This window comes from Eschscholzia californica, unplaced genomic scaffold (genome assembly GCF_041429995.1).
Source record: "Eschscholzia californica isolate CP2 unplaced genomic scaffold, dmEscCali1.0.p SCAF_4, whole genome shotgun sequence".
Taxonomy (NCBI): domain Eukaryota; kingdom Viridiplantae; phylum Streptophyta; class Magnoliopsida; order Ranunculales; family Papaveraceae; genus Eschscholzia; species Eschscholzia californica.
In genome coordinates, this window is record NW_028238461.1 from 32333952 (window position 1) to 32406040 (window position 72089).

At 37.3% G+C, this 72089-nt stretch overlaps 4 protein-coding genes across 4 annotated transcripts; 2 read left to right on the plus strand and 2 right to left on the minus strand.

Moving 5' to 3' along the window:
• The first annotated feature begins 11539 nt into the window (after window positions 1-11539).
• Window positions 11540-18977, plus strand: ERD4 (Early-responsive to dehydration stress protein (ERD4)). The gene is made up of 6 exons (XM_086673266.1): window positions 11540-11966; window positions 14318-14463; window positions 15506-15781; window positions 16386-17230; window positions 17317-17572; window positions 17830-18977. The coding sequence occupies exons 1-6, from the start codon at window positions 11699-11701 to the stop codon at window positions 18211-18213; spliced, it is 2175 nt and encodes a 724-aa protein (XP_086529392.1). The 5' UTR covers window positions 11540-11698; the 3' UTR covers window positions 18214-18977.
• LOC147544166 (uncharacterized) lies at window positions 18971-20732 on the minus strand. The gene is made up of 2 exons (XM_086673268.1): window positions 20373-20732; window positions 18971-20035 (listed from the first exon to the last, which is right to left on the minus strand). Exons 1-2 carry the CDS (start codon window positions 20488-20490, stop codon window positions 19227-19229), a joined length of 927 nt encoding a protein of 308 aa, XP_086529394.1. The 5' UTR covers window positions 20491-20732; the 3' UTR covers window positions 18971-19226.
• A 29491-nt stretch (window positions 20733-50223) lies between these two features.
• Window positions 50224-54610, minus strand: LOC147544167 (uncharacterized). The gene is made up of 10 exons (XM_086635642.1): window positions 54107-54610; window positions 53519-53757; window positions 52916-53237; window positions 52164-52402; window positions 51708-51849; window positions 51023-51364; window positions 50690-50895; window positions 50566-50576; window positions 50404-50475; window positions 50224-50318 (listed from the first exon to the last, which is right to left on the minus strand). The coding sequence occupies exons 1-10, from the start codon at window positions 54608-54610 to the stop codon at window positions 50224-50226; spliced, it is 2172 nt and encodes a 723-aa protein (XP_086491768.1).
• A 1429-nt stretch (window positions 54611-56039) lies between these two features.
• BRCA1 (breast cancer susceptibility1) lies at window positions 56040-66527 on the plus strand. The gene is made up of 21 exons (XM_086635643.1): window positions 56040-56366; window positions 56466-56519; window positions 56598-56668; window positions 57062-57178; window positions 57817-58310; window positions 58707-58817; window positions 58937-59773; window positions 60740-60834; window positions 60933-60986; window positions 61065-61135; window positions 61536-61652; window positions 62243-62736; window positions 63144-63254; window positions 63374-64426; window positions 64528-64628; window positions 64741-64927; window positions 65043-65143; window positions 65246-65369; window positions 65451-65616; window positions 65739-65857; window positions 65980-66527. Exons 1-21 carry the CDS (start codon window positions 56311-56313, stop codon window positions 66316-66318), a joined length of 4872 nt encoding a protein of 1623 aa, XP_086491769.1. The 5' UTR covers window positions 56040-56310; the 3' UTR covers window positions 66319-66527.
• The last annotated feature ends 5562 nt before the right edge of the window (window positions 66528-72089 follow it).

Genomic DNA, 72089 nt, shown 5'->3' on the forward strand with positions numbered 1-72089 from the left:
AAATATACAAGATATTAACAAACTTAGTCTTTCCTATCCTAGATCTATACGACCGAGTTGCGGGCAGCCGAGTCCACGCCAGGTCGAGGTCATCCCATAGATCCTAATTCTCCCCCTCAAGTTGCAGCATGTGCGGAGTTGATGCCAACTTGCCAATAGTCTTCTGAAAATATACACGCCTGGTGGTTTTGTAAAGATGCCAACAAGTTGAGCAACGATGGGCGTGAAACTGGGGGCGATGACATTTGCTTTGATTTTTTCACGAACTAAGTGCAATTCGATGTCAATATGCTTAGTACGTTAATGGAAGACGAGATTATCGAAAATCTATAAAGCTACACGATTACCACAATGTACAGACATCAGGAAGAGTGATCAAAGCCTAGATCGAGAAGGAGGTACTTGAGCCACTAAAGCTCATAAGTTAGAGTGGCGAGAACACTGTATTATGCTTCAACGAAATACTTGGTGAGCAGCATCAGAGTAGTCGGAGATGGGGAGAGAACTGGTGGCAAAAAGGAAGATCCATTTGCCGAGAGAACTCTTAAGGTAACGAAATACTTGGTGAGCAGCATCAAGGTAAACATTGCTCTAAGACTGCATAGAATTGACTCAAATTGTTAACTTCAAAAGTGATGTCGGGCCCATTAACCATAAGGTAATGCAGACCACCAATTAAACAATGAAAAGATGTTGAAACAAAAAGAAGATCGCCATTAGATTAGCTAAGGCAGAGTTTTTCTTCCATAGGAAACGAAGACGAACTAGACTTATAAACCAGAATCTTTTATTATGACGAGGGCATATTTTCATTGGCATAAGAAGATGCTATGAGATGAACGAGACACTTCAATACCAAGAAAATATTGAAACAACCTAAATCTTTCGCGGAGAAGGTGTGGTTAATGAAACATTTGAGCTTAGAAATGGTTGAATCATCATTTCTAGTGATGATGATATCTTCCACCTAAACGAGGTTGCAAAGAGAAACATACTTCATTTTTAAAGAGAACAATGAATAATCAAAGAGAGACCGAGTAAAACCTTTTCTGACGAGGATGAAGGAAAATTTAGAAAACCAGTGAGGGGAGGCATGTTTAAGACCATAGAGATATTTGCGAAGACGATAAACAAGAAACTCCTCTGTACGAAAAACTGGGAGGGGTTCCATAAAAACTTCTTCATTAAGGTCACCTTGAAGAAAGGCGTTATTAACGTCAAGTTGGTGAAGATACCAACCTTTAATAGCGGCGATGCAGAGGTGAACAAGGACCATTATGAATTTAGCAACGGGGGTGAAAATATTGTGATAGTCAAGACCCTCGATTTGAGTATAACCTTTGGCGACAAGGCAAGCTTTATAACACTCAATGGATCCATCAAATTAAATTTAATTTCATATACTCATTTGCATCCAATGGGATTCTTATGAGCTGATAGAGGAATAATGGACCATGTTTTATTGGACTCAAATGCTTCGATTTCTTTAGCCATTGCCTCATGTCAGTGAAGAGATGTATAGCCTCTGAGAAGGAGGTTAGTTCGCGATCGTGGAAATGACTGGAGTAAGGAAGATTTTGTGCGTAGAAAAAAGTCAGCAAAGAAATAATTCATAAGGGGATAGGGGATGTCTGGGGAAGTGGTATAAAGGTGAAGATAAGAAGTATGGCAGGCATACTTGTCTAGACGAACAGGAGGACGTCGAGTCCGCTGTGGGCGAGTGGAAGGTGTAGTCTGAACAGGGTGGATGCCTATAGACGAGGGTGGGGGTATATGTAGAATAATAATTGCCCTGGGGAATGGAGCAAGGACTACTGGACGACACCGATATGAGGTGAAGATGGGTTGAAACTAGAGGCCTATAGGTACCCATGGAATCAGGTTAGGCATTGAAGGATATGTTATAGAAGATAAAGGCTCAGGAGGCTATAAATTATATGTCCCATTATCGACAATGGAAAGGAAATGAACCGGTGAAGAAGAGTAATGAAAGGAAGAAGGAGACTGAGACTCAATGGGAAAATGATTCTCATGGAAGACAACATAACGTTATGTGATAATTCTATTGGGTCATGGTGTCTCCTAGTGTTCTAAGTGAAATCTCAGATATCTAATGTCTAACACTAGTATCCTCAGGATCTGAAGCATAAGCTAATAATGTAACTAAGTTAGTTTAGATATTACCTTAATCGCTTAATATCCCTCGAACCTTTCCGATTGAATAAGAAGACCAAGAGATCCAATTATAGCTCATCTACTTGAGACACCCGAGTAATCAACTTGATCTCCCACCTTGTTGTTAGCTAGAACTCCAATGATGGTTAGACGAAGAATACCTTCTTCTTTAGACTAGATAGATAGTTGGGACTTTTCTCTCTTTCTCTCTCGACTTGATGTTGTAAAGTTAGAAAGCTTCTTGATATTTCCACACCTAAATCTCTTTTAATGAGGTCTTTATATAGAATCCAAAGTTAGAGTCCAATCCCAATTAGGTTTCCTAAAAGACCAAAAGGGGAGGTTTATGATTTAGTCAAAAATATAAACTAGTTTATATTTTTTTCCTTTACACAACTTTATGGCCGACCAGACTAAGCCCTAATGGGCAGATCTGGCCGGCCCTATTAGGCATGGCTGGTGGTTAGACGAAGAACACCTTCTTCTTTAGATTAGATAGATAGTTGGGACTTTTATCTCTTTCTCTCTCCACTTATTGTTGTAAAGTTAGAAAGCTTCTTGATATTTCCACACCTAAATCTCTTCTAATGAGGTCCTTATTAGAATCCAAAGTTAGAGTCCAATCCTAATTAGGTTTCCTAAAAGACCAAAAGAGGAGGTTTAGGATTTAGTCAAAAATAAAAACTAGTTTATATTTTTTCCTTTATACAACTTTATGCCGACCCGAGTAAGCCCTAATGGGCAGATCTTTCCGGCCCTATTAGGCATGCCTGGCCATGCCTAGGCCCGTAGGCCGGTCCATTAGTGGGTCTTAAGTGCCCCGACCGAAAACCCTTTTGTTCCGGCCTTCTTACTTTCTTTTCCTTATCTTTCTTTAGGCCTTCTGGACATATTTCCGGATCTAATCCGTGTATATATGTCTTATCCCTCTAGTCATATCTTTCAATCAAGTCAACACTCTTTAGTGTAACCCAATGTAGGATCCGGAAGAAGTTAGCCGCGAATCGCTTTGTGATTTGACGATCATAGTTGGTTTCTAGCTAAACACTACGATCCCTAAATCATCCAGACTTGATGATCTTCTTCATCAATTGTCCTATTCGACAAATTGCTTGCATTGCATCTTTGGTCGAAGGGCATCTCCTTCAGTCTCCCATTTGTACTTAGAACAAGTGCAATGCTCGATTCCCGTGTCAATTTGTATCCCATCTGATATGTCACATCCTTCAGACTTTCTTGATCCCGAGCACAACTGTCAATCCAAATGATTGGTCACTTAATCCATTTGAGCGTGGCCACGTATTTTCAGTTGTTACTCATCAAGTGACCCTGAGATACTTTTCCTTATTTAATAGGATGATACAATCCATTCTTCTACTCCCACTCAACTTCATGTCTATCATTTCTGACCTAGTGTCCGCCTTTATAACCTCTTTTACAGCGCGACGCTTAACGGAATGAAAGTCAGATATTCCTTGCATAAGATGAGTGAAAATTCATGTTTTGAGGAATCTCTCCAATTTTGTGCTCTCATTGTGGCTTATCTAGTGTATATTCTCCCAATCATAAATCCACATAGTCAACTTGAATACCCTATTCACATAACCCATGAAACAACGCTATTATGTCGATTTCACGTGCTAGTCTTCGTAAGTCATTGTTGTCCATGCAATGACCTGGACTAGGGAGATGATAATGAAATAATTTAAATTTCACTTAATGAAGTAATAAGTTTTCATTCATTAGATCACGTATATGAAAAACATATTTGGAATATTTTATTATCGACGGACTGTCGTTTAAATACTAAACCTAAATTTAGATGACGAAATAAATAACTTGTTTATTTCCGATAACAAGAGTATGTAAATTTGAGTTTCTTCGGTAAACTGCTTTACTCGCTCAATTTGACTAGTCGAGGTTATTCCCAGAATATACCTTATGCCTTAGACCTTTGTACGACTTCGATTTGAGGTTATTCCTATTAAAATTAACTGATTATCAATTAATCGAAGGTCGCTTCCTGCAATTATGTTTGATAATTTCTAGTATTCCTTTACTAGTTTTAAACCTCTAAAGATTTGATTTTATTCTTTCGTTTGTAGAGTTTGCAAGAGTCCCCAGCTCGGAACACCTTTAGGTCTACTTTCCTTCCATGTCTGGAAGTTTGCAATGCATGACATTTTCAACTTTCTTTTCCTCATTGTACTAATAATTCATCCTAATTACTTCACAAGCTCTTTAGGATGTTCTTTAGTTGTGGTTCAGATTTTCTCATTTGAAGTCGGATGTCGACATCTCATTATACTCCCAGTATTCGAGATGTCTTAGGCGAATGCTAATTATGTCCCACATGATCGATTTTATGCATGAGGCATAAATATCTTTCTCATGCGTGCTTGCTCATCAGGGCCTACTAGACTCTGAGTCTTCCTGAGCTTTATGCCATGAGACTTTGGGTCAAATTTCTCTCACAGAGTCTCTCGCATGTGGACTTTAAGAATTTCAGCGTAGTAAGTTTCTTAACTTAGTCTTATCAACCTTGAAATATATGCTCATAGATCTTTGATGCCCAAAGCATACCATCCTTTTGTGTATCGTCCTTTATTGAGTCAGTTCTAATTTGTTTTCAACATCTCAATGTTGTTCTCAATTTTAGTGTGTCTTCTGCATATCGAACCTAGAAAACGTGTCACTCCCACTTACCTTCTTGAAATTTTCTAGGTTCAATATTTTCTTCATTCTTTAGGAATCAAACATCTTTTTATTATCGAAGATTCCAACTCTTGCATGCTTTAATCCACCGATGGATTTCCGAAGCATGAGTGTTTTCTAACTTTTAAAGTCGGTAACCATGTCTTCGTCCATTAGTTTGTTAGGGAAGATGATTTTTGACTTTCATATGTTAGTTTGATCTTTATGGACTTAAGCTTTAACGACGAATGTAAGAGATCTCATTTAGCTTTATGAAATACCGTATTTCCATCCTTCTCAATTTTCTGTTTCGGAAAACTAATTCTGTGTCTAATGAGTTTTACTCCATTTACCAAATTTTCAAGTTCCAAAACTTGCTGAGATATGGATTCCATTTTGATCTTTTGGCTTCAAGCCAATTTTCAGAGTAGGTTTCCGTCTATGCGCAGGTCTATGGCTTTTATCTTTTAACAGTAAGATTTGAATCTTCTAAAATAGATAGATAAGCTATTATGACCTTAAAGAGGTTTGAACAACAAGTGGAATGCTCTCAACCTGTTGAGACATTCCCATTTGAGATACTTCCAACTTTTGAGAGTTCTCTTACGAATTTTAATTCATCTTGTGCGGTAGGTATTTAGAGTTCATCTAACTTTACCTTTTGTTCTTCTTACTTTAGGAATCGCGATTAACTGTTCTTAACAGTTTTTGTTGCTCTTGGTCGAACTTATTCAACCTGTACTTTTCTCATGGTCAAACTTATTCGACCTGTACTTTTCTCCCACTTATCCTCTTTAACTAATTGTTCTTCGTCGAACTAATTATTAGGATGATACCATCACGAGCAACAACAACTTTGTTCTCTGATTGGTTGTGGAAAAGCCCCAAATTTCTTCTAAATAAATTGCGTCAGACTTGCTAATTTTTGCACATGTAAATTTTTTTACATAGACTTAGCTTTTAGACGGATTAGGTTTTATATGGGAAGCTATATCTCGACATAGTGTTTTGGAGGACAGGGTTTGATTCATTAATTTGTCTAACAGTCTTCAATTTTATCTGATTGGACAGTTCCAACTGGATAGGTTTGAAGTGTAGTCAAAATTTATGACGATCAACCTCTGTGTTTGACTCAAATTTCATCTACCCTTTTAAATTATTCTACTTTCTTGTCAATGCGATTCTCTGCAACTTGTTTGCCTTTTCCTTCAGACGCTAGTTTCTTCTTCCGTAATTTCACCCATCTTTAACACTTCGTTCTTCTGAATCATAAGAGCCTCGTTCATTGGTTCCACTATTGCTACACTCTACTCGGATGTTAGAAGCATCACATAAAGTTCCTCCAAGGTCTTATTCCACCCATTCATGTTGTAGTTCATCATAAATAGATCGAAACCATTATGAAGGGAATAAAGGATGATATCGGCAGCTGCCTCTTGGGCAATCGGAAAACCTAGCTCTTCCAATTTTGCAAAGAATTCAATTATTTGCTGAACATGAGGCCCTACTGCTTTTCCTTTCTCAAGGCGCATGTTTAGTAATTTCCTGGAGGTCTAAGCCAATCTCGACTTCTTTTGGAATAATGTCCAAACGTTGACTAATGATGCATAAAATGTCCAGACGTTAACTAACGTCTGAAGAGTCAAGATCAGACCTGAAGTCCATTGGGACAACCCGGCTTAAGGTAGCAGGACAACTGAATCCTTGACAATCCACCAGATATTCCCCTAACTGGGAGGTCGGCTAGAAGAAACCAACCCTGTAACGCCTTCGGCATGAGCAGATCAGTCCTGGGGTCTTTAAAAGAATGAGAGGGGTCCGCGTAGGTTCGGTCGATGCATTACGCCTAGCATTGGGGAGGCAGAAACGCACTAACCTACCGACTTAATCCCGAAATATCTTTTAGAGCATCTCCAATGCAGCACTCAAACTCTAAATCTTAGAGTGCCATATGGGATTTTTTCGAGTTTTTCTTTAAAATCCATCTCTAATGCAAAACTCAACATGAATCTCTAAAGTGATGTGTCAAGATTTATTTTAGAGATCCTTAAGAGGACAATCTAAATTTAGAGTGTCCTCTTGAGGATCTCGAAGAGCCACATAAGCAAATCAATTAGTTTAAACCAAAATATAGATTTTTAGAGTTTCTATTGAGTGTAGCATTGGAGAAGGTTTTGCAATAGAGTGTCTCTAAGTGACCAAATAGGAAAGAGACCATTTAGAGATCCATTTTTCACACTTGACACATAAGATTTTTAGAGTTTTTCTTGAGTCTTGCATTGGAGATGCCCTTAGTCGGTTACAAATCTGGAAGTGTTTAAGCAAGCTTGGACTTCAAGAGTCTTAAGGGAAGAAATATCTCCTTGAAGATCTATCACCTCGGCAGGATATCTACGAAATATCCTTGAACTTAGGATATTTCTATTTATCCTAGATACAAGGGCGAGCCCACATAGGGGCCCGTGGGGGCCTATGCCCCCACGACCCTAATGTGACTCGTAAGCGTTAAGTTGTACTTTCCACTATATCATGTATATATATTTTCGCTTTTTAAACAAAGCTCTTCTCTAGTTCAATTGGTGAAACGCTTGGATAACATTCTGGAGGTCTTGGGATCGACCCACTCACAAAACATTTTTTTTCTAGAATTTCCACTGCTTACATTTTTATCCTAGAATGTATACTATTTACTTTAGTTAAAAGTAGGGTCCGTGGGTATATAGACCAAAATAATATTCAAAAAAGGTTTATGATCCAATCTTCCCAAAACATGGATATTTAGTCCTTTTACATTATGGACATAATAACCCATTCTTTATGAGAGAACTACCGTCCATGTCCCTCCTACAAAAATCACGGGATTTTTAATTTTCCAGGGTGAATTTGGAATGTTTCTAATGTGGGCATGATTTAGGGGATTTAAAGCAACTAACTATAAATCCGAAATTGATTTTTATCTATCTTCTAACCGTTTTGGAAAGCAAATCTATTTCCAAAATCAATTCAAAACAAAAATCGTAACCAAATCAATTTTCTCTCTCTTTACAGATTTAGAAACCAAATCAATTTTTTCTCTCTTACTATGTAAATTTTTTTCGATTCAAATCAATTTTCTCTCACTTAACTTTCAGATTTGGAAATAGTATATTTTCTAGGGTCAATTTAGCGTGATTTGGGGGTTAATATACAAAACATATAAATATCATTTTCTCTCACTTAACTTTTAGTTTTGGAAATAGTATATTTTTCTGAGAACATTAAAGCAACATATGTTTTCGTTTTTACTCATACATAAATACACATAGAATACAAATTATGAAACAAATACTTAAATTATGTATTATTTATGACGAGGAAACCATCATTTGTCAAATATACAACATAATTTATCAAATGTATGTGGGTCTTGTTCAATAAATTACACATAATTTCTTTTACATTACATATAATTCCTTTACATTCTGTTACAAAAAAAAAAGTACAAAATCTTTTTTGGTTCAAAAATGGTGCCCGTCCATGTACTCTCCATTAGTTTCGTTGACTCACTTTGATTTGATGATTCTCTTTGAAATTTCATCTGGTATATCAAATCTACACACATAAATACACATACATTAAAGAAAAAAAAATCATATATTGTATTATAAACTACATGTACAATTTCGTAAATTATATATAATGTTTGTCAAATTTTGGCAACATTTGAAGGTTTTGAGTAGTTTGGTAAACTTATCAAGGCTACTGTTTTTGGTGAAAAGTACACGTAATGGTAAATAAATAATACATAATTTATGAGCACTTATACGTAAATTATATACATAATGGTAAGAACATGAAGATATACGCAAATTATATATACTTTATTGCAAAGTACACGAGATTTGATAGTAAAGCGAAGTATTTTTACTAATGAAATGAGTATTGTTTTGGTGTTAAAGCACGGGTAATGTTCTGTAAATTACCCATAATTTACTATAGATTGTGGTAATTTACGATACAGTACATGTACTGTAAATTCTGTTATGAGTAACCGTACGAAAGAACAAATGTTTCATAAATCCGTATGGATTGAAAACCAGATCTGAACAAAAAAATGAGAATATCATTAAGCTTAAACTACAAATCTAAAGATATCTGCTATGATGATTGATTGCAATAATGTCAAACTCTAGTTGAAGGATTAAACATCAAGATCAAAAACATAAATGAAATTTTAAGAGAGAGAAAGAAAATAAACATCAAACATTCGATTGATAATTGATAATCTGATCTCACGAAATATCAGAAACAACAGAAGATTAAACATAGATCTAAAGAAATCTGATATTATCACTGGATGCAAACATAACATACTAACTTTGAAGGAATCATTGAATAAGGAATAAACATAAAGATCTTAAACAGTTATGAAAATTTTAGGGTTTTAGTTATAAATCATTGAATAAGGAATAAACATAAAGATCTTAAACAGTTATGAAAATTTTAGAGAGAGAAAACAAACATCATACATTCGAAATTAATGAATTAGTAAACAGATCTATAGATATGTAGCATAAATCTGATACGTTTTATAATAGAGCGAAATAATTAGGGTTTTAGTTATTAGAAGAAATATTAGATATTAACAATGGTGTTTACAAAGATTTCGAAAGTATTAAACCTGATAATGATGAATTTGGACAGCAATATAATGTAGAAGAAGAAGATTTTCTGAGTTTAATAGAGGTTTGTCAACTAAATCGGTTTTAGAGAGATCAAATAAAGAGTTTCCGTTACTGAAAATAATGAAGATATCCTTACTTTGAATAGAAACATGATTGGAGAGAAATATGGGAGATAATAATGAAGATATCCTTACTTTGAATAGAAACATGATTGGAGAGAAATATGGGAGATAATAATGAAGATATCCTTACTTTGAATAGAAACATGATTGGAGAGAAATATGGGACATAAATATGGAAAAAGATATGCATAGATTTCGAATATAAATTAGTTATAAAATATGGAAAGGTTAGATTAGGGATTATGAAATAATATTTATTCTAGAGATTTGTGTTTACTCTCTAGATGAGACCAAATGGACTATATATCCATTTATATTATTTTTTTGGTTTTAAAACCCTTTATAGGATTAGAGAGGATTATATCTACTATTAGGACCCGTTTTTTGGACTATAAACCTAAAAATTCTTAAAAGTATTGTTTGGTTTAAGATTAATACTTATTGAAAATACTTTATAAATTGCATGTGTTGGTCTAAAATTGGTTCTTATCAATTGAACTAATTAAATTTTGACCTCCTCAATTGACCAACTTAATAAAAACGGTTTCGTAGAGATGATGAATTTTCTAAATAACTCTCATAATTTTGATTTGGTATGATTTTTTAGTGACTTGTATTTTGGACTTCAAGGTTTTTTTACACGTTTGTTATAGTAACATGTTATTAGAAAGAAAAGTTTATCTTTTTTTTTTTCCAGTACGATCACTTTCTCTTCATCATCGTTTTCTTAATCTTCACCACTATCTCTTCATCCCTTCATTTTTGTTAAAAAATATATTTTTGGAATCCAGTTGGGGGAAAGATCCTAAATCATATTGATGAGAAAATTAGAACTTACTTGTTGTACATTAAAATTACCACGACATATCTAAACTATAAATAAAATTTTGTTGAAATTTTGTTTTTTGATTCTAACCTAATCGTATACTATGAAATTCTTTCACTAACTATAACAAGAAAGTGCCCCCGCTCATAAAATTTTCTGGCCTCGACACTGCCTAGATACAAGATAACTACAAAGGGAAATCCTAATTCGGCCTATAAAAGGGTCTCATATCACCTTCTTCAAGGTAAGCAAAACAAGTCTAACAGACTCCACACCCAAAAAAGATCGATCAATACCCATTCTTTTACTTCAAAGAGCAATCTGACTGTCTTGAGCGTCGGATCCGTTTTCTTTCTTTTTGCAGGTTTTCCCTCCAGGTTTTTAAGAGAAGGAGTGGGAATTGAAGGAATATCGATCATCTAGACAGAATATTCGATCATAACGGAGGCTGTCATGCATCAACTCTCTTTTCATGCTGATATAACGGAAGGTCATTTTTTAACATCAGCAGCGTTGTCACTGGACGACTCATTAGGCACCACTAGATTATCGTGATATATTTCGTAGTCAATTTACTAAAAAGAAAAACACATGAAAGCCAAAAGTAGGCCGGAACCGCGGAAGGCAGCGTGGATGAAGGACCATATAGTCATTTTTCCCGATAAACGCAGTCTACTCGATAGAGCTAGACACGTTGCCTCTCGCAACTTACACATAAAATATCCGGAACGGATATAGGGTATTTTCGTAATTACAATACGCGCACTCTACTCATAAATCTCGACTGTAGTGAAACCGACATCTCTCCTAATTATCTACTCATTTATAAAAAAAACAATAAATCAAAAGTAACCCCCCAAAAAATACAGCTAATCAAATCATTCGGTCTTCGACTTTTTCCAAATCCTCGAGATCAACAATCCCAAAGCGACTTCAATCAAGAATCGAGCGGTCTAGATCCAAGGACGACGCTCAACCCTAGATAAGAAGGCGCAACATAACTGAACCCTTCTGAAATCTAATCTATAACTACCAAAGTTTCCTTCTTATATTCTTCCATGGCCGTTTAATCCCACATTTCAACGGCTAGTTTTCTCGCCTCAATTTTAAGTGAACCAAATCCATGGTTTGAGTTAGAAAGAGAGAGAGAGAATACATGGTAGTAGACTAGTAGTAGGATTGTTGTTTTGAGTTAGAGAGAGAGAGAAGAAGAAGAAATGGATTTAGGTTCATTCTTAACATCTTTAGCAACTTCATTTACAATATTTGTTGTATTGATGTTATTATTTGTTTGGCTTTCAAAGAGTCCATCAAATGATGTTATTTACTATCCAAATCGGATTCTTAAAGGTTTAGATCCAACTGAAAGTTCAAGAACTAGAAACCCATTTACTTGGATTAAAGAATCTTTCACTTCTTCTGAAGCAGATGTTATTGCCATGTCTGGTGTTGATACTGCTGTTTACTTGATTTTCTTAAGCACTGGTAATTCCTTAATTTCTCTCTCCAATTTATGGTTTACTTCTTTAGGAGTTTAAATCTTCATGGAAATTTGTTCAAATTTTTGTGGTGATTATTTGGTTACTAGATCTAATGTGATACTTATTTTGTAGCAATTTTAGTGTTTTCCCATTTTGGTCTTTGAGATTTATGGGTTTATGTAGGTTTGTTATTTTTTTTCTTTTTTGAGTAACTTCAATTTTGATTTTAGGGTTTACCCTAACTTTCCTAATGTGGGATTTGTGTTAGTTATTGTTTTGTACTTTTTTTTTTTTTTTTTTGTTAAGGTAGTTATTGTTTTGTACTTGTTATTTGTTATTTTAATATGCTGATGGGGATAGCATTTTTAGGTTCTTACCTTCACTTGTTTTGAAGATAGATCTATTAGGGATTTACCCATTTTAGCTTTTGAGTAGCTTCAATTGTGAGTTGGTAGTCACCCTCAATTTTTGTTTTAAACATTAAATTTCTGCTGGATGCTATTCAAAACATTCTTTTTAGAGTGAATTCTAATGCAGAATGTCGTTTATTTTAGAGTTAATTACTATATGGCCCCCTACTTTGTGACCAGCTTCCTTTATGGCCCCCTTTTTTTCGTAAATTCAAATATGACCCCCTATTTTCAGGTAAATGTCATTACTACCCTTCGTAATTCTAAATTTAAAACATTAAAACAAAATTATTTCCACCTCACCCCCCTCTCTCCCTCCACCTCATCTCACCCTACCCCTCTCTCTCTCTCCAACTCACCTCTCTCTCTCTCCAACTCACCTCTCTCTCTCCAACTCACCCTTCTTCTCCGGTGAGGTGGCCGGCCGGAAAATTTTCCGGCCGGCCACCTTCAAATTAAAAAAAAAAAAAAAAATTCTCTCTCCTCTCTCTCTCTAATTTTTTTTTTTTTTTAATCTCTCACCTCTCTCTCTCTCTAAAACTCCGGCGAAGGGGGTTTCCCTTCGCCGGAGGATCTGTTCACGAACAGATCTGTTCGTGAACAGATCTGCTGTTCACGAACAGAGCTGTTCGTGAACAGCTCTTTGTTCACGAACAGCTCTGTTCGTGAACAGAGTTGTTCTCTGTTCACGAACAGCTCTGTTCGTGAACAGAGTTGTTCTCTGTTCACGAACAGCTCTGTTCGTGAACAGAGTTGTTCTCTGTTCACGAACAGAGAGTTGTTCTCTGTTCACGAACAGATCTGTTCGTGAACAGATCCTCCGGCGAAGGGAAACCCCCTTCGCCGGAGTTTTAGAGAGAGAGAGAGGTGAGAGATTAAAAAAAAAAAAAAATTAGAGAGAGAGAGAGGAGAGAGAAATTTTTTTTTTTTTTTTAATTTGAAGGTGGCCGGCCGGAAAATTTTCCGGCCGGCCACCTCACCGGAGAAGAAGGGTGAGTTGGAGAGAGAGAGGTGAGTTGGAGAGAGAGAGAGGTGAGTTGGAGAGAGAGAGAGAGGTGAGTTGGAGAGAGAGAGGTGAGTTGGAGAGAGAGAGAGGTGAGTTGGAGAGAGAGAGAGAGGTGAGTTGGAGAGAGAGAGGGGTGAGGTGTAGGGTGAGATGAGGTGGTGGGAGAGAGGGGGGTGAGGTGGAAATAATTTTGTTTTAATGTTTTAAATTTAGAATTAGGAAGGGTAGTAATGACATTTACCTGAAAATAGGGGGTCATATTTGAATTTACGAAAAAAAGGGGGCCATAAAGGAAGCTGGTCACAAAGTAGGGGGCCATATAGGAATTAACTCTTTATTTTATTGGATTGGGGAAATTATTTACAAAATTAAGCGTAAGCTAGAGTATGACACTATGACTTGATAGTCCATTGTGGGTTCTGGTCGCTAACACCGATGAGCATGACTCGTGTTATTTCTTAGTAGTTTTGTTATTTTGGGAAATTTAATTGAAAAATATTTCCTTTTTTTTCAATGGTCTCAGTAATCGGGTTTCTCCATGTTTTCTGTTTGTGGTTCAATTACATTGTCAAGGTTATTGTAAAATAAATTTTTCTTGAAGGATGTTACATTTTGATTTACACTCTAAATTTGGATTTAGTTGCAATTTCACTTTTGGTTTTCCTGGTAAGGATTAGCTAACTTTGCAGCCTTCTTTTTACGTGTTATAACTTATAAATGTTAGATAATCACTTATGTGATTCACATAGTTACCCTCAATTGGGTAGTTTCTCCGGATTAAACAAATTCATGCCTTCTTTTAACTTACAAGTTGGTTGGACTTTATGTGTTAGTTTTGAGATATTTGTTTCACAAAGAAGGCCCATATACTTGAGAAATTTGATTTGCATTCAGATTTAAATATTTGTATTTTTAATATGTTTTTTTGTTACATCTTAGTGTTTGGGATACTGGTTTCATCGGGTATAGTGCTCCTACCCGTTCTTTTGCCTGTTGCCGCAACTGAACGTACCTTGAAAGTAACTCAGAGCACTGGAAAGGGAGCATTCAACGACATTGACAAGCTTGCCATGGGAAACATCATAGTAAATCCTCTTATTTTTCTTTCTTTACTTTATACGGTTATATTATTGGACAATAGTAGGAAATTTACTCATTGTTGCCTTGTTGGTAATGTTTTTGTATTTGTTCTTCAATTACTTTGATGTTACTATCTTTCGCAAGTTATTATCTTACTTCAATTTGTTCATTTCAGACGGAGAGTTATTATTTCTTATTGTCTACATAATTGAACTGTTTTGTTTTCTGAGGGTTGTTTTGCAACGCTCAAGATTTTGAAAATTTTCCGTAGTTATTAATGCACTTCCTTATATTTCTACTATGCTGTATTTTTTATGCTTAATTTGATTTTGGGAAGAAAAAAAGATTCACATGATTGCATTATTTCATTATTCTTTATATATTTTGTTAACAGGTCCTCTGTGGCATTTGTGAATCTTTTTTTCTATGTCCGCCTGCGATTTTTCTATGTCCTGGTCAATTATTTTTAGTTGTTATTACTTTTTTTTTTACATGGACTCTAAAATTCATTACATTCATTACATGGCATGAATACATCATGAATTGCCCCTACCTTTACTTTATTTAAACCAAGTTCAATAAATCATGGATTTCTTCTTCCACTGAGAATTGAACTTGGAACCTCCTCCTGGTTCCGGAGTGGGTGTCTAACCACTACACCAACAGGTGGTGAACCTTCGTTGTTACAGTTACACCATACACACTAATCGCCTTTCTTTTTGTTGCAAGACTAGATGCGTTAATAGTTCTATTCTATAGCTCTAAAACGACCGACTCTCAAGTATCATATATGATTTACATAAACTCTAATGGGTTCTACCCACCTAAGTGACACTAGGATCTGAATGTCCTATATGAATATATGAAACGGCAAAACTACGAAAAAGGATTATCCCCATTAATTAATTTGCTTGCCCGGATTATCATTAAAGGATCGACCCAGTTAACATTACTGGCACGTTAAAATCCTAGTTCAATTGCTATACTTTTTGTGAATTGATGATCGTGCTTCCTCCAGAAAAACTGATCATCTTGCTAACTTTTCAGATAAAAAGTCCAAGGTTATGGGCTTTCTTAATAGGAACCTACTGGGTTACCTTTGTGACATTTTACTTGTTGTGGAAAGCATACAAGCGTGTCATTGAGCTAAGAGCTGCAGCTTTAAGTTCTCCAGAAGTGAAACCTGAGCTATATGCCGTTCTTGTTAGAGACATACCCCCTGTTCCTGTAGGCTTAACTCGAAAAGAACAAGTGGATTCATTCTTTCGGGAAACCCATCCAGAAACATTTTACAGATCAATGGTGGTCACTAAGAACAAAGAGGTGAGTTACCCTTTTCTCCATTCTAAAATCATTTATGTTTCTTAAAATTTGATAGTAGCTGAAATTATATTATAGTAAGGCATAGTCAGTTTTAAATAATTTATAACGATTAAAGAAAGTAAAGACACTTAAGTATCTTCGTACCGTGAATAAATTGTAAATGCATGATTGTGTATTTATTTATATGAAAAAAAAGCAATTAATTAAGTCAACTAAATATTTATTCAAATTGCAAAGGCTTAAGAAATAAATTTGGGAACTTGTCAAGCTCAGTCACCCTTCTTGTGTAGTGTTCATTTTTGTTTACATTTAAGATCTGAAATCTGACTCAAGGTATAAATTCAATATCCGAATCATTTAATCTGAGTTGCTGAAGGCGTATTACTTGGAGATATTTTAGACCAAGTTCAGACAGACATACTTGAAGTGGGATTTAAACACTTCGTATTACACTACTCTGAGCTTCTATAAAGATCATATTTGGTTACACTTATAACTTTAGTTCTTATGATGGCGTAGAATTCATGTAGCAGAATCCATGTATGTTAACTGAAAGCACAATTTTTTGTTCACCGCTTCAATTTACTAATTATGTATTGTTCAGGTCAATAAAATTTGGAAAGAGTTAGAAGGGTACAAAAAGAAGCTTGTTCGTGCTGAAGCTATATATGCTTCTTCGAAATCTACGAGTAAGCCAGAAGGAACAAGACCCACGAACAAAATTGGCTTTCTCGGTCTTGTAGGGGAAAAAGTAGATACTATAGAATACTGCAGTAAGATGATCACAGAGTTGATCCCGAAATTGGAAACGGAACAGCAGTTGACTATTACGGAGAAACAAGAAGGGTCGGCCTTGATCTTCTTTAACGACAGGTCAGCTGCCATATCTGCAAGTCAGACTGTCCATGCCCTAATGCTCGACAGGTGGACAGTAATGGAAGCTCCTGAACCATGTCAATTGATTTGGAATAATCTTCCAATTAAGTTTTATGAGAGAGAAATACGTCAATACATTATTTATGGGATTGTGGCTTTGACTATATTTTTCTATCTGATCCCTATAACTTTTGTGTCTGGTTTCACGACACTAAAGAATTTGAGAAAGATTCTTCCGTTCATGAAGGTAATCGTGGATCGGCCAGCACTTAAAACAGTACTTGAAGCTTTTCTGCCACAGCTTGCTCTTCTTCTATTCATGGCTTTGCTTCCAAAGTTTTTGATGTTCCTGTCAAGGAGGGAGGGGATTCCTTCAGAGTCTCATGTTATACGAGCGGCCGCTGGAAAATATTTCTACTTCTCAGTTTTAAATGTTTTTCTTGGTGTTACTATCGGTGGGACCTTGTACACTACATTTAACACTATCAAAGATGAACCGAAAAAGGCAATTGATTTGTTAGGGAGTGGACTCCCTAGAAATGCTACCTTCTTCATTACATTTGTGGCTTTAAGGTGAGTTCCACGTCCTACTACTTCTCTTTTCTTAATCCTCTTCCTTCGTTTTTGTCATTATTAACTTTGTTTTTCGATAATTTCAGATTCTTTGTCGGCTATGGGCTCGAGCTTTCTAGGTTGGTTCCCTTAATTATGTACCATTTGAAGAGAAAGTATTTGTGTAAAACTGAGATGGATGTGAAAGAAGCTTGGGCTCCTGGAGATTTAAATTTTGCAACTAGGGTTCCCGCCGACATGCTGATCATAACAATCACGCTCTGCTACTCTGTTATAGCTTCATTAATCATCCCCTTCGGCGTTCTTTACTTTGGCCTTGGATGGCTTATCATTCGGAATCAGGTAATGTTCCAAACTACTCTCTTCCAATACCAGCCGAAAACCAAACTGCTGCTAATTGGAAGAAACTTACAGTTACTAGAAAATACTAAAACTTATAAACTAAAGAAATTAGGAGACTAACTAGAAATAGAATCCCAAGCTGATTAGGATATAATTTGTCAACTAAGAATGCACTTTTCTTTATTATTCCCCGTTTTAGGTTGATCACTTAAACAATATTATTGAAGTTCTGAATTTGTTCCATTTTCATCGGGCAGGCTTTGAAAGTTTATGTAAAAAGATATGAAAGCTATGGACGTATGTGGCCTCACATGCACAATCGCGTTCTTGCTTCACTTATCATTTACCAAGTTGCCATGATCGGTTACTTTGGGATCAAGAAATTCCCGTATGGTCTTATAGTTTTACCACTTCCCATATTATCCGTAGTTTTCTCACTGGTTTGCTCAAGGAAATTCTATGGAGCTTTTAGCTGCACTCCTCTTGAAGTTGTTTCTCAAGAGTTGAAGACGACTCCAAACATGGAGTCAATCTTCCGAGCTTATGTCCCTCCTTCATTGAGTTTGGAGAAGTTTGATGATTCTGAACAATTTGAAGACGCTAGCTCACAGCCAGTTTCTAGGATGGGTTCTTTTGCTTGATTTCATTCATGTAAATAGATTCTGTATTCTTTGTTTTGTATTTTGTGGTCTTTGTACTTTGTGTACTGATTAGATATACAATAGTGTTGATGTACCACTGATACTTGGGTTTGTTTGTGTTAAACAGTTGTAGGATGGATATTCATGAAGTTTATAATTTCTTGAACGATTGGCTTGTAAAAAATATTGGCTTGTTGATACTTCGTATGCATTCAGTGGGTTTTCGACAGAATCTGTTTGGTCCATTTTGGCTACTGGAATGTTAAGATTGGCATCTCTTCTAGGTTATCGTGTTGATCGAGCTCCCCCATGCGAATCTGAAAGCAGAATGATTTTTAGATACCATCTTATGCTGGGTATCTTACTAAGTCTGTGGGGTAGGTTCCATCATCTGTTGGCATATAGCTTGACCGCCCTTTCTTTTCTCTCTTTGGTTAGCAACCTCATGATCTCTAGTGGTACACAAGATACTCCAGAGTGTTTGAGAGTAGCTAAAACGGCTTGAACAGAGTTTACCGACACTCTAGTGAAGGCTTGTATCTTGAGCAAGTTGGCCGTTATCATGGTGTAGGCATCAGTTAACTTCATATTAACAGTGGGATTAGAAGTTGTTTTTCTGTCTGTAATATGTGTAGTCTTTGTCGAAGAACCAGGCTTGTTCTTCCGTCTAGATGCCTCTAAATTGAATCCTTTCGATTGGTTATCTTCTTCAGTGCGAATGGAGCTTCTTTTGTGAAAGTATAGGATACTTCAAGAGTGCAAAACTCCAAAATTGCATCATTTTATTAACGAAAAAAGCGAAAGCAATACACATAATATCAAAACGACAAGAAGATAGTCCTCCCTCTAAAGCAAAGTTGAACCTATTGAAGCTTGATATATCAATATCTCTTTTTAGACAAAATTTAGAAGACGAAAAGGCTATTAATCAGGTGGTATTACTACAAGCTAACCAAAGAGAGGAGTTTAAACCCTCTTCACATCATCTATCTATTTGGTCCTTCATTTGAGAATCATGTAAATTTCTCAAGGCTTTTGAATATACCTTCCAGAGCAGACAACTCATCTTCAACATCGCCAGTTTGTTCCTTATTCAAGCGTTTTCGAAGATATGCAATGTGGTTTAGTCCAAGTTTAGATTGTTCATCAATCTCAACCATTTTCACATAAGCATCTTCTTTTTCTTCAAGGGCATGCTCTAATCTTCTCTCTAGTGATCTACACCCGTCTAGTGATGCGAAAAGTTTCTCTGATATCTCTGTATTACACTCTTCAAGCGTTCCACTTCCATTTGTATGCTCTTGTGTGTAAGTACCATTTTCTATTTGGTGCTCCAACGCACAAGCTTGGATCTTAGCCAACAATATAGCATTTTGGACCTTAAGATCATTGACATGCTCCTCTATTCCATTCAACTCATGAACTTTACGGGCAAGTTCGGATGTCATTATCTCCTTCTCCTTCCCCAAGCTCGAGAACATCCTCTCTAAGCTCTTTCTTGCAGCAAAACTAGCACTAAGCTCCTTTCTTAGCAGTTCCTTTTCATCACTAGTACTACTACTTGAGCCGGCAGTTTCATTAGATTGCCTACTTTGATCTCTATGTTGTACTTGATGAGCCCTTAATTCAGTATTACATCGTCGTAAAGCAGCATTTCTCCTGTTATTGAAAGATTGCGATTTTTGAATCCGGGATTTAACTTCGTCAATGATTGTTATCATACTAGCTACTCTTTGGAGTTTTCGGCCATCGTAGTTTTTCGTGCATGCTTCATTGTGATCTTCAATCAGTTTCAACAATAACTTTACATTTGCTGCCAAACCTATAAAAAAAAGGCATCCACCAACCAAGAGAGAAAAAAATTAGTGTAAGTGTTTGTAAAATAATTCCTTTGACAAGTAAAGATAAAACTTAATTTATTATTGGAAGGAAAATGATCCTCACACATAAACTGCATACCTAATTCATTATAAATGCTAAAGGGACCAAAATTTGGAGCCGACCACAGGCCGAAAGGTGTTGTGGCCTGCCTCAATTGGTCAGGCCATGAGAAAATGGCTGACTAATTAGGACAGGCCTCGGCCCGTGGTCAGCCCCAAATTTTGGACCGTTTAGCATTTTTAGTACGAGATATATAATTATAACGATATTATTCTCACCTTGTAATATTAATGAAGAATGAGCAGTGCCATTGAGATTAGTTGGGGACGATAGAGGTGATATTTCAGGAGATGAGTTTGCTGCGGTACGAACCAAATTGTTCATTTTTTTAATCATTAGGTATATGAAGAGATGATCAAATCAAATGTCTCCCCTTATGACAAAAAGAAAATCCAAATCAAAGTTAGTTTGGTTTTCTTGATTGATAAGGCTAAAAGATCTTCAATATAGGCTAGTTAGGTAGCAAATAGAGGAGAGAGAAAGAGAGACAGAGAAAGCTGATTCTCTGCCCTCCCTTTCTGTCCTTTGTTCTTTTTCTTCTTCTGTTTTATTGTCTAATCTGAATAATAATAAAAAAATTTCATCCCTTTATTTGTTCTATCGTTTCTTGGTTGTTATTGTTTTCAGGAGATTGGTTAATTGAGAATTGTTTTCCGACATATTAGAAGATACATATTTGACTTTTATTTTTCTGGTTGTTAATTTCTTATTTTGTCTGACATTAGTTGAGAAAGTGATTATCTTTCTTCTTTTAATCTACAAAGAATTCAATTTTATAAGATGGGAAATGGTACTCATATCTGACACCCCTATCCAGTCACAAAATGATTAATGCCCTGCCCAAGTCGCTACCTATCTTATGTGGCTAATAGGACAAGACGCAGAACATTTATCATTCTTGAACCAGTCAGCATATCCAACACCCTATCCAGTCAACATGCTGCTGTTAATACTAAATAGTGTTGAACATTTAACTTTTATCTCGGTTGTTAAAAGATGAAATACTCAAAACAAAACCCGGATTCTTCCACATAAGAACTAGTTTTTCGAATCGCTCTCACTTTCTAAACCCTAAAATCGAAGTAAGTCTTGAGAGAGAGAGAACGGTGTCCGGGGCTGTACTTCCATTAAAGGACACTCAAACCCTCGATCAGGCTAAACCAGGTAAATAAAATCTTCATAAAACCTTGGATCTTTACCTACTATCCGACGACATGTATATTCATTACTTTTTAATTAAGATTTTCATTCTTTTTCATTTGCTTGTCGATCTAACCTCGATCTTCTTAGATTCTTTTTCAATTCTATGGTTCATATTTTAGAATTATATTTCTTTTTGGTCGAAATCTATATCTTTCTTTAGTTTTTCTAGATTTCTTTCGTCCGTTGACGATTTCTTGTTTTCTATTATTTTCTAATTCACGGTACTACACAGATTCATAAGCAGGTTGTTGACATTTAGGATTCTGGAACTTGTAGTCTCGTCTTGAGTATTGTTGGGGTCCCTCCTTACAATAAAAGGACTCCTAGTTAAAATGGGATTTCCCTTATTCCTTGTTTGGAGAAGAAATAGAAACTTCTATTTTTTCAAGCCTAAAAAAGAAAACCCTATTTTTATTGGTAAACCTCCCTATTTATCATTATAAAAGGGAATGAAAGGGAAGACATTATTCACAACTTTCAGAACAAAGAGAAGTCAGAGAAAGAGAGATTTTTGAAGTGATTCTTTCAAGAGAGATTGAAAGAGAAGAATATTGGTTTGAAGAAAAGAAGATTATTAATCTTGTGAAGCAATTTAGTTTTTGGTTATCTTCTTCAGCCTTTGGTTATCTAGGATTTGTTCAAATCCCAAGGAGTAAGAGATTTTTATTTCTTTGTTTCTTTGTTCAGTTTATCCACCATAGTTTTGGTGAAGAGTTGTTATCCAAGAGTGTTTATACACATCTTGAAGAATTGGTTAATCCTGCTTTAGGGAAGAATTGTGTAACCCATTATTTAATTATAGTGGAAGATTTCTGAACTAGGTCCGTGGTTTTTTACCTTCTATCTTGGAGGGGTTTTTTGCCACGTTAAATTATCTTGGTGTCTCTGCTTTTACTTTCACATCTTTTATCTCCATATTCCTGAATAAGTTAATTAGGTTATTTTTCCTAACAAGTGGTACCAGAGCTCATGTTAGATTTATTGTTCAGAAATATGGAAGTGAATACTAATCGCATGATTAGTTTAGATGGATAAAACTATTTGATGTGGAAAACAAAAATGAAAGATCTGTTATACTGCAAAGACCTAGTTGCACCCATTGAAATTCACAGTACAAAACCGATGAAGATGGATGAAGATGACTGAAAGGTGTTAGGTCGAAAGGTTGTTGGATTTATTCGACAATGGGTAGAACCCAGTGCTTTTCATTATGTATCGACGGAGACTTCTGCTTTTAGTCTATGAAGAAAATTAGAAGAATTATATGATTAGAAGACAACTGCCAAAAAGGCTTATTTGTTCAGAAAGCTAGGAAAATTACAATATAAAGAAGGAACCTCAATTGCTCAATACTTGAATGAGATGAAAAGTCTAGTAAATCAGCTTTCTACAATGAAGTTAGTTTTGGATGATGAGTTGCAGGCCTTACTTCTTCTAAATTCTTTACTAGATAGTTGGGAGACATCGGTGGTGTCTCTTAGCAATTCAGCTCCTGATGGCATAATGCGTATGAATCACGTAACAGGTAGTTTGTTGAATGAAGAAACAAGAAGGAAATCATCGTCAGACGAGTCTCATTCAGAAGCACTTGTTATAGAAAGACGGGGGAGAGGTAAAAATAGGAAAAACCTCATAACCGTGATAAGTCAAGGGGAAGATCAAAATCAAAGAAAGTAGTTCAATGTTTTGGTTGTGGAAGAATGGGTCATTACAAGAGTGAATGCAGGAAATCAAAGAAGGGAAATAAAAAGGATGATGAAAAACAAGACAATGTTGCAGCAATTGCATCAGGTGATGACATTATCTTACTCTCAGGTTGTGAAGACACTTGCATAAGTATGACTGAGTCAGAACTAGAAACAACATGGTTGGTTGAGTCAGGTGCTTCGTATCATGCTACTCCATGTAAGGATTTCTTTAAATCTTACGGAACTGGTGACCTTCGCAAAGTCAGGATGGGAAACTTAGGTTTCTCAAAAATCATAGGAATTGGAGAAGTGAAAATTGAGACGAGCACAGGGAGTACATTGATTCTTAAGAATGTGAGGCATATACCAGATCTTCGATATAACCTAATCTCTACCGGAGATTAGATGATGAAGGGTATCACAGTCACTTTGGTAATGGAAAATGGAAACTCACAAAAAGGTCAATGGTGATAGCAACAGGGAAGAAGTGTTGTACTTTATACAGGACTCAAGTAAAACTGTGTAAAGGAGAATTGAATGCAGTTGAAAAAAATTCTTCCACTGATTTTTGGCATAGAAGGCTCGGGCACATGAGCGAGAAGGGACTTCAAATCCTTGCTAAATGACAAGACTTACCGAACATGAAAGGTATAAATTTAAACATTTGTTCTCATTGTTTAGTAGGAAAGCAACATAGAGTTTCCTTTGAAAGCAATGCATCTAAAAGAAAATCCAGTGTTTTGGAGCTTGTTTATTCTGACGTTTGTGGACCTTTAAAGGTCAAAACACTTGGTGGTGCTTTGTATTTTGTTACTTTTATAGATGACGCTTCTAGGAAAGTTTGGGCATATGGCATAAAGACCAAAGATCAGGTACTTAAAGTTTTCGAGAATTTCCACAACATGGTAGAACGGGAGACTGGAAAATCATTGAAGTGCATTCGCACTGACAATGGAGGAGAATACATCAGGTCATTTGAAGAGTATTGCAAAATCCATGGTATTCGACATGAACAAACAGTTCCCAAAACTCCACAACAAAATGGTGTAGCAGAACGTATGAATCGCACTATTGTGGATAGGATCAGATGTATGCTCTATGAAGCTAAGCTGCCTAAAATCTTCTAGGGTGAGGCAATGCGTACCGCATGTTATCTGATCAATTTATCACCTTCAACACCATTAGATGGAGATGTAGCGGAGAGAGTGTGGGCTGGGAAAGAAATCAGTTTGGACACTTAAGGGTGTTTGGTTGCCAGACTTCTGTACATATACCTCAAGATCAAAGAACAAAGCTTGATGATAAAGCCAAGCAATGCATCTTTTTAGGGTATGCAGATGAGAAATTCGGTACAGGTTATGGGATCCAGTCGATAAGAAGATTATTAGAAGTAGAGATGTGGTCTTTCTTGAAGATCAAACTATTGAGGACTTCGGGAAAGTTGGGAAACATGAGAATCATAGTAATGATCTCATTGATCTAGATCCACATATCTCTTCTAAGGTTATGCATGATAATGCAGGTAAAGAGCAAAATCATGAAGATGAAGCTCATGAAGATGTTCCTATGGGTGATGATGTTGAGCAAGGAATAGAAGTTCAACATGAACCACCGGCTGAATTGAGAAGATCGACTAGAGAGAGAGCACCATCTACCAAGTATCCTCCACATGAGTATGTAATGGTTACAGATAGTGGAGAACCACAGTGTTATGAAGAAGACCTAGATGATGTACACAAGAAGGAGTGGTTGAAAGCTATGCAAGATGAAATTAAATCCTTGCATAAGAACAACAGTTTTAAGTTGGTTGAAAAACCTAAGAACAAGAAGATTCTTAAAAATACGTGGGTGTTCAAAATCAAGACAGAAGAAATAAATTCACAATCACGGTATAAGGCACGCCTAGGTGGTGAAAGGATTTGGGCAAAAGAAGGGTATTGATTTTGATGAGATTTTCTCCCCGGTGGTGAAGATGTCCTCTCTACAGTTATTATTGGGATGGGTGCAAGTATGAACCTAGAAATTGAGCAACTAGATGTCAAGATCGCTTTCCTTCATGGTGACTTGGAGGAAGATGTGTATATGGAACAACCAACTGGGTTTGAAGTTAAAGGTAAGGAATACTTGGTTTGTAAGTTAGAGAAGAGTTTATATGGGTTGAAACAAGCACCAAGACAGTGGTACAAAAAGTTTGAATCATTCATGAAGGATCAAGGGTATCACATGACGACTTCAGATCATTGTGTTTTCGTTCATAAATTTCCTGATGGAGATTCGATTATACTTCTGCTTTATGTTGATGTTATGTTGATTGTTTGTCAGGATGCTAATAAACTTAGCAGGTTAAAGTAGGAACTAAACAAGTATTTCGATATGAAAGACTTGGGTCCAGCAAAACAAATTCTTGGCTTGCATATCTCTCGTGATAGAAAAGCTGGAAAACTTTGGCTATCACTGGAAAGATACATTGAGAAGGTTCTAGAAAGGTTCAATATGGACAAGACAAAACCAGTGAGTTGTCCATTAGCTAGTCACTTCAAGTTGACGCGTGATCAGTGTCCATCAACTAGAAGTGAGAAAGAAGAAATTGAGAAAATTCCTTATGCTTCAACTGTAGGAAGCTTGATGTATGCAATGGTGTGTACGAGACCGGACATTGCATTTGCAGTTGGAGTAGTAAGCAAATTTCTTGCCAATCCAGGCAAAGAGCATTGGTTGGTAGTGAAGTGGACTCTGAAGTATCTTAGAGGTTCGTCCTCGTATATGTTTTGCTAATGATAAGTCAGTATTAGTCGGTTACACAGATGCAGACATGGAAGAAGATATAGACTCCAAAAGGTCCACATCAAACTACCTATTTACATTTTAAGGGGGAGCAGTGTCATGGCAATCTAAACTACAGAGAAGTGTGTAACTTTATCTAGTACAGAATCAGAATATATTGCCACCAGAAAATGTTGCAAGGAGATGTTATGGATGAAGAGATTATTAGAAGAACTTGGTATGAAACAGGATAATTATGTTATTCGTTGTGATATTCAGAGTGCCATCCACCTCAGTAAGAATTCTAGTTTCCATTCCAAGTCTAAGCATATAAATGTGAGATACCAGTGGATTCAAGATGTTCTTGAAGAAAATGTGTTGATGATCGAGGAAATCCATACTGACGACAATGATTCAGATATGATGACAAAACCATTACCCAAAGGCAAGCATAAGCTATGTAGCAGTGTTGCAGGTTTGGGGATGGTAAGTCCCTCTTCATAAGTCGGGAGGCGGAGTTTGTTGGAGTCCCTCCTTATAATAAAAGGACTCATAGTTAAAATAGGATTTTCCTTATTCCTTGTTTGGGGAAAAAATAGAAACTTCTATTTTTCAAGCCTAAAAATGAATTCTTATTTCTATTGGTAAACCTCCCTATTTATCATTATAAGAGGGAATGAAAGGGAAGAGATTATTCACAACTTTCAGAACAAAGAGAAGTCAAAGAAAGAGAGATTTCTTAAGTGGTTCTTTCAAGAGAGATTGTAAGAGAAGAATATTGGTTTGAAGAAAAGAAGATTATTAATCTTGTGAAGCAATTTAGTTTGTGGTTATCTTCTTCACCCTTTGGTAATCTAGGATTTGTTCAAATCCTAAGGAGTAAGAGATTTTTATTTCTTTGCTTCTTTGTTCAGTTTATCCACCAAAGTTGTGGTGAAAAGTTGTTATCTAAGAGTGTTTCTGCACATCTTGAAGAATTGGTTAATCCCCTATATTGCTTTAGGGAAGAATTGTGTAACCCATTATTTAATTATAGTAGAAGATTTCTAGACTAGGTCCCGTGGATTTTTACCTTCTATCTTGGAGGGGTTTTTTGCCACGTTAAATTATCTTGGTGTCTCTTCTTTTACTTTCACATCTTTTATCTTCATATTCCTGAACAAGTTAATTAGGTTATTTTTCTTAACAAGTATCTCCATTGACGGAGATCCCAAAACTTCTTTTCATAAAACTTGAGTTTTTGGGTTGCATTTGTTAACAATTCTCTTGATAAGTTTATAGGCAGTGTCTATACTTGTTAAAAGCAATGTGATTTTCACCCAAGACTTGGTCAAAACAAGTTGACCAAATATGTTGGAGGCAATTCCTATATCCCTAATTCTTTTGGGTGTTTATCATCCATTTTTTTTTCTTCCTCTCGCCACCTCATTTTTTTCGGGTGTTTATCATCCACTTTTTTTTTTCTCTTCCTTCGCCACCTCATCATTCTTCTTCTTTTTGTTCTTCTTAGTAAGTCTTGTCGTACAAACATAATAAATCAGCTTTGCTTCGTACCAAAAATATTTAGTTTCGGGTTTGCCCTGAAAGTGGTTTAACAAGTGCAAACCGGGTTAGATATCGACCCATATTCAAGACACATTCAAAATTAAACATGAAAAAATCTTAGCCATACAAAAAACGAAAAATTTCACCATATAAAGTTCGCACCAGATCTTCACCATCACAGATTTCTCCGCATAAAACATGAAAAAGTTCATCACAAAAACATGGTTACATTATATTTAAAGGTATATAAAAATGAAAAAAAAAACTTCGATTAAAAATCACAATCATATGAAGCCCCAATCGATTTCGTTAAAAAAGGGGACAAAGATCGAGTTGAACAAAACTTTGAGCTTAAAGCCCTAGATAGAGAGAGAAATATGACGAGTTGAAGATGATGCGGTTGAATTGATGTTGTTTAAGCTCAACATCGTGTGAGCCAGTGATGGAGCCAGGAATTTTTCGATGTTGGGGCATATTGAAGTCAAAAGAAATAATAATTGTATATGTTATAAGAAAAATGACTTTTATTGATTCATAATAATTTTATCTATTTACATATTTATAGTTGTTCTCGACGAGTTTTCATCTTATGAAATCGTTGCATAATAACTTCATTACTAATAGTATCACATACGTCTTTCTCAATGTATGCAAATAAATTATCATTCATCAATTCGTCTCCCATTCGATTCCGTAATATGCTTTTCACAATACTCATACCAGAGAACACTCTTTCTACTATAGAAGTCGCAACTGGAAGTGTTAATGTCAATGTCAATAGTAAGTAAACAAGCGGGTACACCTATTTTTTCTTTTCTCTACTATTTTTTTTGCAAGATCAAAGATCCCTTTCAATCTTATAAACTCATCGCTAGACTTCATATCAATTACTCCCTCCGTCCCATTTTGTTTGGGTGTTATTCCTTTTAAGGAAGTCCCAAAATGTTTGTCCACTTACTTTAAATAAGACTCATTTATTACTAGTTTTATAGATGCTTCCCAATCTACCCTTGTAATACTAAAAAAAATATTCTACTGGTTCTCACTACTTCCAATGTAGTTTTCATTGTGATACTCTAAAGTAAATATGGGTAATTTAGGAAAATACATTTAGTTAGGAAGCAATAAATGAAAATCCTTAATAAGTTGGATCTCCCAAAAGGTCAAACAAAATGGGACGGAGGGAGTATATAATTCTCAAGTTGGTCTTCAAGCGCTCGCAGATACAGTCAGAGGTTAAAATGCGGAAGAATGTGAATGTCTAGCAATCAGATCTGCACTCCTAAGTGCAATAGATCTCCATATTCACCACGTCCATATTGAGAGTGACAACCTCAATGTTATTTCTACTTGGAAGACCAAAGCTACTCCACCCGATGGCAATCCAGGAAACATCTAGCTGAAATCCTCCACATGAAGAACAACTTTACTAACATCAAGTTCTCCTACATTTCGAGAATAAACAACGCAAAAGCTGACGCGGTGGCTAAATGGGGAAGGAACCATCAACGAAAGAATATTTGGAACTCCCTCCCGCCTTTTATTTCGGATGTTGTTTAGTTTTTCCTTTCTTTTCCTTTCCTTGTATGTTCAACAATAAAATAAATTGGTCTTCAAGCATCATTAGACCAGTATTAGAAAAATATTGCGGGTAAAATTTTGCAAGACGGATCAAATTTTTCTTGTGGGTAAGAAAACCTGAGTACCAAAATTTATAACTTCTATATATTTGTTTGCTTTTTATTTGATTAGAATTAATATATAATGGTAGATTGGAAACTTAATTTTAATTAGAATAGAAAACAATCTAGGATATAAATAAAATAGAAATAGCTGACTACAAACAGTTATAAGAATTTTCCAAAAAAAAGAAAAGAAATTAGGGCGTAAGGAAAACATTTTATTTAATATTTAATGGTTACGGAATAAGTGGGGTTATTGGTGCAAGCACACCAGTACACGGTCAGTAACTCAGAAATTAGGGCATTTAAGTTTTGATGTATAAGTTGCCAGGTTGGAAAGTGGTGATTTTTTTTAATGAAAGTAAATATTAGTGTTGGACTATTGATCAATATCACTGGGTCGGTCTTTTGAATGGGCTACTTACTGAAGGATATAATGCCTAAAGTCTGAAGGAATGGTATCCTTTCGAAGGAGTGTCCTTCGACCAAGGATGCAATGCGTACAATTTGGCTAATAGGATCTTAATGACCTTACTCGGAAGATCATTAGTCCGGTCCAATTAGGGGTCGTAATGCTTAGCTAGAAGCCAACTACGATCGTCGAATCAAGAGTTGATTCGCGGCTAACATAGACCGGATCCTACAAGGGTTACACAACAGAGTAGTGATTTGAACGGAGAGAATTGACTAGATGGATAATGGAAAATAAGTGGATTGGATCCATTATTGGTAAGTCCTGAAAGATTCGGAGAAGTCCGAAGAGATAAACATGTCCGGGCCCAAAAGGGAGGCCCGGAATGGCTTTAGGGAGGTCGGCCATGTGATGGCCGACCTAGGCAATGGGGCCGGCCATGTGATGGCCGGCTAGGCCCTAAGTGGGCCGGCCAAGGAAGCCCATAAAGGGCTATGTTAGCCGGCCACCTTAAGTGACCCAATGGAGGGTATTTTGGGAGTTGCCTAATAATTAGGTTTATGGAATCCTAGTTTGAGTCTAATACCTCTTCTACGGATTTCTATATATACCTAATTATACAACCTAAAGATAGAGACAACTCAGAGCCAAGTTTGTGTGATCTTTTCTGAGTGTCTGAAAGAGTTTCAGAATATACATCTCAGAGAGAGAGAGAGAAAAGGAGTTTTCTCAAGTATCTAGTCAAGAAGAAGGAGTTCTTCATCTCAACCTTCAAGAAGGTCCTAGCTGACTGAAAGGAGGGAGTTCAAGTCATTACTCGGTGTCTCAAGTAGAGGAGCTACACTTGGAGCTCTTATCTTCCGAATACTGGTCGGGATTTAGTTCGTGGGAAAGCGATTAAGAGGTAATCATCTTTCCAATCTAGTTCATTGGTATGTTCATGTATAGATCCTGGAAACTAGTGTTAAACATATGATGTTTGAGATTCCGCTACCAACACTAGACAATTAGGTGTATGAGATACCCTAGTACAATCCCCTTCACTTACTTGGTTGTAAATTAATACTAAAGGCACTTAAAGGAGGAACTCACATTTGGGTCGTGGAGACACGTCATGCGGGCCCACCCTTGGTGTGAGCGGAGACGATGATTGTCGTAGAGAGAGGAAAAGGGAGAAAGAAAAGGCGTCAAAGGAAATTGATGGAGAAGCAACACAACTATAGGGCAATAAAGTTGAATAAAATGATCTCGAAAGGAATACGCTTGAAATAAAGCATAAAATACTTGCACATAATGATGAAGACAAAGATACAAGTTTTAAATAGATTTGTATTTATTTCAAGATATCTCTTTACAATGAATTAAGCTCTCATATATATAGCCTAAGACGTGCTAGACTGCTAGCTAAAAGAACTATAAACTGAAAAAAAAACTATTTTTTTTTCAAAATTATGAACTTACTAAAACACTTGGTAAAGAACCAAATCTTAGTTACTAAACCTGATAAAAAGAAATACTTTGAGAAACAATTAGAATACAAGAAAAGAAAATAACATAAAAAAAAAAAAAAAAAAAAGAAAGAAGGGTCCCTTATGGGAACCGCTGATAAACCTGAAAAGATTACAAACCCAAGAAGAAGTATCATGTAGTACCAAGGAAGATCGGGGTCGGTCCAAGGGAAAGCTCACACGTGGCTTCGCTTTCAAGCGTTATTTTTTTCACAAAATCTAATGAGAACTAATCTAAATGCCTAAGCACTAAAACGAGAAAAAAGGGGTTTTGATTTTGGCCACAGACCGAGCAAAACAAAGAAATTGACAACTAAACTTAAACCTAATGGTTGAGAGGCTAGGCTATATTCTAAATGTGAGAAAGGACGAGGATTTCGGGAATCTATCTCAAAACACGTATACATATGCTCATTTCGGTTCTTGATTTCTGGCCTACTAGACTCAATGGTACCTGTTCTAAGGGTTAGACCTACCTAGTCGTCATAACTAGTTAAAGGGTCATCATATGCTATTAATGGTGATCTTCATAAAAATAACGAATACAAATTAACTATCAAATATGCATGATGTGACACGAAAATGTCACATTTAAGGAGCCTAACATAGATTAATTAGTCATTTTCGAGTGTTATCAATAACATTTTATGTGTTTTTCTTGTTTAGGTACCATATTTGGAATAAAGAACTTAATTCGGAATAAAGGGAGCGAATTATCACTATCATTTCATGTACCCAAAACGAGAGAAAAAGACTTCAAACAAATCAAATGAGAAGAGGATTCAAAGACGAGTCCAACAGTGAAAACGGAAGTCAATTCCGAGTTCGGACGGGGAAGTTGTGAAAGAAAGAAGTCGAGGTTCGGTCTTAAAACAAAGATGCTATGAAGGCACCCTCCTTTGGTTATAATTCTAGAAGACACCCTCTTGATTTCCAAGTGAAAATTAAAACCCAAGTCTAAAACCCAAGCCCAAAGAAGATGAAAGAAGGAAGAGATTTTGGAGGCACCCAATAGACTCAAGTTTGAGTCAAAGTCAAGGTTGACTAAGTCTAGGGTTTGAGTCAAATACACTATTCATCTTCTTCTTGGAGGATTCAACAACCAAGCATCAAGGAAGAGAGAGAAAAGAAGAGGCTAGGGTTTTGGGTGTCTTGAGCTCTAAGTTTCTAGGGTTTGAGTGGAAGAGAGGAAAAGAGAGAAGAAGGAGGTAGGAGTAGCCGGCCTTAGCTTGGCCGGCCAAGCTAGGCCGGCCAAGCAAGGCCGGCACTACAAGAGTTCGGGCAGCCATGAAGCATGGGCATGGGACAGCAGCTCGGGACAGCACACAACAGCAGCCCGAGCTGCATCCTAGAAGGTGGAGCACGGGAACGGCAGGAACGCGTGCTTGGGAGCTGTAACGGCAATGGAGGATGCGGCCAGCAGCAACCCGAGCTGCTTTGGAGCAGCTCGGGAGTGTTTCCAGCTCGGGACAGACCGGATGGCTGCTCGGTACGGCTCGGATGTGCACGGAACAGCAGCTCTCGGCCCGGATCTAGGCATTTTTGGCCGGATCTTGATTTTGGCCGGATTTCCACAAGCTTTGACCGGATTTTTCATGGTTTTCCGGCAACTTTCTTGAGCCGAAACCTTAGGGCTTTTACTCCCCATGTCTTGATCTATCTTCCCATGTAATTTGATTTGATTTTGGGTGAAAAATCTCTAGAGGGAGAAAGCTTAATGAAGCTTTAATGGAGGTTGTGTTCTAAATGGAGAAGATGATGGTGGTCGCTATGGGGAACCCAGAAAATTGCTAAGGGGAGATCGGCTGCAACTAAAAACTCATATTTTCCGACGATCTTAGCCTCGAACCATCATCGAAAAAGGGAGATTCTCTCATCATTTTCTTTCCATTTCTTATTCAATCACCATGTTTAGCTAACTTTAGTGTGTCGATTATATGAGATGAAATGTGATGAATTCGTGATTATGTTTAATATGATTTGATGTTTTGATTATGAATTGATGTTCATTTAATTCGATTATCGTTTTGATCGTATTTTCATGTGTCTTGTCAAGCACTTCGCATAGTTAATAGACGAAACGAAGTATTCGATATCGATCGTAGTCTAAGTCATATTTTCATGTGTCTTGTCATGCACTTCACATAGTTAGGCGACTAGACGACACTTTCGATGACTCGGGATTAACCGAATTAGGCGTTTGTTTGACTAGGTATGATCTCCGGATATACGTAGTACTTAGAAACATCTACTTTAGGAGTCGAACATCGATTATACTTCGACACATTAGATTGGATCATACGTAGTCGTAGGATTATCATTATGGAATCCCGGACTTCGACACCTCTCTCGCTTATTTGTTGCCCGAATCGAGTCTTACCGTCTCCCGACTCTTGTTCCTCCGACTCTTCTCTCGAATCTCTCTCGCCCGTTTACGTTAGATTATCTAGTTAGCTTTACTTGTTTTCTTCTCTTATTACTTATTCATCCAAAACCCCCCATTTATCCTTGTTTCTCTTCTTTTTAGTCTAAGTTAGCCTTTAATATCTAGACAGAGGGATAAGACCCTTCGATATCCACAATATCTTCCTATCCTTGGATCGATCCCGGCTTTGCCGGATTACTACTTGATACCTCCGCTTGGGTCCGCAACCTTTTTGGGTGCATCAATGCATGACATAAAACATGAAACAAACTTAACCGCTTAAAAGAAGTACGAGCATCGCATTGAAAGCTACAATGAAACCAACCAAACATATGCATTAATGTTATCAAGACTTCATCACAAAACCCCTGACGAGAGACTTAGCTCCTCATGGATTGGTTCTTACATACATATTTTGCCGAAAGTGACATTGAGTCTACAATCATGATCATGTCATAACAATTGACTTAATTTACTTATCAACTAGTAAGAATAAAAATGAAGTAGTTCTTATGAAACTTGAGAGACTATTCAACAATATCCAATCACTTATAATAGATTCAATCATAAATATATCAAAAATGTGGATAAGAACATGAACTCTTATTTCGTTATTTCCTCTCTCTAAAAATTAACAACTATTATAGCAAAATGACCCCATAAATAATCAAGACAACTTAAATTAAACCATATAATCCTCAAAGAAGGAAGACCAATAAAAAAACAACAACGATACGTGCAAAAAAATCTCAAGTTGGTTTGGCCACATGCACTTCTAGCACGAACCTTTATTCATCATTTTTTGACGTCACGTACTTTGCCAAGACGTTTCGTGCACGTCCGCAAATTCTGGTTTTCATAACGTGTTGTGTCCCATGCTCCGACCCTGCCTTGCGTGTGGTGTCCCGTGCTAGCTCCAAGATTTGGCCATATTGCTGATGCACGCAGGAATCACAAAATGCCCGAGCCACCTACAACTATTGCTCCAACGTTCCTTGTTTTGGTTTGTGCGTCCATTGCTTTGGGTCGTGACCAAGAGGTGACTTGGTTGGACCTTGAGTTTTCAAGTTCATCCAAGTGCTCTTGCCCGACCCTTCTCCTTGTTCTTATTCTTCTTCTTCTCCTCCTCCTCCCCCCCTCCTCATCATCCTCCTCATCCTCCTCCTTCTCCTTCTTCTTTTTCTCTCACGTTCTCTCGTTCCTTCAATCTCCAAACGCTTATTCTTCTTCTTTTTCTCGAATTTCGCATTCTTACAAAATGACCATTTTGGTCTTTGTTAGTTTCTAGTTACTCTCTCTCCTTATTTGACTCCATCAAGCCATTTTAACATCTTTTTTTACTCTACCAAACTCTATATTGACAAGTGACTTCTCTAGCTTGGCCTAAAAGTGAAAAATGACCAAGACACTCTTGTTATGCCAATCGGGGTTTAATGTGATCAATACGAGTAATCAAGCAGAAGCAATAGGAACAGTAAAGAACAATCAAGAACAGAACACAGAGATTTACGTGGTTCGGTTAGTGAGACCTACTCTACGACGACAACGGCGCGATGATTTCCACTATGATAAGCAAACAAGTTTATACAAAAGATTCGTGAGATTGTACTACTGATATCTCCTTAGGGTTAGTTTATATAGCCACTAAACCCTAATCCCACCGCCTCATCGACTCTCTCTCTCTCTCTACAACCGACATTACACGGATACGCTAACACTAATAACCGACATAAGCCTAGCTTCGCATTCGAACTCTGTTTCGGAGTCCAGCTCTGCCTCGGAGCACTGCTTCGCATACCAGCCTTGTCTCAGCAATCAGCTCCGCTAACTGGTCAAAATTCGGCGCAAAGACCGGTAAGCAGGATGGCGGGTCGTAAACCGGGTTCGATACAAATCCGTATTCAAGTCACTTTTAACAATTCTCCACCTTGACTCCAAGCTCATATCCAAGAAATACACATTTCTTAGCCCTCGAATCAAGTTTACCTTCCTTAACATGTGCATAAGCCGGACAACCAAAGATCCTCAAGTTCTCATACTTACCAGGATAACCAGACCATACCTCATTAGGAGTTTTACACTCAATAGATGTACAGGTGAAATATTTACCAGATACGCTGTCGTGTTCACTGCTTCAGCCTAGAACACCTCCGGCAGCCCTGCATTTGAAAGCATACAACAAGCTCGTTCCAATAGATTTCGATTCATACGCTCTGCCACCCCATTCTGTTGTGGGGTCTTTCTGACCGTATGGTTTCTCACTATCCCTTCGTCTACACAGAACCTATTAAACTCGTTTCCGCAAAATCCCATGCTATTGTCAGTCCTCAAGCGTTTGATCGATTTTCCAGTCTGCTTCTCGATCAAGGTCTTCCACTGCTTGAACTTGACGAATGCCTCATCTTTGCGTTTCAATATGTAGACCCATACTTTCCTGGTAAAATCATCTATCAAGGTTAACATGTATCTACCCCCACTATGTGAGCTAACCCGAGAGGGACCCCAAAGATCTGAATGGATGTAATTCAGAGTTCCTTTGTTATTATGAACCGATGTACTGAACTTTACACGACATTACTTCCCGAAGACGCGATGTTCACAGAATTCAGTTTTCAACCTTTTGCCCACAGAGTAAACCCTGCTTGCTCAGTATACCCATCCCCCTTTTACTCATATTCCCTAACCGCATATGTCATAGCTTGGTAGTCTCAACTTCCTTGTCTGATGATGATACCGCTACAGATCTGGTAACAGTGTTACCCTGTAGCACATATAGACCATTCTTTTTCAACCCCTTCATAACTGTAAGACTAAATCCAAAGAACACCACCTTCACTAGTATATTTGCAACCGTTATCATCCAGAGTTCCCAAGAAGATTAGATTCCTCTTCAATTCTGCAACATGTCTGTTATAATCCTCACAACACCATCGTGCATCTTGATCTGAATTGTACCGTTTGCAACCACCTTAGAAGGAGCGTCATTTCCCATTAACACCTTACCATCATTAATGACTATGTAAGTGGAAAAATAGTACTGCCTTATCTTTTTCTTCGAACTTGACATCTATATTTGCCAAATCTAAGAATACTCGGTTGAGTTCATCCATATGGTCTTTCAACGATTCTCCTTCTAACATCTGTAAACTAAATAGTTTCTTCTTTAGATACAAACGATTAGTTAGAGATTTCGTCATATACCTTGTCTCCAGCTTAATCCATAGCCCATCGGCTGTAGTTTCCCTCGCTACTTCCCGCAAGACCTCATTGCTCAAACAAAATAGAATCTGACCATGAGCTCTCTCCATGAGATCTTCCTTCTCTGCTTCTGAAGGTGATTCAGCGAGTGCAGCCTTCACATTCAACGTCTTCAGCAGACCCTGTTGAACTAATACTGCTCGCATCTTAATCTTTCAAAGATTAAAATCGTTACTTCCATCGAACTTTTCTATCTCGTATTTCTCCAACACAGAAACCTCAAAACCAAAGCTCTGATACCAGTTTGTTATGCCAATCGGGGTTTAATGTGATCAATACGAGTAATCAAGCAGAAGCAATAGGAATAGTAAAGAACAATCAAGAACTAAACACAGAGATTTACGTGGTTCGGTTGGTGAGACCTACTCCACGGCGACAACGACGCGATGATTTCCACTATGATAAGCAAACAAGTTACACAAGAGATTTCGTAAGATTGTGTTGTTGATATCTCCTTAGGGTTTAGTTTATATAGTCACTAAACCCTAATCCCACCGCCTCACCGACTCTCTCTCTGTAACCGACATTACACGAATACGCCAACACTAATAACCGACATAAGCCTAGCTTCGCATTCCAGCTCTGCCTCGGAGTCCAGCTCTGCTTCGGAGCCCTGCTTTGCATACCAGCCCTGTCTCAGTAATCAGCTATGCCCCTTTGACTTGATCATTTCTCGGAGTCCAGCGGGTCATAAACCGGGTTCGATACCAATCCATATTCGAGTCACTTCTAACAACTCTTGCCCCTTTGCCTTGATCATTTCTTCTAGTGTTCTTCTCTAATCTTCTCCAAGGTGATCGTAGTGCTCCTAAGAATCATTTCCCCTTCTTGACCTCTCTTTAACCCTTATAGGTATAGAACGACCAAAATATGTTTTGTGCTTTATTTTCTCTTGTTCAGTCTATAATAACCAAATAAAACTTGAAACTTTTCTTTTTTCTTCTCATTTTGTTCTTTAATTTCCGAAAAGACTAAATATCCCTGAAAGTTTGTTGCTTCATTTTTTCTTTCGACCTCACCCCTTGAGTTACTTTCTTTCCTTTTACCTTCGAAAGACTGAAATACCCCAAAGTTTCTTTTTGTAATTGTTTTTTTTTTCTGCTAAGACACTAGAATAACCTTAGGACTTTATGTGACATCTTAACTTTCTTTTTTCTTTCTCTTTAATTCGTCCAAAATAAGTAAAATACCCTTGGGTCTTTCTTTTTCTCTTTTGCTTATCCTTTAGTCCAAATGACCAAGTTGCCCTTAGGATTTTCTTTTGCTCGCTTACTTCTCTTTCCTTCCTCAAGCTCTAAGGTCTTCTCCTTTGATTCTCATTAGCTCTTTTGACTCTCCTTACGTCTTATTCTTATCTCGCTTCTTTGCCAAACTCCACTTATGCGACCTTCTTATGAAATAAAAAGAACATATTTAAATTATGACATAAAATGGACTGATGTATCCAAGTCAAATGACCTAAATATGGAGAGAGAAAGTAACTAGAAACTAACGAAGACATAAAACCTACCAGCTACCATTACAAAAATACGGAGTATTTGTAACGACCGGAAGTCGTTACAATAACTTGTTTGTAACGGCTTTGGCCTGTTACAATGTATTCCGAAGCCGTTACAAGAACACCCGTCACTATTAAACTTGTAACGAGCGGCGGTCGTTACAAAAAGTGTTATCGTAACGGCTTTCCTCTTTTTTGCCGTTATAAAAAAGTCTGTGGGAAATGGTTGGCGGGAGCACATATGTAACGGCTTTGGAAAGGAGCGGGCGTTATAAAATAAACAATTGTAACGGCCTTCTAAAATTATGGTCGTTACAAAAGTTTATTTTCAGGATTTTGTTTTTACAAAAAACGTGAAAACCAGCAGCAATATTTTGCTGCTTTTTACTATATTTCCCTGTTTCAAAACCACAAACACTCAACCTAAACACAATATACTTAAACCAAACAAGATCAACATAGACAAGATGACTAAAACCAAATTGAATTAACTAACAAAATACTTGATAATGTCAATATGTTTCACAAGAGATCGATAGTTGTTAATCGAATACAATATCATAAAAAGTACAAACTAAACTAATTGTCAAGATTCCTAAAAGCATTTCAACTACTTACAAAATAGAGATAACAAGTAGGTCATGAGAGATTTCATACGCAAAAGTTCAAGCAAGATCTCTAATCAGTGTGGATCCATCATTGCGCCAACATTTAAAAACTCTGCCAAAACGATGAATAAGCATATTAGCGCATTTAGAATGACAATAACAACAACATAAACAACATGAATAGTAACTACAACATCAACAGTGACAATCGCAGTTCTAAAATAGAATAAGAATTTTGATGGTCACTTCCATGATAAGGAGAAAAGGGTGTAACGGAAAATTGATTACAAATACAGCAGGACACAAGCTTGTTTACCTATAACAATCAATCCTAACAACTCTGACCAACTGAATATGATAAACCCATTGTCGAAAAGACCAAAAACATAATATCGAAAAGAACAAGAAAATGCAATTTGATTTATAGGACGAGGGAGGTAGACCCTAAAGGAGATGTCCTTTGACCAAAGATGCAATGCAAGCAATTTTTCGGATAGGACAATTGATGAAGAAGATCATCAAGTCTGGACGATTAAGGGATTGTAATGTTTTGTTAGAAACCAACTACGATCGTCGAATTACTAAGTAATTCGCGGCTAACTTCGACCGGATCCTACATCGGGTTACACCAAAGAATGACGATTTGATCGGATGATATGGCTAGTGGAATGAGACATATATAGATGGGTAAGACCCATAAATATGTCCCATAAACCTAAAAGAATTTTAGGCAAAGATAGTACAAAAGACCCAAAAGAAGGGTACTTGGGTCGGGCACCTAAAGATGTGATTTGGGGCCCAAAAGGGGGCAGCCATGCTTGGCTGTGTACCCCTATAGGTGTAGGGTTTTGTATGTATCTAATATACATAATCATCTAACTAATGTTGTAAGCGAAATCTCAATCATCATATGGTTAACATTAGTTATCCAGGATCATATGCATGAACTAATAATGAACTAGAAACTGAAAGAAGAATATCTGGATTCACTTTCCCACGAACTAGATTCCAATGACTTTATCCCGAAGAAGATGAGAGCTCCAATTGTCGCTCCTCTACTTGAGACACCCGAGTAAATAACTTGATCTCCCTTCTTTGTTGTCTGCTATAACTCCATTGAAGGTTGAGAAGAAGAATCATTCTTCTTTTGACTCCATAGATAGATTGGGAGTTTTTCTCTAAAACCCTCTCTCTCCACTTAGCTGTATATTGTGAGAGAGAAGCTGTTTTCTCTTGAGAAAAATCCAAACCTTTTTCGGTTCTCTAATGAACCTTATATAAAGAAACCCTAATTAGAATTTGGGTCCAAATAGGTTTCCATTGAGTCCCGGAAAAGATAAACACGTCAGAACTCTTTCTGACTAAAATGAGGGTTTCCCTAATTAGTGTGTGGTCGGCCACTTAAGCCCACTAATGGGCTCGGCCTGGCTGGCCCACCCTACTCTTATGGCTGGTCCTTATCAACTCCCTGATGGACTTGATCAGAACACCGCATAAGTGGGTTTTTCCATCTTTTCGGGTTCTTCTTTCGAGCCTGATTTTTTCTATCTTTTTGGCACTATCAAACTGGATCATATCCATCTATAGGCAAGCTCCCATGAGTCAAGTCTCTCTGATTAAGCTACCACTCTTTCGTGTAACCCATTGTAGGATCTGGTCTATGTAAGCAGCGGATTATCGAAGTGATCCGACGATCGTAAGCGCCTTCTATCTACGATCCCTAATTGAACCGGACTAGATGATCTTCCCGATAAAGTCATCGTTATCCTAACTGACAAATTATATGCATTGCCATCTTGGTCGAAGGACACTCCTTTAGAAGGACATCTCCTTCAGACCGAAGGACTATATCCTTCAGTCTCCCACTTGTACTTAGAACAAGTGCAATGCTCGATTCTCATGTCACTTCGCATCTCATTTGATACGTCATATCTTTTCAGACTTTCTTGATCTGGAGAACAACTGTCAAAGCTAATGATTAACTATTAATCCATTAGAGTACGACAGTACATTTTCAGCTGATTCTTCTCAAGTGGCTCGGAGATACTAATCTTAACCTAGTTAGGAGGACATAATCTAGTCTTATACTCCCACTTAACTTCGTGACTATCGTGTCATCCTCGGTAATCCGCTTTTATAACCTCCTTTTACGGCGCGGCGTTTGACGGTACCAATGTTTGACATTCTTTACATAAGGTGAGTGGAGCACTCATGTTTTAAGGAATCTCTCCAATCTTGCCTATGAGAGTTCATGACATGTTTCATTACTCATTGAAGAACTCTCATGTTAGGTTATCCAGTGTATATTCCAAATCATACACCCATGTAATTTACTCGAATTCCCAATTCGTATGGCCCATGAAACTGCACTGTCATTTAATCTCACATGCTAGTCTTCGCAAGTCATTGTTGTCCATGAAATGATCTGGATTAGGGACTTAACAATGAACCTATTCCAACTTCACTTAGTAGGGTTCCATTTATCAGATCACGTATCTGATAAACGTACTTGGAATGCTTCATTACTTTGGACTGTACGTTAAATACTACACCACGATTTAACGGCGAAATAATTAAATTATTTTTAATAATAAGAGTTTGTAAATATTGAGCCTTCCCGTGTAACTCCTTACACCCTCAATTTTACATGTCTGAGCTTTTCAGAAAAGCTCAATGCCTATTACTGTAGTATGACTTCTATACTTAGTCTAAGGTGACAATTTAGGTAATAGACCTTATCTATTTGGATTTTGTTGGTTATCATCCTGATGATAATCTTTAGTATTTAAATACTAAATTAAAGCTTCTTAAGCTTTAACAATTTTCTTTTATTCGTAGAGTTTGCAACAGTCTCTTCTTGGAACCTTTTCAGCTTACTGTTCTTCCATGTCAAGATTGTCATCTTATTCTGGAAGTTTGCAACATATGACTTTTCAACCATTTTATTTTCCTAGCATTGTACTGAGAATCTATCATAAGTCTTTCTCAAGTACTTTATGACATTTCTCAATTGCAATCTTGACCAGCTATCTAGATTTGATTGGTGATGACCATAAATACTCAAAGTATTTAAGGCGTCAAGGTGAACGCTAATCATGTCTAACATGACCGATCTTATGCTTTCAGCATAACCATCTTTTCTCATGCATGCTTGTTCATCAGAATATCTCGAATTCTGAATGTTGCGAAGCTATGGTTCTTGAGACTTGGGTAGAATTATTCTTCTTGAGTCTTTCACATTAGACTTTTCTTGAATAAGTCTTATCATCTTCTCGATCTATTCATATAGATCTTTGATGCCGAAAAGCCTTTCACCTTTGTGTGTGGTCTTTTTTATTGAGTCAGTTCTAAACTATTTTCAACATCAGAATGTTGTTCTTAATCTCTAGCGTGTCATCTACATATCGGGCCAAAGAAAACTGGGTCACTCCCATTAACCTTCTTGAACTATCTAAATTCAAGATTTCTTTTCATTGTCAAAGAAACCAACTTTTGATTACTTTGCAAAATCAAAGATTCCTACTCCTACTTGCGTGCTTCAATCCTTCAATGGATTTCTAAAGCTTGCAATTCACTTCGCTTTCAGGAGGGTCAACTCTCCTTCGTAATATGTCATGTGCTCATTCTTTTGCTTAGTGATTGATCATTATGGTTTTAAGCATTGTGACTTGAGAGATGGTCTTTTCATGGTCTAAACCAAGAACTTTTTTACCTTTTTTTCTAGTCTAGCTCTGGGAAACACTAATGTTTCCATCTTTGTCCGTTTTTCAAACTCTTTGAAAAATCTATTTGTACTTAACAGGAATAGATCAAGTTCCAAACTTGATTTCAGACGTGGATTCCATTCTGATCTTATGACTCCAAGCCATATTTCGGAGTAATTCCATCATAGCTTTTGTGTAGGTAGCTCATATCTTCTTCAGTAGGATTTAGTCCTCTGAAACAGATCTATGAGCCTTCAAGGCCTACGAGGGGTTTGAACAACTTTGAGACGCACTCAACTCCTTTGGGGCTCTCCTGCGAATCTAATTCGACTTATGCGGAAGGATCTCCGAGATCCACTATCTCTACCTTTATTTCTATATCTATCGGCTAAAATAGATAGGAATCGCAATTTCTAACATTCGTATACCACTGGTGGTTTGTAATACCATTTTAAGTTTGTTGCTCTTATCGAATTTCTTCGATATCTTAAATTTCTCCCACTTGTCTTCTTGGAAATAACCATTATTTCAAGGAAGACACATCACGAGCAACAAACGCTTTGTTCTCTGATGGGTTGTAGAAGAATCCCCTATATTTCTTTATTCATAAAGAAATACTTTGTCTTTCAGCTTTTAAACGGAATGTGGTTAGGTAGGATGAATGACCTTGTTTGAGAATATATCCCAAAAAGTGTTTGGAAGATTGACCTATACCCATCATTAATCGACTCATGTCTAACATGTTCAATTACTCCCACTGGACTCATCACCCATATGATGTGTTTGTTGGAGCAAGGTGAGAAACTATTTCTTAACTTCTTTGATTGTCATCAAATTCTTGACTTAAATATTCACCATCTCGATCCAATCGAATGATTTATATTTTCACTCAAGTGGATTCTGGTTAACTCTAGTTAGTGCATTAATAGTTCTACATACATCCGTATGTATGAAGACTATTAGTTCACTAGTCATATCTTCCTTTCGAAAGGTGACTTTGTCAAATAATCCTTTTGAACAAAATTCACATGTGCCGTATGATTCTAAATCATTGGACTTAGAAGTCCATACCAATGGATCTTCTTCATGTGTTTTATGTCAATTTGACGCAATGACAAAACAAAGTTGACCCGGTTTGAATCCTTTGATTATAGCCTATAGTATCATTGTTAACGTTTCAGTTCTCCCAGAACCGACTTTGTTAATTTAACACTAGTTTAAAACATTAGATGTTTCTAGAAGAACATAATAACACTTATTAAGTTCAAAGCTAGATCAGTGTCTAAAAGAAGATTTTGATCCAATTCAGCATCCTTAGCAGTCACTTGCTTCTGCTCCCTCTTGGACCTTTTCTTCTTTTAGTCAAGTATGTATTCCCTTGAGCTCCTACTGAGCTGCACATTCGGTTTTAAACACCTGATGAAGAGAGTCTACTATACTTGCCAAACTAACTTTGTTTATAAAGATACAAGAACCGGAATTCTCAATTTCGTTTCTTTGTCTTCCAGGTACTTAGGATAGTTTCCTGTAATGGCATAGCCATTACTTTTAAAACTCTGACCCTTTGTCCCTATGAATCATAAGAACTCTTCTTATATTCCTTTGGTTGTTGAATCTCAAGAACTTGCTTCTTGGATTCAATGTTCCTCAATGTTCTTTTCAGCTATCTTTACTAACTAAAGTAGCAGCGAACATTAAGAATGAGATATTCTCGGACGTTTTCTTTATTTCGAATTCGAGAGCGTTTCTCGGAATCTAATCCGATCAATGAAATAAGTTTCGTTTCATTCCTTTAGGTGGAATGAACGAAGGTTGGAAAACTATTTTCTAATAGTCATATATACTTTACACGAAGAAAAAGCAAAATCCTAAAACTTATTATCATAGCAAAAACATAGTTTTGCCACATTATTCAATGAAAACTTCCCCGGTTGAATAATGCGATTCCAAGACCCCATTTCTTCGAGGTTAAGCGTACTAGGGCACTGTCCTTAACCCCGTCGTCCTGGGTGAGTAACTCTTTACTGGTCATACTCCTATGACTCTTGGTTGATGAATAACATGTTTATTTGTTAAATTCATCGTTTGCCTCGAAGTCCAAAACCCTTTTGCTGACTCGTTGAGAATAACCATTTAGACATGTAGACCTCTTCATAGGTCTACCTGTACTGTCCCGAGGTAAAAGATGGAACCCTGCGGAGGCTGACCAACCATCGATGAACAAGGGCTCAACAGGTGTCTTAATCTGGGTAGGCTTTACTCAGAATTCTTTTTGGGGACTTTTACGTAATTTATCAAGAATGTGTTACTGTGAACTCTATCGTAACCATTCATGACTTTAATATGTAAAGTTTATGTGAGTTTGCATAAGGAATTAATTGGTTCCTAGTATAGCCCCTAAAAGATCTAATCTCTTAGGTTACCTCCTGTTTGCCTATGGTTCGTTTGGATTTACGTCCTTCAACCTCCATTGATTACTCCCACTTGAACCATGATCTCATCGTTCGGTTCATCAATGGATCCTATGACCCTATACTCTAAGTATTATTTGGGCACATACTCACTTGTGCTTAGAACACAAGAGTCGATTACTTATCTAAAGGAAATACTATTCTACGCATTCACATATACATACATACAAAATATGACATTCATAAAATAAAGTATGTGTCCTAGATTCGTTTCTAGGTTCGCTATTTGTGGGAAATTGTAACATCTCTATGTCTAACGGGCTTTTAGGTTTATTTCCGTAAAATATGAACTAATGACACGTTCTGTTTCTTCCTTAATGATTTCTAAAATCGATTCAAGGAAAAACTCTGTTTCGGCCCACGGACGGCCGGGTCAATGTCGGAAAAATTTTGTTGAAGTCGGAACAAGAAAAGTCAAGACCTCCCACTCGGATTAAGGCCCGAGTCACACTCGGAAGACCCAAGTAAAACTTGGTCAACATTCCCTTTGACTAGCCCGGGTTGCCCCATGATAAGTCTAGGACCAAGGCCTAGCACTGGCCGGACTGGAACAACACGTTCCAAACGTGTCGGATCCATAGGCTTGGACCCGTCCTGGCCCTAGGCCAGACGCGTCCCTCATCCTTAGACGCGTCTGGCCGAGTTGTCCCCATCTCGAACATGAAGTCCGAGATGTTCGGGACGTGCCAGACGCGTGTCCTAGACGTGTCTGGATGGTCTGGTCATGTCTCGGCCTAAGGCCGAGACCTTCTGGGATGCCCGAGACATCACGGACTCCTACCGCACTCGAACTGGGATTCCAGACGCGTCCAAGACGCATCTGGGATGTCCGAGACTTCCTGGTCTCAGACTCACAGTCCTACTCGGATAGGCCAAGGACGCGACCAGGCCAGCAAGGCCAGAATTTGGAAACTTCCAAATTCTTTTCTTCTTCTTCCCTTCTCTTTGGCTGCTATTCTAAACTCCTATTTTTGATGATTTGATCATCAAAAACACTGATTTATAAAGCTTCCCTTTTAAAAATCAAATTCCTAAATCATAGTTTTCGAAAACACTTTTCAAAAAACTCAAAATCCAAGGTTTCTAAGCTTTGAAACCCTTTCAAAACCATGTTTTGATTACGAATAAATCTCATTTAAACTAACCAAAACTTGTTCGAATCTCTATTCAAACTTATCTATCTAATAAATCAAGTGTGAATCTAATTCGTTCTAGTCAAAACTAGTTACATGCAAACGGCTCGTGATGCCACTGTAGGATTTTGTATGTATCTAATACACATAATCATCTAAATAATGTTGTAAGCGGAATCTCAATCATCATATGATTAACACTAGTTATCCAGGATCATATGCATGAACTAGAAACTGAAAGAAGAATACCTGGATTCGCTTTCCCACGAACTAGAGCAATGAATTTATCTTGAAGAAGATGAGAGCTCCAATTGTCGCTCCTCTTCTTGAGACACCCGAGTAAATAACTTGATCTCCCTTCTTTGTTGTCTGCTATAACTTCAGTGAAGGTTGAGAAGAAGAACCATTCTTCTTTTGACTCCATAGATAGATTGAGAGCTTTTTCTCTAAAACCCTCTCTCTCTACTTAGCTGTATATTGTGAGAGAGAAGTTGTTTTCTCTTGAGAAAAAAGCCAACCATTTTTCTGCTCTCTAATGACCCTTATATAGAGAAACCTTAATTACAATTTGGGTCCAATTAGGTTTCCATAAGAGTCCCAGAAAGGATAAACACGTCAGAACTCTTTCTGACTAAAATTAGGGTTTCCCCTAATTAGTGTGTGGACGGCCAACTTAAGCCCACTAATGGGCTCGGCCTGGCCGGCCCACCCTACTCTTATGGCCGGTCCTGATCAACTTCCTAATGGGCTTGATCAGGACACCCGATAAGTGGGGGTTTCCACTTTTTTAGGTTCCTCTTTCAAGCCTGATTCGTTCTATCTTTTTGGCACTATCAGACTGGATCATATCCATCTATAGGCAAGCTCCTATGAGTCAACTCTCTCCAATTAAGCTACCACTCTTTGGTGTAATCCGTTGTAGGGTCCGGTCTATGTTAGCCGCGGATTACCGAAGTGATCCGACGGTCGTAAGCGGCTTCTAGCTAATCATTACGATTCCTAATTAAACCGGGACTAGATGATCTTCCGGATAAAGTCATCGTTATCTTAACTGCCAAATTGTACGCAGTGCCATCTTGGTCGAAAGACACTCCTTCGAAAGGACATCTCCTTCAGACCGAAGGACTATATCCTTCAATAGGGGCCAGCCAGATCTGCCCAAGATGGGCCTCATATGGTCGGCCAAGGCAAGGGAAAAGAGAAAATGGAAACTAATTTCTATTTTCGACTATTTCCTTAATCTTATTCAAAAGGGGCTTTTAGGAAACCTAATTAGGTTAGACTCTAACTTAGGGTTCTATATAATGTCTCTCGGAACTTAAATAAGGTGTAAAAAAATTCTCAAGGAGCTTTCTAACTCTATAACATCAAGTAGAGAAATAAAGAGAGATTATTCTCAAGCTATCTAACTAGTCAAAAGAAGAAAGAGTTCTTCATCAAACCACCATTGGAGTTCTAGCAAGCATCAAGGTGGGAAATCAAGTTGATTATTTAGGTGTCTTGGTAGAGGAGCAACAAGTGGAGCTTTTGGTCTTCGCATTCGATTGGAAAGGTTCGAGGGATAGTGATTAAGGTAATCTCTAATTCTTAGTTTATTATTAACTTATGCATGAGATCCTGGGGATACTAGTGTTAGACATACTAGATGTCTGAGATTTCGCTACTAACACTAGGAGATACCATAACCCAACAAACCCTTTGTCGTCAGACTCTAGAACCAGACTTTCCAAGTCTCAGCAGAGCATATGAAACCTTCCTTCAGTACTTCAAATCTCCCAACATATATCTTACTACCAAAAATGAATCAGAACTACCTATCTTCTTATGGGAAATGATAGAGTGACTTAGAATTTGGTACTTAGAGGATGACATGTTTCCTCATTTGGAAACAAAAGCGGTCCCCGCGGTAGTAAAATTTTGAAAATACCTTTGCATTTTAGTGAATTCCACGTCATTATGTCATCCTCTAAGTAACTCTAGCATCTCTCATCTTCTTATAGGGGTGAAATTATAAAGAAAGGGAATCACCTCCGTCACAGTGTGCATACAACTCGACCCTAACATTGAACTAACATGATTACATACATATGAATGTACGTATAAACTTACAACCCTTTAAGGACAACAACATGAAAATTACAAGCTCAGAATGGAATTGAGTACATAAAAAGTAAAAAGGCGCGTGTAACTATGCAAATCCTAAGATACTACTGGCCAGGTCATCACAAAATGAAAAGGCGTAATAAAAAAACTCATACATAGAATTATGAGTAATAAAATTAGCTCCGCTGGAAGTTTCCTTTACACAACCCAACGGGTCATGAGTTCGACTCCCCATCCCATTAGTTTTAAAGTACATTATTATATTCATATATTTTTAGTCCATTTTAGTTTCTTTCAACACTGTAACATAAAAAAAGTGTTAAAAAAATTAGTTACATGTAAAAGAAACAAAAAATTCTAAATTGATATGCCCGTTTGTTCTTTCAATGTGATCCTTTAAATGACCATGACATTGAAAAAGTTGATATGCAATATTACGTTGTCCACATTATATAACAATCTTATAACTCGTCATTGTATAAGCTCTATGATTTTGTTAACTATACATCAAAGAAAAAGGAAGCACAAAAAACAGTAGCAGAAATTACAACAATTAATGAGATTCCTTTTTCTCATTCCATCACAATTACATCCAAGTGGTTGACCACACAGACCATCATTTTCACCAAAAATCAGTTGTTTATAATAGACCTAGGCCCTAAGCTAGGGAAATCAGATGTTGGAAATGTGGGGTAGATCAACGAAACTGTTGAGTATAATAAAACTTATTTACTGTGTCGTGGTATGAAGGCCACTGCCTTGAAAGTGATTTCGGAGTAACCGTGGTGCTAATTACTGATTCCGATCACTCCCCAAGGATTGACCACAACTTACTTCCTCTGTCTGTACTAACAGAGATAGTAATGGAGATAACAGAACTCGAAAACTTGAACAGCCAGAAAGAGGAAGATAGCCGAAATTGAGTTGTGTGTGTTTTCTCTTCTCAGATTCGGCCACTATAAATAGCCTCACAGAAAACCCTAACCGCCTAAGAAACGTGATAGAGACGTGGGGAGACAAATTCGGAAACTAATTAGATTAACCCCACGAAATCAGTGTTTAGATAAACTCAAAGACTGATTAGGTTAATCCCACCGACTTAGTCATAATCCGAGTTTAACTCAAAGTTAAACTACTCCTCGTGGCAAAACAGTAATTTTACTTTAAGCTCCCAAGCGCCCCAGCACCCGAGCACCCGAGCTCACGGGCCCACGGGCCTCACGGCCCATTACCCAAGAACCCCAAGTGCCCAAATAGCCCAAAGGCCCATTTGGCCTAAAGAGTCGAAATGCCCAAAGAACCAAAGTGCCAAAAGCCCAATTGCCTCGCATGTGTGAGCACGCGTGTGGGAATTTTCTCTACTCCACCATGTGTTTTACTATGAGTTGTCAAGCAACTCATTATAAGGCATCTTTAGTTTCACTAGTTGGAAGATGTGGACATTAATTCTAGAGAGAAAGAAAGCTTTGAAGGCCATCTTCTCTTTAAAGGAGGGCCCCACCCATGTGCTAGCTACAAGACAAAATAGTCTTTACCAGTGAAGGATGGGTGAGGCTCTTCACAATTAATTACAATATGCAAGTGGGCTCAAATATCAAATGGGCCCAAACATGCATAAAACCCAACAATCCCCCAGAAGATGGTTACCAAAGACTTCTGACTTCTAAGTTGAAGTGGGGCATGTACTTAAGTGTTCAATATCTTTCGATTTGAATTGACACATAGTGGAGTGAGGCAACAACAAGAATAAAACAACCAAGTGAAATGATTCTTGACCTTGGAGATTCTCAGTTGAGACCCCCACAACACATACGATACCCGTTGAGTCAAGCGTTCACCGCGATTCGTTCATGTTCATTTAGTAGGCCCTCAACATACCTTGGGACTAATGAGCTTTTAAGAAGACTGTTGTATGTCCTCTACAGAAGGCGGCCTTCCACCCTCGGGCTCACGCAGGTGATTTCATTAAGTCTACCTCGATGTAGACGTCGACCCCTCACACGGGTCCTGAAACCATTAAGAACTTTGGTAAGTTCATCCTCGTCATTATCAGCATCTAAACACCCAGTCAGTCCGTCTCAGTAGGACCACCGATCTTGGTGATGGATGTATCAGTCATCGGTGCATTCATCAAGTCCGTCTCAATACGACCACCACAAAGGGCTATAAATGCATTAAGAACTTTCACAAGTTCAACCTCTCGTCATCGGCTACAATGTGTCCGTCGAGTCCGTCTCATTAGGACTACCCTGAAGGATATGAACACATTCATTAGTCGGTGCATTCATCAAGTCTGTCTCGATAGGACCACCACAGAGGGCTATAAATGCATTAAGAACTTTCACAAGTTCAACCTTGGGTCCAACTCTGACCCGTTTAGCGAAGTTTTGCTTGGTCAACTCTAGCTAACTTCGCTCTACGCTATAGGAATAGAAACTCAGCACAGGGGCTTTAGCCCCATTCCCTTCGACGTTTCGAGAACTAGTCTCCTCGTCAAGCCTTTAGTTAGTGGGTCTGCCAGATTCTGTTCTGACCTCACATAATCCAAAGCTATGACACCATTCTTCAGCATATGCTTCACTGTAGCATGCCTTATTCTGATGTGTCTCTTCTTGCCATTGAATACATTATTCTTTGCTATTGCAATGACAGCCTGTGAGTCACAATGAAGAGGAATTGGTGCCGTCTCCCTCCCCCATTGTGGTATGTCTCCCAAGAGGCTTCTCAACCACTCGGCTTCCTGACCAGCCAGTTCTAGCGCAATAATTCAGACTCCATAGTGGAGCGTGCTATACAAGTCTGTTTGGAGATTTCCAAGACACAACACCTCCACCCAATACAAATACATATCCACTGGTCGAACTCACCTCATCATTATCAATTACCCAGTTAGCATCACAATAGCCTTCCAAAACAGTTGGGAACTTATCGTAATTCAGGCCTAGATCAACTGATCCTCTTAAATACTTAAGCAGGCGACGAAGTGCAATCCAATGTTCCTCTCCAGGGTTATGTGTGTATCTACTAAGTCTGTTAACGGTGTAGGCTATGTCAGGTCTAGTGTGATTCATCAAAAACATCACACTTCCAATGATCTTCGCATACTCCGACTGGGAGACGCTCTCTCCCTTATTTTTCACTAAAGTTCTGCTGAGATCATAGGGAGTTCTCCCAGGATTAACATCATAGGAGTCGAACTTTCTCAGTATCTGTTCAACATAATGAGGTTGACTTAGAGAGATGCCTTCTTGGGTCCTCATAATTTTGACCCCTAGTATGACATCTGCCTCTCCCAAGTCCTTCATCTCAAACTTAGATGACAGAAAAGCCTTAACCTCATTCACATCATCTATATATGTTGGCACCAAAGATAAGCATGTCATCAACATACAAACATATGATGACATATCGAGACTTAAACTGTTTAGAATATACACACGAGTCCGAATTATTCACAGTGAAGTCATTGTTTAACATGGTATCATCGAATTTCTCATACCATTTCTTAGGTGTCTGTTTCAGACCATAGAGAGACTTTTTCAGTCTACATACCTTACTCTCCTGAACAGGAATCACAAATCCCTCTGGTTGAGACATGTAAATCTCCTCATGTAAATCTCCATTCAGAAAGGCAGTTTTTATATCCATTTGATGTATCACCAAGTCATGCAAGGCAGCCAATGCAATGAGAGACCTAATAGTGGTGATTTTTGTCACTGGAGAATAAGTGTCAAAATAGTCAAGTCCCTCTTTTTGAGTAAAGCCCCTTATTACCAGTCTGGCTTTATACTTATCTATGGTCCCATCTGGCCTCATCTTTTTCTTAAAGATCCACTTACTGCTAATGGGTTTACACCCTTTAGGTAAGTCTGCCAGTTCCGAAGTATGATTGACAAGGATAGAGTCTAACTCACTCTTAATGGCTTCTTTCCATAAGCTCGCGTCTACTGAATTAACTGCTTCATGATGCGTATTTGGTCGGTCTCAATTAAGAAACTAGACATAAACTGATCATTCAGCCAATCTCCACCTTCAGATAGAAAAGCAGTAATGAAATCAGGGCCAAAGTTTTTCTTTATCCTACGTCTCTTACTTTTCCTAAGTTCTGTTTCATCTCCTCCATCATCTATGGCAGGACTAGAAGGAAGCATACTCCTAGGTGCTTCCTCATGCTCAGGTAATAAGTCAGTAAGCGACGAATCATTAATGGGAATATTTTCAATAGGTAGTTTCAGAGGAAACTCATGCTAAAAAAAACTCAGCATCTCTAGATTCAATTATTGTATCATCTTCTAATAACATGAATCTATATGCTGCACTATTCCGAGCATAACCAACAAACACAGAATCAACTGTCTTTGGTCCGACACTGATTTTCTTAAAGTCAGCTATACCCACTTTAGCCAGACACCCCCACACTCTTAAAAATTTTAGGTTAGGTGAAAAACCTCTCAATAATTCGTAAGGTGTCTTGTCTAGCCCTTTACGAGGTACTTTGTTCAGTATGTGGCAGGCGGATAAGATCGCCTCCCCCCCACAGTTCCTCGGGTAAGCCTGAGCTCAAAAGCATGGCATTCATCATGTTTTTAAGTGTCCTATTTTTCCTCTCAGCCACGCCATTCTGTTGTGGTGTATAGGGGGGCACAAAATTCATGAATGATTCCATGTTTCTCACAGAAAGCTTTAAGGGTGTGAGAGTTATACTCTCCTCCCCTGTCTGACCTAAGTCTATTGATTTTTCTGTCTAGTTGGTTTTCTACTTCAGCCTTATTGTTCAGAAAAACTTCTTCAGCTTCATCCTTAGACCTCAGGAGGTAACGTTTCGTGTACCTATAATAGTCATCTATGAAGGTAATGTAGTATCTCTTACCTCCTTTACTAGCTAAGTTTCTGAAGTCAGCTAAGTCTGAGTGTACTAGTTCTAATAGTTCTGTCTTTCTAATTGTGACATTCTTAAAGGACAGTTTCGCGTGTTTTGCTTCTACACATACAGGACATCTAGTGTGATCATCAAGATCGTCTGCACTAATGATTCCATTCTCTTTAAGTTGTTTAATAGAAGCATAATTAACGTGTCCTAATCTACCATGCCATAAATTAGAAGACTCAACGATATAAATAGAACTAGAATTATTATTATTATTGATCTCTTAATCGACGTTCACTACAAAAAGCCCCCCACTCAGATACCCCTTCCCAACAAAGACCCCACTCTTTGAGATTACAATTTTATCAGACTCAAAAACTAATTTCAATCCAGCTTTGTTGAGAAGAGATCCTGAGATCAGATTTCTCCTTAGGGTGGGCACGTAGAAAACATCCTTCAGAGACAGATTCTTTCCAGAGGTAAGTTTCAAAAGAACCTGTCCTTGCCTACGATTCCAGCTTTTGCAGAATTGCCCATGTAGACGCTGGATCCGTCGTTCATCTCCTGGAAGGTCTGAAACATCTCCTTGTTAGCACACATATGCCTGGAAGCTCCTGTGTCCAGCATCCATTCATGTTTGCAGTCTACTAAACAGGTCTCAGCTACTGCAGCAATGATGTCTTCAGACTCAGCAATGTTCAGCACAGCAGCAGAGTTTGAGTTCTGGTCCTTTCTCTGGTTACATTAGTATGCCTTATGTCCTGTTTTTCCACAAACATAGCATATCCCCTTCGATTTCTGGATCTTAGAGTTGTATTTCCACTCGTCCTGTTTTGTTCTTCTGGTTTTTACCAGACTTCTTCTTCTTAGTAACCTTACACCTGTCTTTGTTTCCAGAGGGAAAAGATTTAACTAAGTTAGCATCAGAAGAATTTAGAGAGAGGTTAGCAAACTTATCCTTAAGGCGATTTGCCTCTTCAGTCCTCATATGACTGATTAGCTCCTAAAAGGACATGTCCTTCTTCTTATGCTTCAGGTGGTTTCTGTAGTCACTCCAGGATTGAGGAAACTTCTCTAATAAAACATTAGCTTGAAGAATTTCGCACATCTTCATCCCTTCAACAAGTATTTCAGCAACCAGGTTCTCATAGACATGAACCTGATCCATGATTGAAGATTCATCATTGATTTGGAACTGCAGCCACTTACCTACGATGTACTTCTTCCTTCCAGCATCATCAACTCCATATTTCTTTTCAAGGGTATCCCAGATATCCTTAGCAGACTTGTAGTTAACAAACAAGTCGAATAACTTGTTGTCCATGTGATTCAGAAGATGACCTCGAATGATTTTGTTGTCCTTTTGTTGTTTGACAACATCACCATTCAAAGCAACAGTCTTGTCTTTGGTAGGGGTAATGTCGATGTCGATTGTAGAACCAGCAGACAAGTTGTCGAACAAAATATAATCCACTTCGAGTTGTTCAAAGAAGATAAGCAGCTTCTGTGACCACCTCTTGTAGTTAGTTCCGTCATGAGGGATCATCTTAGACATATCCGGTAGGGTTTTGATATTAACAGCAGCCATTGATCAAAAAATCACTTTCAAATTGTTGGAAATATGGGGGTAGATCAATGGAACTGTTAGTATAATAAAACTTATTCATTGTGTCGTGGTATGGAGGCCACTACCTTGAAAGTGATTTCGGATTAACCGTGGTGCTAATTACTGATTACGATCACTCCCCAAGGATTGACCACAACTTATTTCCTCTGTCTACACTAACAGAGATAGTAATGGAGATAACAGGACTCGAAAACTTGAACAGCCAGAAAGAAGAAGATAGTCGAAATTGAGTTGTGTGTGTTTTCTCTTATCAGATTCGGCCAGTATAAATAGCCTCAGAGAAAACCCTAACCGCATAGGAAACGTGATAGAGACGTGGGGAAACAAATTCGGAAACTAATTAGATTAACCCCACAAAATCAGTGTTTAGATAAACTCAAAAACTGATTAGGTTAATCCCACGGACTTAGTCATAATCTGAGTTTAACTCAAAGTTAAACTACTCCTCGTGGCAAAAGAGTATTTTTACTTTAAGCTCCCAAGCGCTCGAGCACCCAAGCATAAGAAGAAGGACATGGGCTCGCGGGCCTCACGACCCATTACCCAAGAACCCCAAGTGCCCAAATAGCCCAAAGGCCCATGTGGGCCAAAGAGCCAAAGTGGCCAAAGAACCAAAGTGCCAAAAGAACCAAAGTGCCAAAAGCCTAATTGCCTCGCATGTGTGAGCACGCGTGTGGGAACTTTCTCTACTCCACCATGTGCTTTACTATGAGTTGTCAAGCTACTCATTATAAGGCATCTTTAGTTTCACTAGTTGGAAGATGTGGGACATTAATTCTAGAGAGAAAGAAAGCTTTGAATGCCATCTTCTCTCTAAAGAAGGGCCCCCATGTGCTAGCTACAAGACAAAATAGTCTTGACTAGTGAAGGATGAGTGAGGCTCACTCACAATTAATTACAATATGCAAGTGGGCTCAAATATCAAATGGCCCCAAACATACATAAAACCCAACATCAGATAACGTTTTCTTTTAAATTAATAAATATACCTCTATATTGAAGTAATCTTTAGGTACATCTAAATTTGAGACGTTTGTGGTCTATACTTCATGTTTTGTCAACAAACTAACCAATTGGCAATAAATTATTTTCAATCTTTGAAGAAGCGCAAAGACACTAAATTTTATATAAGTGGTGTGTTGTTATAAAATTAAAGTATAGTTAAAACACATGATTGAAAAGCGATTGTATTAAAAAAAATCTCGTGCGTGCCATTTACAAGTTTTACATTTATTTTAAATAAAAACTAAAAATGTTGTAGAGTTAGATCAAAATCTCTCGGCCAGGCAGGTGGGTGCCAGGACCACGGGCTAAAATCCCACCCGTAGAAATGTTAAGCATATGCATATCCAAATTAGACACCCCTTATAACCTAATTAAGAGCTCCGCTTTCACATTTTGTTTCCCATTTCAGTACCCGCCCAAAACTTCGCGGGTAAAATTTTCACTCCCTCGAAATTCAAAATTTCAACTTTTGGCGCTATAACACACACACACACACACACACCTTAATTAGGTTTTCAAGTAAATTTCTACCTAACATCTTAACCTATACTAGAACACTAGAACCCTCTTCACTCCTTTCTCTGATAGATTTCTGCTTTTCCTGCTAACAACTTAACTTCTCTCTTATCAAATCAACAGCTCGAAGAAATACAAAAATGGCGGATTCTGCTCATTTGGAGAAGATGGGAAGAGAGCTTAAGTGTCCGATCTGGTAATTCCTTCTCCAAAATAATTATCTATTATGTTTTTAATTGTGGGTTCGGTTAGTTCTCTGTGTTCTTCAATTTTTCTCACTTATTAATTTTTGCAGTTTGGGGCTATTAAATTCAGCAGCTTCCCTCTCATGTAATCATTTATTCTGCAAGTAAGATACCCATTAACATTTTTGCTTAGAAAGTAAAGTAAAACTTTTAATTTCTAACATATTCGCGGTTGTTTTCAGTTCATGTATTACGAAATCGATGAAATCAGGTTTGCAGTGCCCAGTATGCAAAGTTCCATTTGGGCGAAGAGGTAACGAATTTGTCAAATTTCATTTTCATTGTCAGTAGATAACCCAATAATACTCTTTCACCAGAATCCCTAATTTAATTACGTAGTTTCGTTTCTGTTGAAGCCTCTCAATTACTTCCCCAAACAAAATAATAGTACTATCCTTTTGAAACCAATCTCTTGGATATTTATTTGTGAATTGATGCGAGTGTTAGCTACTCAATATCGTGTTTAAATTGTGGAAAATTCTTGTTTAATCCCAAACCGGAAAAGACAACCTATGGATTGGAATTGGTATCGGCTTTTCGTATTCCTTCATATGGATAAATTTGTTGAAGATGACGAGATGAGTAGCGCGGGTGAGGTATATTTGTTATTGATGTGCCTTTTCCGATCTTATTATTTTGGTTGCAGAGATTCGCCGAGCTCCTCACATGGATAACTTGGTTAGTATTTACAAGAGCATGGAAGCTGCTTCTGGAGTCAATATATTTGTCACTCAGAATGGTCTACCACCGTCCAATGAATTAGGTATAAATGTGCATAAACACTTAGATCATCAAGAGTTGCATTGATCTGTTCTGCTTCATTATTTCTTACAGTTTGATACTCCGAAAAATGTTCGTTAGTGCTATTAAAAGTTTAGAACTCTTATCTAAAATATAATGTGACGAGATTGCTATAGATCAAATTAAGAAGTAATTATTATATGCACAATCGTCTATTGGAGGTGGTAAATTGTACCACTCCTTTTTCAGAAGGGTGCATAAGAACGGGGAGATGGGTGGGCTTAGTAAATCCTACGGCTTAAGGTCTCATGATGCTCGCTTAGACCTTTTTCAGGAGATTTGTTTATCAAAATTCACTACACATTTCTTTGTATTTATAGATTGTGTTTAGAACTTAAGTCATTTATTGCTGCTTATTGATATATATATATATATATATATATATATATATATATATAAACTCGATAAGCTTGATAAACTTATATATAAACTTGATAAGCTTATATATAAACTTGATAAGCTTTCACATCTTTATAGGTTTATAGGGCAACGTTCAAGTATTTGTGTTTGTAGTTAACTATGTTTTAGTACCTTCTTACTGGGTTTACCATTGTTCTCTATTTTCTTTATTTTCACTATTTTTTGCTATTCTTTGGCCAGCAGATAAACACAATAAAGTTGAAACTGATTCTTTTTCTGGTAAAGCAAAAGCTCGTAGATCTTCAACTGCAGAAGCAAAAAAAGAAAAGAATTTCGAAAAGAAAAGTTCCACAAATCAAGTTGATATTGAAGAGAAGCTATCTGATTCTACTGCGTTAGAACCTTCATTTCCAGCTAAGAAAAGGGTACTCGTGCCACAGGATCTTCTGTCTGAGACACCAATGCGAGTTGACAAATCTGTAGTTGGAGGATCTAGTAAACATTCAGAACTTGGAGGAGTCAAAAGCACATCTGCAACAAAAGAAAAAATTTCTTTTGACGAAAATGGAGATCCTGTATTTCCACCTTTTTTTTGGGTGAGAGAACGTGACAGCGATGAAGATACATCGGAATCTAGTAAGGATGATCTCAACGGTAGTCCACTGAGACTTGCTCCTTGTTTTAGTGATCTTAAGGATTCAGATGACATGAAACCAAATGAACCCACCAACACTGTAAGTATCCACTCTTTTTACTAGAAATACTATCTTACAGCTCAAAGGAAAGTAAGAATCTACTTGGACTAACTAATAAAACTGGTCGAGTGATATTCTACTAGGTAGAAAGTACATGGATTTTTGAAAAGGTTAAAATTATTATTGCTCTTCGAGTCATTGCTTCTGTTGCAAAATCACAATGAACTTAATTTCAAATTTGCCAAGTTAACAACTTTTCAGCTTAGTTGTATGGCTTTCTACTTTTGAGTTTTGATGAACGATCATTGTTTTAAGTTGACAACCCAATTGAGTTTGTCAAATTCTGAATCAGTAAGACAAGTTTCCAACCTTAGTTTATTGATTTTGTACTATATAATGCTTTGGTTTTTCATCGTGTCTTCTCTCTTAATTCAGGAGGAAATGGGCATCGATTCCAAAGTTGCAGATGTTTTTGATAGTGAGATGTTTGAATGGACACAAAGAGCTTGCTCTCCTGAACTCTTTTCAACACCTGAAAAAACTAAGGTTGCAATATCAATCATAGTTGGTCATATAATCATGAAATTCGAGTACTGATTTCCAATTCCATCTCTACAGTTTTGGTTCCTAACATGATTCTAATGTTTTTTGAATTTTAACTGCAGGCTAGATATCAAGAAATTCATTTGATAGAAGAAGAGGACCGTGCACCAACTTCTGAAGCTTGTGTCCCAACTAATGAAAAAATGGTAGTTTCAGAAAAAGAAAAAAAAATTAACTGTAAGCCAGGGAATGGGATTGCAGATATAAAATTGTCAACTCCTATAGCTAAAAGTACTAAATCTCAGAATGAGGAAAAGAAATCCATAAGAAAATGTAAAAGAAAGTTGGCTACAAGTTCTAAGGATGAAGTTATTGATGAAGTTTGCATTGATTTGAGTGAAATAGGGGAAGGTTTAAATCAAGTTGAAAAATGCGCCGCCACAGGGAACACAGTTCCAAATCCAAAGAGGAAAATTGGCAAGAAAAACAAGAAGGCGAAGTTTAACAGAACTGCTGAAGAAAACGAGGTTGCAGAGAATGCTCCTAAACAATCTATTGAAGCGATGGAGAACCAAGGGACTAGGAAACGAGGCAGGAAAATGCCTACACCATCGGACGATCTGTTTGACAACAAAAAAAGTGAAGCAATCAAAAAGACCAAAACTCTCCAAATAAATCATTGTAGAAGTTTGAGAAACAAGATCTCTGGTGATGCTGAGGTCAAAGTAGGCAAAGAAGTTTCGATGCATCAGAACCAAGAGAATCAAAATGAAAACATCAAATTTCCTGCTCCGACTGGCCCGAGTGTCAATCTCGACATGACTTCCGCTGTGGAGGATAGTACCAAAAATGTTGACAGTAAAACCAAAATCCTAGTTGAGAGTAATTGTGGTAAAGGATTGAGAAAGCAAAAAAGATTGAAACGCTCCATTGATGACATGTTAAAGAAACCAAAAATTCTAAATTGATATGCCCGTTTGTTCTTTCAATGCGATCCTTTAAATGACCATGACATTGAAAAACTTGACATGCAATACTACGTTGTCCACATTATATAACAATCTTATAAAGCGTCATTGTATAAGCTCTATGATTTTGTTCACTATACATCAAAAAAAAGGAAGCACAAAAAACAGTAGTAGAAATTACAACAATATGAGATTCTTTTTTTTTTTTTTCATTCCATCACAATTAGATCCAAGTGGTTGATCACGCAGTCCATCATTTCCATCAAAAATCAGTTGTTTATAATAGACCTAGGCCCTAAGCTAGGGAAATCAGATAACGTTTTCTTTTAAATTAATAAACAAACCTCTATATTGAAGTGATCTTTAGGTACATCTAATTGTGGGACGTTTGTGGTCTATATTTAATGTGTTGTCAACAAACTAACCAATTGTTCAATCTTTGAAAAAGCGCAAAGACACTTAATTTTATATAAGTGGTGTGTTGTTATAAAATTAAAGTATAGTTAAAACACATGATTGAAAAGCGATTGTATTAAAAAAAAATCTCGTGCGTGCCATTTACAAGTTTTAAATAAAAACTAAAAATGTCGTAGAGTTAGATCAAAATCTCTCGGCCAGGCAGGTGGGTGCCGGACCACGGGCCAAAATCCCACCCTAGAAATGTTAAGCATATGCATATCCAAATTAGACACCCCTTATAACCCTAATTAAGAGCTCCGCCTTCACATTTTGTTTCCCAATTCAGTACCCGCCCAAAACTTCGCGGGTAAAATTTTCACTCCCTCGAAATTCAAAAATTCAACTTTTGGCGCTATAACACACACACACACACACACACACCTTAATTAGATTTTCAAGTAAAAATTTCTACCTAATATCTTAACCTATACTAGAACAGTAGAACCCTCTTCACTCCTTTCTCTGATAGATTTCTTCTTTTCCTGCTAACAACTTAACTTCTCTCTTATCAAATCAACAGCTCGAAGAAATACAAAAATGGCGGATTCTGCTCATTTGGAGAAGATGGGTAGAGAGCTTAAGTGTCCGATCTGGTAATTCTTTCTCCAAAATAATTATCTATTATGTTTTAATTGTGGGTTCGATTAGTTCTCTGTGTTCTTCAATTTTTCTCACTTATTAATTTTTGCAGTTTGGGGCTATTAAATTCAGCAGCTTCCCTCTCATGTAATCATTTATTCTGCAAGTAAGATACCCATTAACATTTTTGCTTAGAAAGTAAAGTAAAACTTCTAATTTCTAACATATTCGCGGTTGTTTTCAGTTCATGTATTACGAAATCGATGAAATCAGGTTCGCAGTGCCCAGTATGCAAAGTTCCATTTGGGCGAAGAGGTAACGAATTTGTCAAATTTCATTTTCATTGTCAGTAGATAACCCAATAATACTCTTTCACCAGAATCCCTAATTTAATTACGTAGTTTCGTTTCTGTTGAAGCCTCTCAATTACTTCCCCAAACAAAATAATAGTACTATCCTTTTCAAACCAATCTCTTGGATATTTGTTTGTGAATTGATGCGTTAATTTTGTGTTAGCTACTCGATATCATGTTTAAATTATGGTAAATTCTTGTTTAATCCCAAACCGAAAAAGACAACCTATGGATTGGAATTGGTATCGGCTTTTCGTATTCCTTCATATGGATAAATTTGTTGAAGATGACGAAATGAGTAGCGCGGGTGAGGTATATTTGTTATTGATGTGCCTTTTCCGATCTTATTATTTTTGTTGCAGAGATTCGCCGAGCTCCTCACATGGATAACTTGGTTAGTATTTACAAGAGCATGGAAGCTGCTTCTGGAGTCAATATATTTGTTACTCAGAATGGTCTACCACCGTCCAATGAATTAGGTATAAATGTGCATAAACTAGTACCTTTAGATCATCAAGAGTTGCATTGAATCTGTTCTGCTTCATTATTTCTTACTGTTTGATACTCCGAAAAATGTTCGTTAGTGCTATTAGAAGTTTAGAACTCTTATCTAAAATAAAATGTGACGAGATTGCTATAGATCAAATTAAGAAGTAATTATTATATGCACAATCGTCTACTGGAGGTGGTAAATTGTACCACTCCTTTCTCAGAAGGGTGCATAACAAAGGGGAGATTGGTGGGCTTAGTAGATCCTACGGCTTAAGGTCTCATGATGCTCGCTTAGACCTTTTTCAGAAGATTTGTTTATCAAAATTCACTACACATTTCTTTGTATTTATAGATTGTGTTTAGAACTTTAGTCATTTATATATATATATATATATAAACTCGATAAGCTTGATAAGCTTATATATAAACTTGATAAGCTTTCACATCTTTATAGGTTTATAGGGCAACGTTCAAGTATTTGTGTTTCTAGTTAACTATGTTTTAGTACCTTCTTACTGGGTTTACCATTGTTTTCTATTTTCTTTATTTTCACTTTTTTTTGCTATTCTTTGGCCAGCAGATGAACACAATAAAGTTGAAACTGATTCTTTTTCTGGTAAAGCAAAAGCTCGTAGATCTTCAACTGCAGAAGCAAAAAAAGAAAAGAATTTCGAAAAGAAAAGTTCCAAAAATCAAGTTGATATTGAAGAGAAGCTATCTGATTCTACTGCGTTAGAACCTTCATTTCCAGCTAAGAAAAGGGTACTCGTGCCACAGGATCTTCTGTCTGAGACACCAATGCGAGTTGACAAATCTGTAGTTGGAGGATCTAGTAAACATTCAGAACTTGGAGGAGTCAAAAGCACGTCTGCAACAAAAGAAAAAATTTCTTTTGACGAAAATGGAGATCCTGTATTTCCACCTTTTTTTTGGGTGAGAGAACGTGACAGCGATGAAGATACATCGGAATCTAGTGAGGATGATCTCAACGGTAGTCCACTGAGACTTGCTCCTTGTTTTAGTGATCTTAAGGATTCAGATGACATGAAACCAAATGAACCCACCAACACTGTAAGTATCCACTCCTCTTTTTACTAGAAATACTATCTATCTTACAGCATCAAAGGAAAGTAAGAATCTACTTGGACTAACTAAGAAAACTGGTCGAGTGATATTCTACTAGGGAGAAGTACATGGATTTTTGAAAATGTTAAAATTATTATTGCTCTTCGAGTCATTGGCATTGCTTCTGTTGCAAAATCACAATGAACCCAAGTTAACAACTTTTCAGCTTAGTTGTATGGCTTTCTACTTTTGAGTTTTGAAGAACGATCATTGTTTTAAGTTGACAAATGACAACCCAATTGAGTTTGTTAAATTCTGAATCAGTAAGACAAGTTTCCAAGTTCCAACCTTAGTTTATTGATTTGTACTATATAATGCTTTGGTTTTTCATCGTGTCTTCTCTCTTAATTCAGGAGGAAATGGCCATCGATTCCAAAGTTGCAGATGTTTTTGATAGTGAGATGTTTGAATGGACACAAAGAGCTTGCTCTCCTGAACTCTTTTCAACACCTGAAAAAACTAAGGTTGCAATATCAATCATAGTTGGTCATATAGTCATGAAATTCGAGTACTGATTTCCAATTCCATCTCTACAGTTTTGGTTCCTAACATGATTCTAATGTTTTTTGAGTTTTAACTGCAGGCTAGATATCAAGAAATTCATTTGATAGAAGAAGAGGACCGTGCACCAACTTCTGAAGCTTGTGTCCCAAGCCCAACTAATGAAAAAATGGTAGTTTCAGAAAAAGAAAAAAAGATTAACTGTAAGCCAGGGAATGAGATTGCAGATATAAAATTATCAACTCCTATAGCTAAAAGTACTAAATCTCAGAATGAGGAAAAGAAATCCATAAGAAAATGTAAGAGAAAGTTGGCTACAAGTTCTAAGGATGAAGTTATTGATGAAGTTTGCATTGATTTGAGCGAAATAGGGGAGGGTTTAAATCAAGTTGAAAAATGCGCCGCCACAGGGAACACAGTTTCAAATCCAAAGAGGAAAATTGGCAAGAAAAAGAAGAAGGCGAAGTTTAACAGAACTGCTGATGAAAACGAGGTTGCAGAGAATGCTCCTAAACAATCTATTGAAACAATGGAGAACCAAGGGACTAGGAAACGAGGCAGGAAAATGCCCACCCCATCGGACGATCTGTTTGACAACAAAAAAAGTGAAGCAATCAAAAAGACCAAAACTCTCCAAATAAATCATCGTAGAAGTTTGAGAAACAAGATCTCTGGTGATGCTGAGGTCAAAGTAGGCAAAGAAGTTTCGACGCATCAAAACCAAGAGAATCAAAATGAAAACATCAAATTTCCTGCTCCGACTGGCCCGAGTGTCAATCTCAACATGACTTCCGCTGTGGAGGATAGTACCAAAAATGTTGACAGTAAAACCAAAATCCTAGTTGAGAGTAATTGTGGTAAAGGATTGAGAAAGCAAAAAAGATTGAAACGCTCCATTGATGACATCGTAAAGGTTGGACCTGTCAATGTTTTGAGTGAGTCTAACAAGGTTGGTGAAAAGGAAATTCAAATCATGAAACAGTTTCAAGATTGCCTTGATTCAGGAGCTATTAATCTTCCCAAAAATACAAATGAAGCCCCTTCTTTATCTAAGGCTGTGTTTCTGCATAAATGTAACAGTCTTCCAGCTAAAATCCCTTGCTGTGCTTTTTGTCAGTCGTCTACGAATACGGTGGTAAACTCTAACTACACTTAGTTTTCCTTACATATTTAGTTTCCATCCTTATGAATGAAATTAGATGTTGAAAAACTTAAAATTCATGAACCAACTTACAGGCTTCGGGGGAGTTATTGCATTACTGCAATGGCGAGAAAGTTGCTGCTGACTACAGTGGAGGGTCCAATATCATACATTCACATAAGGAGTGCACTGAATGGTGTGAAATCTTTCGAATAAGCTATTATGTTTTGTTTGCGTTGCTCTCTATGTCATCTCATTTTCTTTAGAGTAATTGTGAAATGCATAATCTCTACCAATGGAAACCGCAGGGCTCCGAACGTATACTTTGAAAATGATACTGCTATAAATCTGGAAAAGGAATTGACAAGAAGTAGAAAGATTACTTGTTGTTGCTGTGGAATGAAAGGGGCAGCTCTTGGGTGTTATTACAAGAGCTGTCGTAAAAGCTTCCATGTTCCTTGTGCCAAGATGGTTACTCAGTGCCGATGGGATACTGTAAGTCACCTATCCAATTTGTTGGTTTAAAACTCTCACTCTCTGTTACCAATGCTATTGCATTTTGCATAGGCTAGAAGGCATCTTATAATTATTTTATTTTTTCCAACTACAGGATAACTTTGTGATGTTATGTCCTCTTCATTCCTCTTCCAAATTGCCTAATGAAGTCTCAGGATCTCAAACCCAGAAAAGGAAGAAATCCATTTCGAAACGGTATCATAACCTAATATAATCTTGTCTGAATCTTGATGTTTTTAAGGGTTTTGTAAGAAAATTAGTTCTATCTCATCTTTCTTCCTCTTTTTCACTTATTAGAGAACATCTAGTCAAAGAAGCTGAAATGGTGGTTCAAAATAGTCTTAGCACAAGACAGACATGGAAATATCCTGCCTCGCAAAAGTGGGTTCTTTGTTGCTCAGCTCTCACTGATACGGAAAAGGTAAACCAAACCTTCTTAGCTCACTTACCCTTGATGCTTTAGATATGATTAATGAGCTATTATTAACTCTATAAATTGCAGGAAGCTATTTCTGAGTTCAAAAGAATGACTGGAGTTTCAGAGTCAAGGACTTTTGGTTCCAGTGTCACACATATCATTGCCTCGACAGATGCGAATGGAGCATGCAAAAGAACCCGAAAGGTCTTGATGGGCATCTTAGAAGGGAAATGGATATTGACAATTGATTGTAAGCATGCAAATAAACACATACAACTAAAATAGTTAGAATATATAGTAGAGATAGTTTTATAAAGTATGGACACTCTATAATTTAATAATACATTTGCCCTGAAATAATATGTGAATCAGGGATTAAGGCCTGCTTAAAGTCCATGAAACCAGTTCCAGAGGAGGAATATGAAATCAAAGTTGATGTCTATGGAATCAGGGATGGCCCTCGACATGGAAGGCTACGAGTGCTCAACAAGGTCTCTCATTATTTCATACATCCTCTTATTCCTTTACAGTTTCTGTTAAGTAATAGTAATTCAGTATTGTTCAATGTAGTTATCCCGAGTTTTGTTAAATCTCGTTCTTTCTGTTTGTGCAGCAACCGAAGCTCTTCAACGGGATGAGATTTTATTTCACCGGAGCCCCTTCTAACAAGGGAGATCTACAAGATCTTGTTGTTGCTGCTGGAGGAATTTTGTTGCATAGAAAACCTGTTTCAGGAGAAGAAGAGGTATTACCATCTGGATCTTTGACATCAACCTTCATAATTTACAGCTTAGAGGTAACAGATAAATGCAGCCCAAGAGAGAAGACTATGATTTGTAATCGTCGGAGGGAGGAAGCAGAAGCTATGGCAAGTTTAAGTGGAGCACATGTTGCGAGTTACTCGTGGTTGTGGGACTCTATTGCTGCTTGCAAATTGCAGAGCACAGCATAACAAGAGTTATAATGAATATCTTGACCAATTCAAGTTCATTACTTGAGAGGGAGAGAGAGAAAGTTTTGAAAACAATGTTTTTGTTGTATTAACCGAATGGCTTGTTAGCCTTTAAGAGTAGAACTTCTCATTTATTTCAGTGAACATATAAGCAAACTAGTGAGATACAGTATCCAACCAGCTAACGAAATACAACTTTTTTTGGCTTCCACCGAGATTCGATCCCACGATTTCATGGACTTAAGAGGGGTGTCCAACCGTTGCACCAAAGGGTGGTGGACAACAAAATACAACTTTCATTAATAATACTTTTGAACTTTTTTTATTTATTTGGGTTAATTCAATTTTGACTCGAAAATTTTGCGCATAACCATTTTTATGTTAGTCAAACTTAATAGTTAAAATTGCTTTCCTTTTTTACCTTTCATTTCAAAAGTGATCCCATCATTTCCTTCTCTTTTTTCTCCCTATCAGAATTGGTTTCTAATAAAATAAGAATTTTTTATTTTTTTATTTTTTCTCTTTTCTGCCTCCACCACCACAATCGACTATTGTTATGTTAGTCAAACTTAATAGTTAAAATTGCTTTCCTTTTTTACCCTTCCGTTCAAAAATAATTCCATCATTTCCTTATCTTTTTTTCTCAATAAGAATTGGTTTCTAATAAAATAAGTAAGAGTTTTTTTATTTTATTTTCTCTTACCTCTCTTCTTCATCCACCACCAGCATTTCCTCCACTACAATCTGGCCACCACCACCATTTCCTCCCCTACAATCTGGCCACCACCACCATCAACTTCTCATTCTTTATTTCTCTGAAGCATCTTGTTGAAGCTTCTTATTGAAACTTTAGACCACTTGAAGCTTTAACTGTTTCGAAGCTCTGGATCGGTGAAGCTTTGGATTGCTCTGAAGCTTCCACTGGAAGCTTCAACTGGAAGTTTCTGTTGGAGCTTCAACAGGAAGTTTCTGTTCGATCTTCATGTTGAAGCTTCAGAGAGCATCAAGAGAGAGAATTTGAAGATGGTAGTGGTAAGATTATGGTGGAAGGACAAAATGATGATTTCTAAAAATGGCTTTAGGATACCATTTAGATGTGAAGACTGAACAAACCAAATAATGAACTTCTCTTTGTGATTCTGGGGACATAACTTGCAAAAGACTCAAAAACTTCTCCAGAGCTCAAGTCAGCAGGGTGTTTTTGCAGTTAAATAAGAATTGAATTCAAAGTCTGAGCCTAGAAGTCGAACCTTGCATGCTTGATTAGAGATAACCTGTTATTTTTATATAGACTCAGTTGATCAACTGTGGTGATCGGTTGTGGTGATGCGATGATGAATCAACGACTTAGAAGAAATAACGCAATGACAACAGTAAAAAGGGTAAGTTTCCTTGTTTGCTCATTGTAACGCCCACCCCACCCCACCACTTTAAGTAGGGTGGAAATAAAATGTCTTTTAAAACCTTTTATCTCGAACCCTACTTTCTTTTTCCTTTTTCATGGGCTACAGCCGTGAGTGATCAAGAGGGAGAGATTGTGAGAGTCATAGAGAGAGAAAACTAGCGCAAATAGAAGAAGAAGAAGAAGGAAGGATCAAAACTTGGTGATTTTTCTCGTTGTTCCTCGTGTGGGACTCGCTTTGCGTTGAATTTGAGGTAGGTTTCTGAAGGAGTTGAAGGAGATGTCCTTCGACTAAGGTGACAATGCGAATCGTTAGAGTCATGTAATTAGAGTTTAGGGTCAATTAGTCCATTGAAGAAGCTCGAGGAAGGAATCTAAAGGCGTGTGGGAGAAATCAATGGAGGTTTAAAGACGACGATCTAAGACGAACCAAAAGGCGAAACAAGAAGAAAACCAAAGGAGATTAGATCTTCTAGGTTAGGGGCCATACTAGGATCCATGTCTGCTTGATTTACTTTCTCGCGCGCATTTACTTACTTATTTACGCTTTATGTCGTGGATGTTAGTTAGGCTAAATAGTTCACTATAACAAACGCCAGACTAGCGTAAAAGTCCCCAAAAGTAATTTTGAGTAAAGTGCCTATCCAAACTAAGACACTCGTTGCGCCCTTGTTCGAGGAAGGTGGGTCGGCCTTCGCAGAGTACCTCCTCTACCTTGGGACAATGCAGGTAGGTCTATAGAAGAGGCCTACATGTCTAAATGGTTCTACTCAACGAGATCGACAAGAGAGTCTTGGATAATCGAGGCAAAAGGATAGATTAGTCATTCATCAATGAGATCTATCAACCAAGAGTCATAAGGTATGATCAGTGAAGTAGTTCGCTCACCCGGAATGATGGAGTCAAAGGGTAGGGCCTTCGTCCGCTTTACTCCGAAGAACTGGGGTCTTGGAATCAGTTATTCAATGGGGGACGATTTTATTGAATAATGTGGGAAAACTAATGTTTTTCAAAACTAATAAAGTTTTTCAAAAACGATAACGAGTTTTAAAACTTTGCTATTTCTTTATGTAGTTTTAAGATGACAGAAACGAGTTCAACTCTGAATCACACCTTAGGGAGGTGTTGATCAACTTCCTAGAATGGAAGAATAAATCGAGAATGGTTCTCAGATTTAAAAGGAAAGCGTAGTGGGAAACCCAATCCCAATGTTGACTCATACCAAAGAAGGTCAAAAGCCATTTGCAAGCAATCGTATAACATTCTCTTTGGAAGAGTAATGGATGCTAGCATAACCATTAAGACAAACTGAGGAAGAAATTCCTACTGAAGTCATAAAAGGGGAGGTACGAGACCTCCAAGGCAATCTGAAAGTCATCCTAAGGGAAGACGACATAATACATCTATCACCCAATTCAATATCGATTGAACAAAAATAGATAAGACCTTAGATGAGTCACTCAGGTTGTTACGAACAAACTGAGCAGAACATACAGGAATATCTAGTCTAAGAAAGGTTCTTGAGATTTGGTACAAAGAATCTGAGAAAGAGCTCTTGAGATTCAAAAGGGCAAAAGGATCAGTCAAGTGAGACAAACATTTGATCAAAGAAAAGCAGTTTCCAAGTACATGATCAAGAGTGTTCCTCATTACTGTGAATGTTTCCAAATAATGGCTAGACCATTTAAAAGGAAACTACCTTTAGCACCTGGAGGACAAAAGGAATGGAATTATGAATTCCGGTTCCGTATCCTTGTTAACAAAGTTAAAAACAAGTATCGTAAAATTCCTTCATCAAGTATTTTAAACCGGATGTGCGGCTCAGTAAAGCTCAAGGAAATTACATACTTGACTAAAAGAAGTAAAGATCCAAGAGGGAGCAGAAGCAGTAATGCTAGGGATGCTAAAAGGGATTGAAGTCTTCTTTTAGACACTGTTATAGCTTAGAACTTAATAATAGTTATTTTGTTCTTCTAGGAACCAGTGGTAAAATTAACTGAAGGTTAACATTGATAATGGCTGATATCAAGAGATTCAAACTCATTAAACTTCAGCAGTGTCAATTAGGTCGTAAGGACTAGATTGACAAAGTCACCCTTCTCAAAAGGCATAGAGACTAGTAATCTATTAGGACTCATACTGTGTTATGCAGACCTATAAGTTTACTTGCAGAAGCTAATGAGAGAAACTTCAAATACGTACTCTGACAACTTCATAAAGTGTTAGTCGGAATGTTTGAAAGGTTCAAACAAAGTACAAACCGAAGTAAAGAATCACTTTGACATAGAAAGTTTAAGCCATCCGGTTAGATTGGAGTGGTGAAAACTTGAGTCAAACACTTGATAACCATCAAAGGAGTTGAGAGACGGTTCACAACTCGCTCTATGGAACACATCTGAGGGATGGTGGATTCAGTGGGAGTAATCGAGCACTGTTATGCATGATTCGATCAATGATGGGTTTAAGCCAGTCTTCCGAATATTTTGGGATATATTCTAGAAACGATTGTTTTAACACTTACTAAAGTCCGTCTAACAGCTAAGCTTGTAAAAGCGTTACAAAAATTAGCTAAAGTCTAACGCAATTTCTTTAGAAGAAATTTGGGCTTTTTCCACAAGCAATCAAGAGAACAAAGTGTTTGTTGCTCATGATAGTATTCTTATAGTAATTAGCACACCTAGTAGTCTGGGAGAAAAGTACTAAGTATTACAAGAATAAGTGGGAGAAAAGTACAAGTCGAATTAATTCGATCATGAGAAAAATCATGAAGAGTCATGAAGAACAATCATGAAACTTGTACAGGACGATTAAGTTCGACCAAGAGCAACAAAACTGTTGAAAGACAGTAAAACCGTGGTTCCTCGAAAAGGAAAAGGTAAAGATTGGATCTTAAAAACCTACCGCATAAAAGCGAATGTAATTCGCAGGAGAACTCTCAAAGTAGTTGAAAGTGTCTCTAAAGGAATATCTCAAAGCCGTTGAGAATATTCCAAATTGTTGTTCAAAAGCCCTAAAAGGTCAAAAGTAAAATCTCAAAGATTCAGAAGATAAAGGTTATTTCTGAAGAGATAAAAAGACCGGCGCAGAGACGGAAAACTGACTCTAATTTTGGCATCTAGCCAAACAATATGGAATCCACATCTTGTCAAGACATGTAGCTTGATAATTTAAGTCAACGGAAGACCTAAATTAGTTTTCCAGAGTAGAAAACTGAGAAGGATGGAAACATTCGAGTTTCCCGAAATAGAATTAAACCCTTTATTTTATTCTTTCGTTTTTAGAGTTTGCAATAGTTCCCACCTCGAAACACCATCCAACCTACTTTCCTTCCATGTCTGGAAGTTTGCAATGTATGACATTTTCAAGTTTACTTTTCTACATTGTAATAATAATTCATCCTAATTATTTCCCAAGCGTTTTAGGATGTTCTATAGATGTGGTTCAGATTGTCTCATCTGAATTCAGATGTCGACGTCTCATTATACTCCCGGTATTCGAGACGTCTTAAGCAAATGCTAAATCATGTCCAACATGACCGATCTTATGCTCAGACATAAATATCTTTCTCATGTGTGCTTGCTCATAAGGGCCTACTAGACTTTGAGTCTTGCTAAGCTCTATGCTATGAGACTTGGGTCGAATTTCTCTCCGGGAGTCTTTCACACTGGACTTTTTTAGAATCTTATCAAAGTAAGTTTCTTTACTTAGTCCTATCATCCTCTCGATCTATCCCATAGACCTTTGATGCCCATAAGCATTTCATCCTTTTGTGTATGATCCTTTATTGAGTCAGTTCTCAGCTGTTTTCAACATCTCAATGTTGTTCTCAATCTTAGTATGTCCTCTGCATACCGGACCTAGAAAATGTGTCACTCCCACTTACCTTCTTGAAATTCCCGAGGTTCAAATTTTTTTTGTACATTTAGGAATCAAACATCTTTTGATTTTCTCGTTGAATCGAAGATTTAACTCTTACTTGCTTGCTTCAATCCATCGATAGATTTCCAAAGAATGTGTATTTTACTAACTTCTAAAGTCGATAACCATATCTTCTTCCATAATTTTTTATTAGGGAAGATGGTTTTGACTTCCACATGTTAGTTTGATCTTTGTGGACTTAAGCTTCTACAACAATGTAAGAGATTTCTTGTTTAGCTTTGGAAAACACCTTGTTTCCCTCCTTCTCAGTTTTCTCCTTTCGAAAACTAATTTTGCATTCAATAGGTTTTACTTTATTGACCAAATTATCAAGTTCAAGACTTGATGAGATATGGTTCCATTTTGAACTTTTTGGCCCCCAACCAATTTTCAGAGTTGGTTTCCATCACTGCGCTGGTCTATGGCTTTTATCTATTAACAGTTAGATTTC

Excerpts from the sequence above, each read along its gene's own strand:
- BRCA1 (XM_086635643.1), top strand. The coding sequence starts at position 56,311 with ATGGCGGATTCTGCTCATTTGGAGAAGATGGGAAGAGAGCTTAAGTGT. Across the intron at positions 56,669-57,061 it reads AGTTCCATTTGGGCGAAGAG|AGATTCGCCGAGCTCCTCAC; the intron begins GTAACGAATTTG and ends TTTTGGTTGCAG. Across the intron at positions 64,928-65,042 it reads CTCAGTGCCGATGGGATACT|GATAACTTTGTGATGTTATG; the intron begins GTAAGTCACCTA and ends TTCCAACTACAG.
- LOC147544167 (XM_086635642.1), bottom strand. The coding sequence starts at position 54,610 with ATGGCTGCTGTTAATATCAAAACCCTACCGGATATGTCTAAGATGATC. Across the intron at positions 53,758-54,106 it reads GCGAAATTCTTCAAGCTAAT|AGAAAGGACCAGAACTCAAA; the intron begins GTTTTATTAGAG and ends TAATGTAACCAG. Across the intron at positions 51,365-51,707 it reads TTCCTGTTCAGGAGAGTAAG|ATACTGAGAAAGTTCGACTC; the intron begins GTATGTAGACTG and ends TATGTTGAACAG.
- ERD4 (XM_086673266.1), top strand. The coding sequence starts at position 11,699 with ATGGATTTAGGTTCATTCTTAACATCTTTAGCAACTTCATTTACAATA. Across the intron at positions 11,967-14,317 it reads CTTGATTTTCTTAAGCACTG|TGTTTGGGATACTGGTTTCA; the intron begins GTAATTCCTTAA and ends GTTACATCTTAG. Across the intron at positions 17,573-17,829 it reads GGCTTATCATTCGGAATCAG|GCTTTGAAAGTTTATGTAAA; the intron begins GTAATGTTCCAA and ends TTCATCGGGCAG.
- LOC147544166 (XM_086673268.1), bottom strand. The coding sequence starts at position 20,490 with ATGATTAAAAAAATGAACAATTTGGTTCGTACCGCAGCAAACTCATCT. Across the intron at positions 20,036-20,372 it reads TTCTTCATTAATATTACAAG|GTTTGGCAGCAAATGTAAAG; the intron begins GTGAGAATAATA and ends TTTTTTTTATAG.